Source organism: Humulus lupulus, chromosome X, assembly GCF_963169125.1.
Source record: "Humulus lupulus chromosome X, drHumLupu1.1, whole genome shotgun sequence".
Lineage (NCBI taxonomy): Eukaryota > Viridiplantae > Streptophyta > Magnoliopsida > Rosales > Cannabaceae > Humulus > Humulus lupulus.
The window spans coordinates 211,315,103-211,387,191 of record NC_084802.1 but is presented as its reverse complement, the minus strand read 5'-3'; the positions used below and the strand labels follow the sequence as shown (position 1 = coordinate 211,387,191).

Sequence of the window (72,089 nt, the reverse complement as noted above, 5' to 3'; positions counted from 1 at the left end):
TTATTATAATAATAATATTTGAATTTAAATTTATATTAATATAATTATTTATATGTAGTTTTATATTAAATATTATTATTATATTTTATAATATTTAAATTTATATTAATATAAGTATTAAATGAATAGTCTAGTATTAAATATTATTATAATAATAATATTTTATAATATTTGAATTTATATTTATATTAATATAATTATTTATATGTAGTTTTATATTAAATATTATTATTATATTTTATAATATTTAAATTTATATTAATATGATTAATAAATATTTATTTTTAATTAATTTAAAAAATATATTTCATTAAATATTTAAAATATTTTATTAAAGTTAATAAAATCAATTTATTTATCCCATTTTATATAAAAGAAATATATGAATTGTTGCACGTGTAGGAAAATATTTTAGCTCTAAAATTAATATTCAAATTTATTATTTACGGGTAAAATGTATCCATACCTACTAGAACTTTTTACTGTATTATCATTATTATATTGGATTACGTGTTGAACCGACAATTTACCTTACACTATTGTCTAGACGAAACCTATTTCTCCTATATATATATTTTTTAAAATAAAAGAATAAGTACAAGTATTGAAAAATAAGTACAAATAGTTTTTTTTTTTCATTTTCTTAGGATAAATATATTTATATATAAGCAGATCCACCATACTTATATTTTCTATAATGGCCAACAGAGCAGAGACCTACTTTAACTTCATGATGACAATTGACAACGACTTTAGCTACACTGCTCATCTTTCCAACCCTAAATAAATATTTATATTTATATATATACAAAAATAAATAAATAAATAAATAAAATCATTATAATATTAATTTTATTTGACTATTAAATGAGTCCCAACTGAACAATAACTTTTAATTCTCAGTCGAATTAGAATTCTAGCTACATATATTATTTGCTACTCTACTCTCTTCCACTACAAATCATTGCTTTTTGTTTTTATTAATGAATATGAAGATAAGCCGAAGAAACCCCAGAACGGCGTCGTTTTTGGTGATGAGGATGAGGATGATGATTATTTTGTGGTGTGGATTATTGGCCGAAGCCAGGGTTAAGATACCAGGAAACAAGACAGTTTCGGCGGTGATTATGTTCGGAGATTCGATTGTAGATACCGGAAATAACAACAACAATATCTTATCTCTGGCGAGGTCTAACTTTCCTCCCTATGGTCGCGACTTCAGAGGAGGAAAACCCACCGGAAGATACTCCAATGGCAAGGTTCCTTCTGACCTTTTAGGTACGTACGTACGTACTATAAATTCTTTTTCTACCTTCTTTATATATATTTCGGTAGTAAATATTATGAGTTTAATTTAATCCATCGATTGTTTTGATATATATATACATAGAACTTATTAGGCAGTGAAAGAAAGAACAAAAATTAGTTTGACTTTGAAGTAGTGTGAGTTTAATATATAATTGATGTGCATGGGAATGGGAATGGGAATGGGATATATATAAATTTTGATGATGTTTATGTGTGTAATTAATTTTGATTATTTTTCAAGTACGATTAGTTAAGTAGATATTTAACGAAATTTGTTATATATATTAATGTTACTATTTATTACACTTTTGTTGATGCTGTGGTCCCTTTTCATAAGTTTTTTTTTAATTGGTTGGGGAGTGAAAAAGGTTTATTTGTTTCATGGGAATGCATTGATTCAAGAGAAGGCATTAAAATAACCATACCCATAAAACTATATCTTATCACAGAGAAAGCCCTCAAAGTAGGTTATTTTATATATTTACAGGGTTTATACTTTTTTTTTTTTTTTTTTTTGTTAATGTTGAGTTTTGTCCAATTACCTGTTTAGATTATGTGTTTTAACAAATGATTTTTTAGATTATATATTTTGTAAAATAGTTCAAATAGAACCCTAAACTCGATTTTGGTCAAAGTTTTCTAAGCTAAAATTACAAATAATTCACCAAACTAACAATTTAAAACAAAAATAAAATTATTTTGCCTTACAACTGTGTTGTTATATTAAATTTATCTTTCATTAAAATTGAGTTTAAGGGTCTATTTGAATCATTTTACAAAATACAGGGTCAAAAAAAGAATTTATCAAAAAATGAGATTTAAACAGGTATTAAGAAAAAACACAATCTCAAAATAGAATAAACCCAAATATATATATAATCACTTTTTACAATAATTTTCTTATTTGACAATACATTTATACTTTATTATATACACTCGGCACTTTATCGGGAAGATTATATATTTTGTCAATAATGCAAAATAACATTAATAAAGAGTATATTTTCATTAATTACTAATTATTAATCTATTTTAATCTTTATATTTTAGTGGAGGAATTGGGAATCAAAGAGCTATTGCCACCCTATGCTGATCCAAATTTAACACCAAAAGACCTTCTAACTGGTGTGTGCTTTGCTGTTGGTGGAGTAGGATTTGATCCGTTGACCTCAAAACTTGCGGTATACATATATATACATAAATTAAATTTGTACCCATTAATTCTTTTTTTTTTTAACATTATAAGTATTAAGTGATTAATTAATTAATTTGTTTTATATGATAAAAAAAAAACAGAGTGTTCCACTACTAGATGACCAATTGGAAAAGTTCAAAGAATACATAGAGAAGTTGAAAGGAATAGCTGGGGAAGAAAAAACAAAGTTCATCCTGGCTAACAGTGTCGTTTTTGTGGTACTAAGCAGCAACGATATTGCTAATACCTATTTTACTGCTGGTATTAGAAGATTGGAATATGATGTTTCTGCTTACACTGATCTTATGGTTGGTTATGCTACTGACTTCGTCAAGGTATACTTATATTTATTATATTTCATGTTATGACAACTAATGATAATGATAATAATAATAAAATGGGTGAAAATAGATCCATCTTAGTTTAATGTCACTTTATAACAATAGTATTCTTTTAAGGGAAAATACTATTTTAGCCCCTATATTTTTTCTGAGTACGCGATCATCAGATCCTATGTTTTGTTAAATGACAATTTAGAGTCCATGTTTTACAAAAATGGATCAAAATAATAACCTATATCCTATTTTTTGTTAAAATATTTTCAATTATAAGATCAATTTTGGGTCATTGGAGATGGGATGGGTTCACAGTAGCGGAGAAGGTGGTCGAGGAGCTAAGAATGAAAGATTATATTTGAAAATATTTTGATCAAAATCAGGTTTAGGGTACTATTTTGATCAATTTTGTAGAACACATGGTCCGAACTATCATTTAACAAAACGCAATGGCTAATCGCGTATTCGGGAAAAACACAGGGGTCAAACTGGTATTTTCTCTTATTTTAATAACTCTTTACAAAATAATCTTTCAACCAGAGTATCGAGCATGTTAGACACGATATCGAATGTGTCTAGAAGACTATTTTTGTAAAGAATTATAAAAACAAAACTATTGTACAAAATAACTAAAAAAAATAGTATTGTCAATATACTTAGCAGTTTATAATTACACGGGATATTTGAGAAGATATCAAGTAAGTGTCGTCGATGAAATTGCTTATATATGTATGTGTGACTTATTGTAATTACAAATTATTGTGATTTGAAAGGGCTTGTATGGATTGGGAACAAGAAGAATTGGGGTTCTTGGGGCACCTCCAATTGGATGTGTACCATCTCAAAGAACTCTAGGAGGAGGCATAGAAAGGAATTGTTATGATCAAGAGAACGAAGCAGCTATAATGTTCAATTCTAAAATCTCTGCATCGTTGGATTCACTTACCAAAAATTATGTTAGCCCTGATACAAGACTTGTCTATGTTGATATTTACTATCCACTCCTTGACATCATTCAAAACCCTACTAGTTATGGTGAGTATAGTGATCGATCTTGATCTCTTTATTATTAACTTTACATATATATATATATAATATAATAATTAGTAATTAATTAACTTATTCTAATTGTTTGTTTAGGGTTTACTATTTCGAAAAAAGGGTGTTGTGGAACTGGACTTATAGAGGCAGCTTTAACATGCAACAAATTCGACACTACATGCGTGGATGAAACTAATTATGTATTTTGGGATGCTTACCATCCAACTGAAAAGGCATACAAAATTCTTGTCAGTGGTATTGTACAAAAATATATTAACAAATTTGTCTAAAATCCAATTATCTTCTTTTTTTAAAAAAAAAAAGTATATATATCTATTTATATATCTGGTTTCTTTCATCATCACAATGTATTTCTCCTTTATTATCATTTTATTATCATATAATTGGGGGTAAAAGCAGCTAATTTGCTTGGCTTGTAATTAGCTTGCACAAAAATGTATTTCTATCTATTTTTAATATCAATGCGAGTTCAGTCCATGTTTTATTTAATTATTTTTCCCACAATTTTTATTATTATATATTATCAATGTGTCTATCTTGTAATTTATTTAATTTTTTTTATCCGGTACATTATGATAATCTTTAGCATGTATTTGGGCTAATATGAACTGAAAGATACTGGATATAATTGGATTTGGATATGGCTTTGAGAGACCAGCCCAATATGTTTTCTTTCTTATTACTAAGAATATAATTGGGAAATTTACAAAAATGCACTAAAAGTTAAAAAAAATCTGAAAAATACGGTGCATTACAAAAATACGGAATTTTTGGATAAAAACACAGAATGGCAAAATTGTAAATACGGAGTGGCAAAATCATAAATAAAAGCTGTAAAATACAATTTTTTGTGAACAACGTTTACAAACTAGTAAATATCTGTTACAAACTTGTAAATATCTGTTACGTGTTTGTAAATAGTATTTACAAAATCCGTTATAGAATTGTAGATTTTTTTTTGTTTTTTTGTAGATAAAACTTACAAACAAATTTGTAACTAAATTTTTTATTTTTGTAACAATAGTTTACAAATCTAGTTTTATAACTAAGAAATATATTTTTGTAACTAACATTTACGAAAATATTTTATACTTAAGAAATCATAACCAAAATATACATAAAAATATTATATTTTTTCCATATTGTTACAATATTGTACCAAATAATTATAGGAACCTTCATATTTATGTTATACAACTTAAAAATATAAATTTAAGATATTTATTATTTATAAAACACTTTAATGAATATATATAGTGGTGAAATACAATATTTTTTTAAACAAATTTTACATTTTATAACAACAATTAACGAAACTAATTTCACAACTAAAAAGTTTAATTTTGTAACTAACATTTACATAAATATTTATAAAATTTATTTAACATGATTGTTACAAAAATTTATAAAATTAACTTGTGAATTTAGTACATGTTTGTAAAAAAATTTATAAAACTAAGTTTCTTATTAAAAGATACTATTTTATTTTGTAACTAATATATACAAAAATGTTTGATTACATAATATAAGTAACAAATATTAAAAAAAAAATATAACTACTAGTATAGAAATAGATTATATTTATTAAAAATATTATAATTTATGCAAGCATAAATATTTATTTAATATTAATAATACATTCATTTTAAATAAATAAAAATACAAAAATTGAAAAGAAAATGATTGAATATTATTATATCACATCAACATAATTAAATTACATCAATTAATGATGTTTCTTTTTTTATGAGTAAACAACAAAATAAAATTTCATCACACTTCTTCTGACATAAAAAAAAGTTATTCATTACCTATTAGAGACCAAATTGATACATTAATGAATTGTATTCTTGTTTTATTTCCTTTTACTAATCTCCGTATATTTTTTTTGAAAGCACCGTATATATGTAATTATTTATATTCACCGTATATTTCAAATTTTTTTTAAACATACAGTGTTTTATGTAATTAATTTGGTATTTTCTTAGAATAAATACCTGATGTTTAAAGATTCTTTTACGAATTTTGGTGTATAATACCAAACATATACCAAAAATATAGAGTAGCAAAATCATATAAAGAGAATGACAAATAATTTTTTTTTTGACAATATTCACAAAATACAATTACAGAAAGACATTTTTATAAATAACATTTACAGAGTAATTTGTAACTAAAAAATACATTTTTTGGTGCAAAGATTTACATAATTAAATTTCGTAACTAAAAAATATATTTTTGTAACTAATATTTATAAAATTAGTTTGTGACTTTAGTTAAACATTTTTGTAATTAAAGTTTACAGAAACGCTAGATTACATCAAACAACTAGATTTGTCACGAAAGTTTACAAAAATACTATATTTTAAATAAAATTTTATAAATCATACACAATTAGTGGTGAAATACATTTTAATTGACAAAATGATATATTAATTTTTTTTTCTTACAAATAGTGTTTTTGACACACTATACAAATTATTGTGTAGACATTGAAAATATATCAAGTGTTGAATGTTATAAAAAACTAAGCTAAAAATAATTTTTTAGTCACTGAGTAAGATTAGAGATGGTAGTGGGTTTGGGATAGTATATGGCTATTCCACAACTATATCTTATTAAAAAAAAAGTAATTTGAAAGTATTTAGTTTTAATTTAATATATTTTATTTTATAGGAAAATGTAAATTTGTGCAAAACAAAATCAATTAAATGATAAGAGATGGGCCAGACATTCAAGTTTTAGCTAGCCCAAGCCAGTTTGTTGCAATAGCCCATTTCGGCAACCATAAATTAGATTTTTGAAAAGATTATTGTATTGTTCTCAAAGCAAAATTTTTAATTACTCAAATACTTTTTTTTGTTAAAATATAAACAAAGTTAAATCATTCAAATAAATTGTTGGGATGTTAACATATTATTTAAGTTACTTTTGTGAATAAAATATTTAAATAAATAAATAACACAATAAGTGATTCTTCATACTTTCCACATTTTGTTAGAATTGCATCTCATTTTTATTCGTGTTATTTTATTACTAAATTATAAAAAAAGACATTACAAATCATTTCATTTTACCTTTTTGTGTTTAAAGTTTCACTAATATGTTTTTGGAAATTTCTATGGTAGAGGCTTCAAAAAGAGTTCTATCGGTGGAGCTCTTTTGTGTTCTCAACCCGTGAATAGTTTTTGACGTGATTTTTTTTTATGACCGTGTATTAGGGGTGAGCATCGGTCGGTTTTGGCGGTTTTTTTCATAACATAAAATCCAGAATTCGGTTTTCGGTCTGGATTGGTGCAATCCAAAAACCAACCGACCAAACCAGTTAAAAGAAAAAACCGACTGTTTTGGACCGTGGTTTGGTCGGTTAAACCGACCAAACCGAATTTCTTATTTATTTTTTAAATTTTTTTTTTTTTTTTGAAAGTTTTAGTTAAAAAACTAAAAATTTTGGATTGCTGGAATCTAATTTTGTGCATTTTTATAACATAAATATATAGAACATAATTTCATATTTTTTTATTTTTATTTAATAATTTTAATAATTAATAATTATATAATATTATATTATTATATATTATATTGTTCGGTCAGTTTCGGTTCCTCCGGTCGGTCCGGACAAAATTTTCAAACCGACCGAACAGTGGCGGTTTTTTCGGTGTTCGGTTTAATCGGATTCGGTTTTTTCGGTGTTCGGAAGGTCGGTGTATACGGTTTTTTCGATTTTTCGGATTTTATGCTCAGCCCTACCGTGTATACTGTAGTTATTTAGAGTATCATGTAAATTTTCAGAAAATTCCGAATAATTTATAGTGTCGAAAACTAGTTTAAAAATAGGTTGTTGCACGCGTGACTAATTTTTTTATGCGTGTGGAAAATAATATATTTGAACCTAGTTTTTGGCACTGTAAATTATTCATAATTTTATGAAAATATGCAGGATGCTTTAAATAATTACAATATACACGATCATAAAAAAAAATCGTGCTGAAAATTGTTCACGAGTCGGAAATACAAAAGAGCCCCACCGGTGGGGCTCTTTCTGAAGCCCCTACCATAAAATCCTCCTATGTTTTTTATGTTATCTTTTTATGGAATCGATCATCCAATCTACACCACAATAACTGCTTCGTGAAGACTAATTTTGAGTGTAAATAATAATCCTATTCGAATTAATATAATAGAATGTGGATTTTTTCAGCACCAGTCCCTATTTTTTATACTTTGTAACACTTAGGTCACGAAAATTGATTTTTTATCAGTTATGTTCCCAACATTTTCAAATTGTATCATTTCGGTCCCTAAATGTTATTTTTATTTCTTTTTTTCTTTCAAATACATAAATAAAATACAAAAAATGGTGAATCAATCTTAAAAATATTGAATTACTTAATTTATGGCAATACCAAACATGACATTGAAAATAAATATATTTTCATGACATTTTAAAAAATATTTAATAGTTTTACAAATTAAATTAATTTATCATTAAAAAAAAATCTTACCTATATTTTTTTTTAATATTAATAACAAAACTATCACAAAATTATAAATATTTATCATGTACATATTTATTTTTATTTTGTAATTTTTTTTATAATGCAACTTATAACTAATCATATATATATATATAGACATAAATAACATTGTACTACACTATTAAGTTTTTTTTTTTAAATGTATGAAATAAAAAAGCATAAACATAATAAAAATTTATAATATCAAGTTAATCGAGATAATATAGTTATTAATATTAATTATAAAACAACAATGTAGGTAAGAATATTTTTTTGAAAGATTAATTTAATTTTCAAAAATATTAAATATTTTTAAAAATGCCATGAAAATATTTTTTTCTCATGTTATATTTGGTATTGTCATAAATTAAATGTCCAAATATTTTAAGAATGATTCACTATTTATTTTGTAATTTTTTTTATGTATTTAAAAAAAAAATAGCATTTAGGGACCAAAATGATACAATTTGAAAAAGTTGATGACCTAACTAATACAAAATCAATTTTTTGGACCTGAGTGTTATAAAATATAAATAATGAGGACTTCATCTGAAGAAAAAAAATCCTAAAAATTGAGGTATCTTAATAAAAAAATATATAATTCACTAAAAAAAGTAGGTATCTTAATAAAGTTTTGGAGTGTTACATAATACCCCATTTAAAAAAAAAAAGTATAATCATGCCCTTTGATATAAAAAGATAAAGAAAAAAATAATAGAAAAAAATCTAACAGCATAATGTAACATTTAACAGTATAGGGTTGCAGATGAGAATAAAATAAAAGTTTGGGAGCCAATTTACAAAAAAAAAATTGAGAACCAACTTGCCAAAATATATATAGTATAAAGACCTTTAACACAAATGTCTACCTAAATATTTAAGTTTTCGAAGAACAATTTGGCAAATTATCTTTATTTCAAATTCAACCCAAAAATGACAAATCCTCTTAAATGAACTAATCATGTATTTTTTTTTAAAACATTATAAATGAATTTTCAATAAATTACTTATATTATGCATCTTAATGCTTAACAATTATTTTCTCTTTAATGTGCAAATAACATCTTACATTTAAAATATTTAACTTTTTGTATTTTGCCTAAAAGTTTATCATGGGTTCTTTTCCTGGGACAAAAAATAAGTAGAAATGATAAATAAGTAAAATATATTTTAAATATATACACACAAAAAGTTAAAAAAAAAATATGACAATTTTTTTCTTTTAAGTAATGAACTTAAATAAGATAAAATGAAATGATTGAAAATAACACAAAAAGAAAATTAAAAAGTATAAAAAAAAATTGAGAAAGAGTGTTAACAGTATATTTAAAAAAAAACTAAATTAATTTATTTTTAATAAACAAGATGTCTATATATGCTTTTGCGATGTAAATATCATCCTAAAAAATAATAAATTAAGAACATGATTGAATTATGTAGAGATTGAAAATATGAAAATATCTGTTAAAAATATCACCTAATTACAAAATCAACTAGTTATTTCTTAATAATATGATAAAAGATTATTTATAAATTTGGGCAAAAAAAAAAAAAGTGAATTAATATAACTCCATTCATTTATATATATTTTTATAAATTATTTATTTTGTGTGTTTATAAGTATTTGTACATATATGTAAAATTTGTTACTACTCATATTAATGAATTTCATTTTGGTTATTAATTAATAGGAATATTTGCGGCGAAAATATCTAAGTTTTATAAATTATGACACTTAAATACCTAAGCCTTTTCTTTTGCGGCTAAAACACCTTCTGTCAACATTTCTTGGCACCCCTAGGTACTTAGTCGTTAAGTGTCATGTAATCGTCTATGTGGCAGCTTCTGATTGGCCTAAGTGAATATTTTTTTATTTTTCATTTTAAAAAACTCATTTAAATATAAAAATTCATCTTTATATAATTAAAATTTTAAAAATCAATTTAATAATTAAATAAAATAAAATTTTAATTTAAAACTTAAAATTAAAAAATAACTAAACTTAAACAAAAAAATCAAAATAAAAAACAAAATCCCTAAAAACTCTCTCTTTCTTCCGTTCCTTCTTCCCTCGTTCTACTTCTTTTTCTTCTCAGGCAATGGTTGGGATGACAAAGCCGCCGCTGACTTCAATGGCACCCAGCCACCGACGAAACTTGCGACAAGACCTGAATCGATGCTCAGGATGAGATCTTGGTTCATAGGTCTTGGGATGATAGATCTACAACAAAGCTAGGGACGACGAAATGCGTGGTGGGAAACAATGGAAAAATATGGGAGAGGGACAATTTTCGGGGATGACAAATCTGGGGAGAGGGGTGCTTTTACACTGGTGGACAAATCTTGGAAGAGCAATGCTTGGTGGTGGACAAAGCTGATCTTGGTATTATTGGTACCATTGAAGCTTCGTTCTTATTTCTGTGCATTCTTTTTCTGGATTTGTGTTTGGATATATATCCTGATTTTATTGTAAATTTTATTTTGATAGGTGGCAGCAAAGATTGATGATGGTGGTGGTAGTGTATTTTGCAGAATTAGCGGGAATTGAGAATAATGACCAAAATGCCCTTAGAATGATTTAAGACTTAGGTTTTAATGGGATGGCAAACTGGCCTTTTGGATGGTTTAAGAAGATAAGTGTTGTTCTGTTTTGGCTTTAGTGGAAATTGTAGAAAATAGTGGAATCAGAAGGAAGGAAAGAAAGAATGAAAATAGGGACTCTTTCTCTCTCTCGGTTTGGTCATTCCTCACCATCTCTTGAGGATTTTTGGAGCTAGAATCTCAGGGAAGGCCTAAGCAAAGTCTTGAGTCTATGATCCTTGAGGTGGCTAGAGGTTCAGCTACAGGTCATACTCAATTAAGGTAAAATTTTCAGAGTTTGGTCTGAACTTTCTAACTTTGAGGAAGTTGATTTTGATTTTGAACTTTGAATGGAAATTAAAGGGATTTGACCTTTGGGAGTTGAGGAACTAAAGGCTAGAGGGGCATAGTGATAACCTAAGGTCGAATTTCCCCATTAAAGGTAACAATTTATGGCTTTGAAGTTTTGAATTTCTGAGTTTCTGGTTGAGTTTTGATTTCAAGTCTTGTTTTCTTTGTTTGGTGGTGTATGTGGCTAAGTTTTATGTTGTTGGGCTATATGGAATGAGATGTAGGGGATGGTAAGCTCAATTTGGTGTGTGGTTGAGGTTTGGAGGAGTTTTGGAGAGTTTTGGCTCGAGGAAAATCGAAGGAGAAAATTTAGGGTATTTGGGTGCTGTAACTAGCGCTGTAGCGCTAGCCTTTGGGCGCTACAGCGCTGGGCCTAGCTGTTCTGGGCATTTTTGCTTATGGTTGTAGTGCTGTAGCACTACCTGGGTGTTTTCTTAGGGTTTTTTCTTGGGGGCTCGAGGTTTGATTCCACCACCCCGTTTGGTGGAATTAGAGTTTCCCGAGGGCTCGGGATTGGTCCTGAGGTTAGGTTACGGAATTGAAGTTTAGTGATGGTTCTAATTTATGGCTGTGACTAGGTGTTCGCTAGGGCTCGGACGGGATCGTTCTTCAAGGTCGATTTCACTAATCAAAGCTATCGGAATCAAAGGTCAAAAACTGCACCCGATTATGTGAATATGTTAGGACTAAGAGCTCCCTATGTTTGTATGATGTCATAGGTGGTATTATGCCATGGGGACATGTGATAAACAACCTAAGAGTGTTGGAATCAATATTTGCACACAGGATGCGACTCGGCCATTGGTAGCTTAGGTTAATCAAATAATCACTGAGCTTGGCCTAAGCGAGCCAAACTCAGTGGGTTGAACACTGGGCTCGGCCTAAGTGAGATGAAGACAGTGACTTATATAGAGGGTGCGGCCTCAGGGCGTCGACCCTAGATATTGTGTGAAATATTTATTGATGTTAAACTGATTGTTGGCTTGTAAATTGCTATCACTATTTACATGAGCAATATGATATGTTTGTATCTAATTGATGATTCATGAAATATCTGACTGTTGTTTATCGTTTATACTCTGTATTATAGTTTTCTTGCTGGGTCTTCGCTCACGGGTGCTATGTGGTGCAGGTAAAGGCAAGGGCAAAGTGGACCAATCCTAAGTTGGAGAGCTTTAAGGCTGAATGTACATAGTCAGCTGATCAGCCGCTACAGCCGAGGAGTGGTACTTAACGGGAGAAGCCTAAATGTCTGTTTTTCCCTTAGAGTGGCTAGTAGCTGTACATATGTCCTGGAATTTTGTAAACTGTCTTTTAAACTATATTTCTTTTGGGATCCCAAGTATAAAACATTTATTTGAATGAAATGCGCCTTTTATGACCAAAATCTTTTAACCCTAGTTCAATTATGGTTTCAGTAACACATTTCTAACTAAACGACTTGGTTAGCAAGTCTTGCACCTTTATAAACACACAGTGCAACGGTCTTGGCTATCCAGGGCATTACAGGTTCAATGGTGATTCTTAGGGTGGGCTGATAACTCTACAAAATAGTGTTATTTTACCACTTTTTATGTGCTAATTGTTGCTTAATTCTTGAGTTTTTAATTGATTTATTAAGTTTTTAAGTAATTTTGCATTTATTAGTATTATTGTAATTTTCTAGATTTTTATATGTTTTTATAGATATTTTTATTGTTTTATGTTGTAATTTAATTATTTGAAATTAGTATTGTTAGTTTGAATGCTAAAAATATGATTTTATTGAAAATAAATGTTATGTAAATTAAATTTTAATTAATATTTTCATGGAAGTCATATGATATATTTTATTAGTGAAAATATTTAATTTTAATTTAGTTTATAATCATTTTGTAGGAAACAATGTTGCATTGGTGTTTGAAAAGCCAAGAAAAATGAAGAAAATGACATTTTAAAAATGCCATAACAAGCCCATGCTTCAGCCAGCCCCTTGGGCCCACGCCAGGCCCATGCCCAGAAGCCACTCCAGCTGCCTGCCGAGACCCTCTCCAGCTCCCTGCCAGGTCGCCAGCTGTCGCCTCCCTTCAGCCTCCAAGAAGCAACAAGCCGAAGAGATCCTCTTCATTTGCATCCCTTTGGCCACGCCTCCTGCTTCAAGCGCCAGCCCGATCCAACAGCAACCAGGCCCAGCACCGAATCCCAACTTGCCTGGCCCAAGTCCTCCTCAGCAAGCACCCAAAGCCAGCTCCACCTGCCTTCTTCCTCTGCCCAATTGCACGGCACAGCTGCCTGTTCCAGCCACATATAATCATCTTGAGCCCACAATGTCCCCTATGTCCAAAATGCCAACTTCTTACCCATTTTTCTACACATTTTTCACCACAACATCATCATTACACCCTATAATTTACCTCTACATACCATATTTATTTTATTTAATTAATCTAATCAATTTAATTAATCTAAATTGATTATTTTAATAATCTCACTTTGGCTATAAATATGGAATTTCAAGACCATTTTAGGGTGCTTAATTTTTGGTTACCATATTCTTTTCTCCCATTTTCTCTCTACCATTTTCTCTTCCATTTTGGGTTTTTCAAGAGCATTTTGCAAGTATGTATGTCATTTATTTTGTAATTTCTACTCTAGTTATGTGCTTCTAATCTTTTTCATAAGATTATTAAGATCATGATGAAGCAACTTGTAACTAGGTAATATTTATGTTGTATGTTGATTTCCCTTGTAATGCAACAAAGTTTATGGATTTTTCTTCTTCATATATGTCTTTCATCTTTAATATCTCATATTTTGGATTGTTAGATAATATTTACACTTTGTTCTTCATTAGTGCAAAAACATAATATTCTTTGTGTAAGATGTGTCATTAAATTGTACTCATCCATGCTTAGAACAAAAATATTATGTTTTACCTTATAAATAATGTTCATTGATTTATTTGTTATTTCATTAGATTGATTTACACTAAATGCTTTGAAATTATAATTTTGAAAAGTGAAGAAAAATCCTATCTTTTTAGAAGTAATTTGTGCTTAAAATTATAAATCTATTTGGAAAATGATAGTTTGAATTATTTTAACTATCACTAAAACTTGGGAATCAATATACTAATAAATATTATTAAACTTACATTTTGTGGATTCTAGTATCTTAATAATCTTTTCTTTTAACACTTATTTTCAAATCATTGCTGATTTATTTTTATTCTCTTAAATAGCTTTATTTTTCAATCTTTTATTTTATGTTCATAATATTTGTTGCGATATTTTCGCTATGCAAGTGCACACAGTCGCAATTCGTAATAAAATGGTAAAATCAAGTATCGTCCTCAAGGACTGATTTATCAATTACCAGTCAATTAATTTCTTGTTCTATTTGATGAATTGAAATTCTTGATTCTTGTAAACACAGCAAAAGAAACTATAAAGTGCAGAAACAATAACTGAAAATTAAATGGAATAACAACTAATAGTAAAACTTTTAATTTAATCACTGAAGAAACAATTAGGATATTCAATCTCATCAACTATCATCCCTATTATTCCCTAATGCAAAGTATGAGTTCTTCTTCTTTTTACCTAATTCAATTAACAAGTTGATACAGCAGCCTATAATCATACTATGAATTATAAACTCAACCTAGGTGACAATTTCCTATATTTCTATGGTAAATTGAACCACACAGGTAGCATTAATCTCGATAACTTAATAAACAGTTACACAATTAATTCAGATACTTTCGTTCTAAATTAGAATTATGTCCAATATAACCACAGCAGATTTAAATCTCACTTCTCAGATTTTGACTTAAAAACATAAGTATATGACTATAGATGGCCAATCAATAATCAATCTATAAGAACAGGTTATATGGAATTGAAGAAGATTGAAGAAGAAGAAAATTGAAATTGCATTAGTTCATAACAAGGATTCAAGTGATTCAATTAAACATCCTAAACAGAAAATTAGTTCATAATCATAATGCTAATCACAACAAAAATTAAAGATAACATCAGGAAGAAGAAGAAAAACATGTAAAAATACTCTAGATCTTCAGCCTTCAAAACCAGCACTCATCCCCAATCCGTACGTATATTTTCTCTTCTCTTTTTCGCCATATTAAAACCTAGGACTCAATTTTTAAAGAGGCGGGCCGCGGCTCTATGTTGAAGAATTCTGGGCGAAATGCCCATCAATGTCGCGGCCCGAGGATCTCCTTCAAAACAATGGTTCTGTTTCACCACCTAGCCGCGGCTCTACTTTGCTCATGCCGTGGCTCTTAAGGGATTTCTCAATTTTTCAAGTTTTCATCCCAAAAATTCACCAACACTTCCAAATTATGTTGAGAACCATTCTTTCTCGAAATATGATGAAAAACTTGGTTATTTCTTCCCTTTCTTTGACATTTTCTTCCAAGTGCTCAATTCTTCCTGATATTCACAAAGACAGACAAACAAAGCGTAAACCCGCACTAAATGAAGGAAAAACAAAATAAAAGACTACTAAAAACATCACCTAAACATGACAAAAACTAGACTCAACAATATTAAAACTCATCAATCTTTGGAGCTAGGTTAGAATTTATTACTTTTGATTTAAAATAGTTTTCTTTTTTATTTTAGACAACTCCTTTGGGTTCGATCTCGTGCTTACACGAACACTATATTCCATATACGATTCGTGCGCTTCCGAGTATAAATTTTTAAAACATACCCGTTTGGGGTCCATCATGGGCCTTAGGGGTTCCAGGCACATGGTATGTAGGGTTCAATGCATGCTCGATATTAGCTCGATTGGGTAGGCATTTAGGGGGTTCGATGCATACTCGATGGGTCTTCGATGGGGGTGTTGTCTAGGTTCGATAGGGTTGGGAATCTAGTGGTTCGATGCAAGCTCGATAGTGGTTTGATGGGGTATTTTTTTATGGAAATGTCCATTTTTCCGGTTCGATGGGTACTCGATAGGGGTTCGATGGTTGCATTTATGTTTACAGATGTATTTTTCATGTGATTCTGTTTAACTGTATTATTTTTTTTGTAGATACCAAAGTTTCTTTTTCCCTTGACAGATCACTTTCCTGATTGAGTCACATACAGGGGTCATGGTTACTTTAAAACAATCAATGACAAGTTTGAGGAGCTCGGGTTGATAGAAAGGGTGAAGGAATCTCGTTTCAAACATTTTTTCGTGGCTGAGAAGTTGGACTTCTTTGCATCTCTCATACATCAATTAATGTTGTGCAAGATCCAATGCAATAAAGAGGATGAGTTGCATTTCCATTTGGTATCTAGACCTTGTAGATTTGGTGGAGACGAGTTTGCTCTGGTTACGGGGTTGAGCTTTAGTGCTGGGCCATCTGAGACTGATTTGAAGAATCACCTGACTAGTGACCGCTATCACTTCACATGATCTGTGATGACAACATGGAGTTGTTCAGAAACAAATGGACAGTTGACTTATGGTATCAGAATGTTAGGCCTTGAACATTCTCTTCTTGTTATGTTTCTTTGCTTAAAATTTAAGTTATTAAAAAAAATTGTGTATCGAGCTTACATTCAGCTTAGGAACATGGAGTACAATCGAACATACATTGAAAATGCATCGAGCATGCAAATCATTAACGACAATTAGCAGTAAAAATCCAAGCGTCAAGTAGCCGTCGAGCATGCATCGAGTTTTATTCATTAACAACAATTAGCACTAAAAATTTAAGCGACAAAAATTCATTAAGGACAATAAAAAACAGAAAAAATAACCTAACCAATCTAGTTTAAATAAAATACAATAAAAATTATAATAAGAGCCGAGCTTTGCATGAGGACTTGTTGTGGCCACGACCACCGCATCTACAGCACTTACGCATTTTCACATCTTTTTCCCCACCGGGTGGCCAATGGTTTGTCCTTGGTCTTCCTAGCTTTGGCTTCTTTGGACGACCAACTTGTTGTTTCTCTACGGGTACACCAACTACCATATTCTTAATGTCATCTGGAAGTATCTAATCATCCTTGTTCCCAGTTGGGTAAATGGTTTCTTTGTACGAATTCCTCCATGACTCAATGGTGTAAAATGGTGAACACAAAGAGATGAGGTTCACCCCATTGTCTATAGCTGCTGCAGCTGCATGGGGACAAGGTATGCCTATGAGCTGGAATACCCCGCATGAGCATGATTTCGTCACATCAAATTCACCCCAACATCACTGTCTACGCCAGTTACATGAAACTTGAATTGGCCAAGGGCATAGACATTCATGAACCTTCCTTTGCATTTTTCAATACATCTGCCTCCATGAGGGAGGATAATTTGGTTGTAGTCTTCTCTGTAGTGTGAACCGAATGAATTTAAAAAAAAATTGTAACTGGAAAGGTTCTTGCATCCTTGGTCTTGTTGTTGAAGCTTTCAACGTAGTTGCTTGTCATTATATTGTATCATTTTCCAAGAAAGGAAGGACGAGACCACTTATCAAAACCAATTCCCTCCAGATAGACAGCTATGGGAGGATCCATTCGCTTAATATTTTCAAAATGCTTTAGAAATTCGGTCTTCTTCCATGCATAGGCAGCTGCCCACTTCTCATTGTGACAATGATCAGTCTTGGACTTAGCTTTCACATTCATACTGATGTGATGGTAGCATGCGCTGTGGTAGGCATAAGGAAAGACAACCTCTAGAGCATGAATAATGCTAGCGTGCCTATCTGACACGAAAGTCAGGTCATCAACGTCCCCAATGGCTTCCTTCAACTTCATCATGAAATATTTCCATGTGTTGTGGTTCTCACTATCCACCAACCCGAACGCAATTGGATATAAATGACTATTCGCATCCAAAGCAACGACACATAGCTTATGGCCACCGTACTTATTCTTCAAGAACGGGTTATCCACACATATCACAGGACGACAAAATTTGAATCCCCTCCTACAAACTCCAAGGGAAAATAAGCAATATAGGAAACGACCATCTTTAGTGACAAAATCAATAATTGTACCTAGATTATTTTGCTGCAACATGTGCAAGTAGGATGGCAATTACAATACGAATCTTCATATGTCCATCTATCATACATACGTGACTTCTCTCTACATCTTCATGTCTTTTCATAACTCATATCAATATGAAATTTTTCTTCATATCCTCTGTTGACCCTTGATTTGGCCAACGACACGGAGTAAAATATACGACAAAAGATAAAACAGCAAGTAAGAAAGATAATCTAATGGAAGAGAAGAAAACACCAAGGATTTATAGTGGTTCGGCCCCAAAAGATGGTAATGACCTACATCCACTTAGTGCTATTATTAAGATTGAATCTCAAAGCAGTGATCACATAACTAGGGTTCTTGAGTTTCACAACCTTAGAAGAAATACAATAAAATGATGGATAATTGCACTATAGCTCTCTCTTTTTCTCTATCTTAGCAAAAAGATTCAGGGATCAAAAGTCTTTTCCTTGAGCTATTTCATGCATATTTATAGGCTCAAGGAGGGTTACATGGGCCAACGGGCCATATCTTTCCTTAATAACCGCGTATCAAGGTCATAATGAGGAAATATTCAATGTATTAATTATAAGATTACAATTTAAGAAGGAAACAAATCAAGTTATACGACCAGCTTGGTCGTATCTAAATGTTAAGCTGTTACATCCCAAGTTGCTAATAAGGTTTAGGACTTTGATTAGCGTGCCTGGAGGGCAATAAGTGAATTAATATGATAATATATGAATTTAAATGAATATGTGATTAGAATGCATGTTTAGGTGGTATAAGTATGCATGTAGGCCCCGTTTGCATGATATAGGTAAATTGGTAATTTTAGCCCATTGAGGGCATAAATGTGATAATTTTATTATGTGGTTTGTACCACGTGGGTGTGGTGATATTAATGTGATGCACATGCCGAGACGGTCCTAGAGAACTAGATAACTCAAAAGTCACAACTAGATTTTATACCCGGCTCGGGAGGAGCCTAGGGGTACTTTGGGGAATTTTGTGAGTTGAGTTGGGGGTTTGTGGTTAATGGTTATTGGTGATTGAGTAACCTGGGTAACCATTAGTAACTGCTGAGAGTAACAAGTTGTAATGAAAAGTGGTAGAATAGTAATAGAAATGAAATGACAAAAAAGGGCCTTGAGGTTTAGTTAGGAAGGGATATTTGAGGGAGGGTGGAATAGTCATTTGACAAGATAGATAACCTTCAGCAGAAGGAAAAAGGAATTTACGTATTATACTTGGTGATAGTTGGTTTATGCTAAACTTTGAGACCTAGAGATAGAGCAAAAGAGGAGCTGAAGAAGGAAGTTGAATCTGAGTCTTAGGAGGAGAATCAAGAGGTTTGAAGTAACCAAGATCAAGCTTAGGCCAAAATTTTTCAGAGGTAAGAGTTTGAGCTCTGTTTTTTTTTAATTTAAGTCTGAATTTTCAGAGATTGAGTGTGGGAATCTAAAGGGGGAATGGCTGGTTTTACTTGGAATTCAACTAGGATAATCAAGAGGAAAGAGATTGGAGGCTGGAATTGAGAAGGGATCAAGTCAGATTCTTGATTGAGGTAAGAGTTCAAACATGTTTACATTTTGTCTCTGATGTGGTTTAAGATTTTAAAAGCAAGGTTTATATTTTTTCAAGCTATGGTTTAACTCTTAGAAGCCATAGTTTAGGTTTCTGAAATTTGAAACCCAAGAGTGGATTTTTGGGTGTGATTGTGTGATTGAGTTTGTTTATGGTGTTTATAGGTTGTTAAGGGTTCATTTGGGGTTTTGAATTGGTTTTGGGGCCTAGGTACTTGTTTGGGATGATTTGGAGTGGTTTAGCTCGGGGAAAAACACAGGGGAAAACCCAGATTTCTGGGTTCGCGAAGGAGCGTCGCAGCCCTGTTCTTGGGCGCCGCGGCGCGAGGCTGTTTCTAGGAAGGGGGAATGCCCTCTGACTTGCTGGGCGCCGCGGTGCTAGGCCATTTTCAGAACATGGAATTTTGCAATTTTGAGCTTTTGCTCCGGGGGTTCGGGGAATGTTTCAGATGTATTGTTTTAGGAATTTGGGGATACCGAGAGTGTGGGATTGGCCCCGGGAAGTGGTTTTGGATTGGTTAGCATTAAAGGGTGTTTTATATGTGTTGTGACTAGGTCTTTGGAGAGGCTCGGGTTAGAGGACCGTGCTCGCGGCCTTGGTGCATTGGAAAGCTCGGGATACAGGTAAGAAAACTGTAGCACCCGTAGAGCAGGGCTTGGGCCCATAGTTTTGTTGCAGGGCGCGGCCGTAGATTATATTATTGCTAGGATGTAGCATTAAATGAATGATTATATATTTGGTTGTTATTTGAGAATGCTAAATGTGGAAATAGCAGAATGAACGGCGAAGGGCCGAGAACGGCAGTGGGGCCGGGAATACCACTTGGCACATGGAGTGCTTGTGGTTAGAGTGAGACCCCAATGGATACATGGGATATCCTTACGGTGTAGACCGAGATCCTAAGCTTTGGTAACGCTTTTGGGACGGCATGGCCGTGTATGTGTTTAAATCTCATGGATGAGATATCTGCTATAGTGATTATGTGATATGCATATGTTATGTGCTGTTTGAGTTTTCTTGCTGGGCTTCGGCTCACGGGTGCTCTGTGTTGCAGGTAAGGGCAAAGAGAAAGTCAACCAGCCATGAGTACGGAGAGCGTGGGGGCGGCGCGTACATGTTTGGCCTACCTGACTGCTTTGGTTGGGGGCACTTTTGAGAAATGGCTGTACTAAACTCTGTTTTTTGATAATTTGTCAACTGTGTATCTATCTTGAGTTGTAAATAGTTTACAAGCCTCGTTTTTGGATCCCAAATGTTAAACTATTGGAACTTTTAGTGAAATGAAGTACTTTTAAAGATTACAGCCTTGTCTTTTTGTTTGAACACACTTTTTTTCTAAAACCTCGCTGAGCGAGTTAATTGCACATTTTAAACTCACTTAGTAACGGCTTTAAGGTAGTAGGGCGTTACATAAGCCCCGATGAAGCGATGTGCTTCTGGTCGATAGTCAAGCAGTACTTTGGCCACGTATGAGAAATCCCTGCCACATCATCATCAGTCGTTTTTAGGGTAAACATCCTCATTTATGTTGTTTGCCATGTAGCTGGTCCCATCAAATGCATATTTTTTCTTTATGAGGTGCCCAACGACCCGCGGTGCAACTTGACGATGACCTTTTTGTTGCACTTCTAATGAGCATGTGTGTACGCTCTTGTACACCGTGATCTCAAACATGGGGGTCATTGTTAGTTTTTTTCCTCTCAGTCTCCAACAACAGTCCGGATCTTTGCATGTGATATACCACACGTCAGTACCAGACTTTTTCACCATGTACTCAAAGTTATTATTCATTGCAAATAGAGTAGCTTTGGTTTTTAAATGAATCTTGTCCTCAAAAGTTTTCCCAACATATATTTCTCCCATTGGTGCACCAGATGATGAGGAATGAGTTTTAGTAGATGCCTCAATATCTTCTTTTGTAAAAATTGGGGCACGCCATCTCGTGTGATCTTCTCTTAATACAAATTTCTCCCTTCACCTAGTGTTATCTTCTGTCTCAGCAGGACTATTACTGCTTCTGGCCGGTGTTCAGCTTCCTTGAGTTGGGAGGTGTGCTAGTGCAAAAGGCAGTCCAGACTCTTCTGCTACTTGTTGGGATTGGGAAATGTCTAACTTCTCATTTGAAACATTTGCACTATAATCCGAGTCATCCTCAGAACCATCATCATTACTTCAAAGCAATTACCAACTTGATCATCATTCACATAAGGATCGTACTCATATGCCTCAAGCACACCTGTGGAACCTCCATGTGGCATATCAAGCTGAACAGTAGCCATCAGATTAGTAACTGGAACAAAAGTGCCCACCTCGCTAAGATGCTTGTAACTGCTACCTGCAGGAGATGGATCGACACTGGTCGTGTCTTTTCTGTTCACACTATGAGAAGGATATGATATGACATTTTTCTTAAATGGAGTCACACATAAGGTTATCTGTTCTTTCAAGCTTATTCCTAAGAATACACGAACTTGACGATCATTCCTCAATTTAACCGGTGCAAATGGTTGGTCGCCGCATACGTACGACACCTTGAGTTTCAATTCATACACCTCTCTATCCACCTAAAATGTCTCATGCAGGATGTCAAGTAGTTTCAAGTAAGTGACATCGTTCTCTAATTGTATCACTTCACCTTCATCATCCTTAAAATACCATTTCCTACCATATGTTTCCCAAACACCATTGTAAGAAACAAATACGTAACCAGTAGAACCTGAAATAAAAAAAATACAAATACAATTAGCTAAAAAACTAGAAAAAAAAATCAACATGCATGCGTCGAGAGTGCCATCGAGCAAGAAACAATACTCATCGAGCACACCAAAAACCAGAATGAAAATGCACACCATCGAGCCTGCATCGAGTAAACATCGAGCATGCATGAAAACATGCAAAATCACACTGTCATCGAGCTTATATCGAACAGGCATCGAGTAACAATCGAGCATGTATGAAAACATGCAAAACCACACTGCCATCGAGCTTATATCGAGCAGTCATCGAGTAACAATCAAGAATGTAAGAATCGTGAGAATGAACATGACCATCGAGCCATCATCATGCATATATCGAATAACCATCGAGCATGCATGAAATCATGAGAATGCACATTACCATCGAGCTTGCATCGAGTAACCATCGAGCAAGCATGTAACCGTAAATAATGATGTGCCATCGAGCCTGCATCGAGCACAACTCAAACCCACAAAAATTCCAAAAAACGCAGATCGACAAAAAACAAAAAAACTAAAACTAAAAATATGTACAAATATTGCTTAGATTTATTCGAAATGCCCAAAAAGTTTAAAGGAAACATCACTAATCCAAGTATTTAAGAAAAAATTTCTTACCCATAAGTTTTTACTCCAAGATTCCTCAAAATTTACTTTGGTCTTGATCTCTACAAATGGCTTCCTCTTAGGGAGGGGCTCGGCTTTTGGTAGTGCTTGAATCTCTACATGTGGTGCTCTTAGTGGTGCTGTGAGGTGAGGTAGTGAGAGAGAGTGAACCAAGGAAAGAGAGGAGGAAACGAGAAGAGGGAAGAGAAGAGGGTAGGGGAATTGTGGCAGGGGCATTTTGGGTACTGTCAAAACTTTTGACATTATTTTGAATTGATCAAAGAGCCTAGTATTTTTTTGACTTAATACCCCTCATTAAGTGTAAAAATTCAAATTTCTCATCTACTATGCGAGCGTACGGAACGTCCGCACAGCTGCGTTTTTTTAAAAAAAAAAACTTTGAAGCTCCATGTAACACGTGGTCATAATGCTTATACTTGTGCAATTTTTTGTTTATTTTTTTTAACTTTACCTCCACCTAAAAAGAAACATGTGGTCCCAGTAAAAAAACATGTGGTCCTATCTAATATTGTTATGCAATTTTTTTTTTAAATTGAGTTAATAAGGAGGGTTTATATTATTAATTATGGTTATTCCGGCGAAAATACTTAAGTTTTATAGATTGTGACATTTAAATATCCAAATCTTTTTTTTTTCTTTTTGCAGCTAAAATACATTCTCTCAATATTTCTTGACACCCGTAGGTATCTGGTCGTTAAGTGCCAGGTAAACGTTTACGTGGCGGCTTGTGATTGGTCCAAGTGGTTATATATATTTTAAAAAATTCATTTAAATTTTTAAAAATTAAATAAAATCTAATTAAAAATAATACAAAAATCTGATTAACAACTAACTAAAAATTAAAACATTATCAAAATAAAAATAAAAATGACTTTATTATATTTTTAATTAACTAATTAATGAATAAAATCTTCAAAAAAAAATCTGATTTTTGAAAAATCACGTCAACCAACATATGAGGTTTGATGATTACTTTTTTGTTATTTTTCAAAATTATATTTGATGATTTGAAACCAATTGAATTCTGCAATATACACTACTTGAGGTCGGTCTGCAAAATACACTGCTAGACAAGCGCTTTTAGTTTTCATCGAACTTGAGGTCGGTCAAGCATTAATGCTCATGATGAGCCATTCAATGCTTATGTCGATTAGATCTAATCTTTTCGGCTTGCGTTAAATATGCTAATACCGTTCTTGACTCTTAAGCCAATACTATACGACTAGTGCTCATTACTACTGCCGAACTTGACTAGTAAGTCACAGCTTCGCAGTCAGTACTGACACCATTTCCGATTCCTGATTCATAGGTCAGTGCCATTCAGAGATAAGCAAGATTGATAAGTATTTAGTATGCAATCAAAGTCCACATTTAAAACACTCAACATGCCTCATTAATAACCATGCATGTCATATATGGGGTGCAGTTTTCTCACCTCTGGTTCGAGCGAGAAATACGTTAAGAACCAATCTTGAGAATGATCAATCCATTAGTGGTCACCTAGTCATAACTAAATATAACTTCCAATTAATGAAAATGAGCAGTGAAAGGTTCTTGATCTAAACCTCACTCCTGGGACCTCAAATCGTACTCAAACGGTGAGTAGATTCGATCCCGAGCATTAGGAATTGAAACCTCAAGCCAAAAACTCTCAAAAGTGCCCAAAATATGCATAAGGAAAAATAGGCTAGTCCTGCCCCCCTAGCGCCCCAGCACTACAAGCAGAACACCCTGGCCCTGGATAGTGCTGCAGCGCCCTCCCTTGGGCGCTATAGCGCTAGGACCAGCTGAAACAACTCTGGTTCTTCCTCCTTCAACTTCTCCATTTCCAACCTTCAAAACATGATCCCAAACTCCATCCAAACCCCCAAATGAGCCCAAATATCTACTCCACATGTCCTAGGCATCATAACCCAAGCAACCCTTGCCAAAACTCCTATAAATTCTCATCTATCAACCTCAAAATCCAAACTGAAAACCAAATGAAAACAAAGTATAAAACCAAAGTTTTAATGGCTAGAAACTCACCTCAATCTCAGTACTACACCCTCTTCAATGGCTGAACATAACCCTAGGCCCTCAAGGTCCACTTCCCTAGCTTGGTTCCTCAAATGGAGCTTCAAAATTCAAAGAAAGAAGAAGAGAAGAAGATGAACGTGAGGAGAAGAAAATGATGCTCTGTTTTGGCTCAGTTCTACAACCTTCTTAATTCATATATATCTTAAAGTCAAATGACCAAAATGCCCCTAGGTCATTTAAAGTCCTCTTAAGGCCACCATGGATAAAACCGTCATTTCCCACCTATCTCGTTAATCATAACTAACACCCTCTAATTCTCGTTATTCGCAATATCCTTAAATTCTAATAAATCATATCCCATTACCCTTTAATTCTCGGTAATGTTCTAATCACCAAATTACCCCGAGACTCGCCCCGAGCCCTGAAATTAACCCTATTATGACCAAACTGATAACTTGCATTCAAAGATCGTCTCATGACGAATGACTTGAACAAATCCACATTATAATGTGGCCTTATTCATAATTCACCAACATGCATGAAAATATACAAATCTGCCCTCAACGAGCCAAATTACCAAAATTCCCTTATAATGAAAATTGGACCTATATGCATGCATTTATCATCATATAATAATATAATTCACATAATCATGCATATAATCATTTAATGGCATAACAAATCAATTATGGCCCTCCTGGCCTCCTAATCAATGTCCTAAACCTTATTAGGAAATTTGGGTCATTACACGGGGGGTTGACAGAGATGCAGCCCTTTGGTTTTTATGACACGGGGGTTCGACGAAAATCTTGAATGGAGGTCGACAGAGGCACAGTGGTTTGATAGCGGCAAGACAGGCTGGGTTCAATGGGTTTCGGGCGGGGGAGAGTTGAACCAAGAGAGTGAGAGTGAGAAAGTGGAGAGAGAGAAAGGAGAATCAAATATGGGGGGGGAGGGGGGGGGGGTTTTTGTGGTAGGGGCATTTTGGGTACCGTCAAAAATTTTGGCATTATTTTGAAATGATCAAAGAGCCTAATATTTTGTTTGACTTAATACCCTTCATTAAGCATAAAAATTCAAATTTCCCTAATAGATTTCTCATATATATATTTGGATAATTCTACAGTAGGGGCATAGAAATATGCCCCTACCATATGGTAATTTATAATTTTTGGTATTTGGAAAAATTATAACCCAATTATTTTTTCATAACAATATATATTATAGTTGTAGCATCCATCCCACTAATTTTCAGGAAGTTCTGAATAATTTACAGTGCTCAAATCAGAGTTTAAATAGTCTGTTTTCCACGCGTATAAAAAAATTGAGTCACACGTGCAATTGGCTATAAAAAAATTTAGTCACGCGTGAACTTTGATTTGGAGATTATAAATTATTTAGAATTCCCGAAAGTTGTTGGGATATCTGCTATAACTATAATATACATGTTCATAAAAAAAAAATTGGGTTATAATTTTTCTAAATACGAGAAATAGAAAACGCTCCTATGGTAGGTGCATTTTCTGTAGGCCTACCAAAAAATTATCCTATATATTTATATAAAGAAATAAATATTGTATATTTAATGTTAGGGGAATTCTCCTATAGGGGCTTCACTTTAAGCCCTACCGGTAGGGCTCTCAGTGTTCTCGACTTGTGAATAGTTTTTGGCACGATTTTTTTTATGACCGTGTATATTGTAGCTATTTAGAGCATCCTGTAAATTTTCAGAAAATTCCGAATAGTTTACAGTACCGAAAACTAATTTCAAACATGTTGTTGCACTCGTGACTAATTTTTTTTATGCGCGTGTAAATCAACATGTTTGAACTTAGTATTCGGTACTGTAAACTATTCAGAATTTTCTGAAAATTTGCAGGATGCTCTAAATAGCTACAATATACACGGTCATAAAAAAAATCGCACCGAAAACTGTTCATGGGTCGAGAAACACTGAAAGTCCCTCCAATAAGGCTTAAAGTGAAGCCCCTACAGAAGAATTGTCCTTTAATGTTATAGAGATGTCACAATTTTAATAGGGAAATTTGACTTCTAATGCATTAAGTGACACTGTATTTAAAAAATACCTTATCACTATATGACTCTCATTTTGGTGCTACTAATGACCTTACTACCCAAAATACCCCTGTCATTTTTTCTCACAGACTCTTCGTATTCTCTCCCAAAGTCCTGAAGCAAGCAAACTTTGTAACACTTAAAATCGATTGAATCCGTCATAACCCAACCATTGTCTTCCATGACCACGAACAAGGGCTCCCAAAGTGTCGGAGTTGACGATCGGAGAAGAGGAAGGAGAAAAACGTCGAGCAAGCCGACCAAACTTTTAGGAAACAACCCCAAAGAAAACAAAGGTGATGAATTTTGTTTTTAATCTGCAATATGTGTATGTGCCTGGTTTTTTTTTGTTGATTTTTGTTCATAGGATAGATCGGGGCTGGGGAATGAAGAAATCTGGGATTTTTTCAAGATTTTTTATGCACCTCGATAGAAATCGATAGGACTCGATAGTATATGTTAGGGTCTGGATTTGAATGTGCCTCGATAGGCCTCGATGGGACTCGATGAAATTTTAGGCTTATAGAAATTTTAGCATATACCTCGATAGGCCTCGATGGGACTTGATGCTATTAGCCATATGGCTTATGTAGCCTTTGCCTCGATAGGAATCGATAGGCCTCGACAGGACTCGATGATACGAGGCTTTGGGATTTTTAGCACCTACCTTGATAGGCCTCGATAGGACTCGATAGTAACCAGATGATATCATGCTTTGGGATTTTTAGGACTTACCTCGATAGGCCTCAATAAGACTCGATAGTAACCCGATGATATCATTCTTTGGGATTTTCAGAACCTACCTCGATAGGTCTCGATAGGACTCGATAGTAACCCGATGATATCATGCTTTGGGATTTTAGCACCTACCTCGATAGGCCTCGATAGTGACCAGATTGTTTCACATTTTTAACATTTTTTTTTTCAGATGTCTGACCTTATTGTGCAGTTGGAGAAGCACTTTCCTGGCCATGTCACTTATAGGGGTAGTGCCTACTGGGATACCCTTATAGAGCAGTTTCAGAGGCATGGTCTTATTGAAAGGGCACAGGCATGCCCGTTGGGACAGTTCTTAAAGGCGAAGTTGTTTAGATTTTCTAGGGTTTTGCTGCATCAGCTAATGTTGCGTAAGGTTGAAAGTAAGAAGCCTGAAGAGGGTGTTGGTTTTTATTGATCAAATTAGAGATTATGCGCAGTGGAACAACAATCAAATTGTTAGTTTAATCCCATAAGATTTCTAGATCTACTTCTTTACATGCATATATATATTGAATCAAAGACATGAATAGAAAAATTACCTCAGGTCCTTCCTTGCTGCTATCTTTTTGTATGGCTAAATCCTTGAGATCTCACACCATGATCTTCCAAAATGTTCTCAGCACACAAAGAATGAGTGTGGGCTCGCTATACAAACAATAGGCAAAAAACTATTTATCAGATGTTCTCAACACATGAGATTTGATAAAGTTTGGACCTAGGTTTTGTGAAGAACAGTGACTTTTGTTTGTGTCACTGTTCTCTTTCTCTGAGAGAGATTTCTAGATATTTTTCTATCCCTGAAAAGTTACGTTATGAAAAAATGATATCCTATATTTAATATATCCAATATATTAAAATAAAATCTTAGTTATTTTAAACAATTTGAAATAACTAATCAGTTATCAGATTTTTGTTTAAATAATAATATTTTAATCAAATTACAATATCTCATTATTTATTTAATATTTAAATAACTAAAATTGTGGAACCCAGAAACTGATCACAGTCTCTTATGCGTGTAGCACAGTGACTGTGCACTGTGCTACATGTGTACCACATGCCAGTGAGGGCATGTGATTTTTCCCAATTTTAATTATTATTTAAATACCAAAAATCCCAAAATTAAATTAATTTAATTTTTGTTAAATCAAATAATTAATTAATTAATTACACATAATTATACAATAATTATGTTTGATACATAGAAAAATATTTTACTTATCACATAAGTCCTTTTTGCCCATTTTTGTATTTACCATTGTCAGTGATTGTTTGAGCCATTTTGGGGACTATGGACCTATAACATTAAGCTCCAATAAATAAACTAAATAATTAAACTCTTTAATTATAACAGTTAATTTATTAATTATGATATTACTCCACTATAAATTCAGAATTGCACTCTTTATGTTATAGATATACTTTTACAGAAATCTTATCTTAAGTCATCCATTGATATAACCATCTTACAATAGTTCAACCCTCTAATTAATTAGTTCATAAATTAGAATGGAAGAGTTACCATTTTACCTTTCTAATTTACTTCTCATTCCTTAAGTACCATTAATTCACTAGTGAATAATTAATCTATAATCTAATTATAGATTTGAGCTCAAAATCATTCAGTTCCAGAATTAACCCTTAAGGGAACTAATATACGATCTGTTAGGAAACATTACATTCCGTATTATTGATACATGTTCCCAGCCATCCATGATATTAAATCTCCAAAACAAAAGTCATTAGCCTCATTCTTTGAAGAGACCTTAACGAATTAATCAAAAGATTTAATAAACATGAACAGGAGTTCAAAACACTCAGGATTTAGGTTGATCTATAAATGATCATCAGTTATGATATGAATTACAAGTCTTTAATGTTAAATGGATTTTGGATAAAGACTTTAATTCATATCGGTCCATGTCATATATAATCAGATTATATAAAGCACCTTTACCGAGATGTCTTTCCACATCAATAATCCGAATCTAGATTATTTGTATCATTATGATACTCAGTATACCGTACTTACAACTCAAATTAAAGAATTCCATAACTTTAATTTGTTGTTGTTGACTATTTTTATTCATTCATGTGATCTTAATTCTCTCGTACTAATACAAGATCACATCCTCAATAATGAATATGGAACTTTTTTGATATTTACAAAATTATTCAAACAATAATTTAACAATCTAAATATAACAATAATAATAAACCATTGTATTTATTTATTCACAGAAAAACAAATGTCTTTTACATGCTTTTAGGACACACTCTTAACAGAGGGTTAGTTCTACATGGGCAACGCTCTGTGTAGATTTGGTATTGCAGAGTTTGCCCTAGTTACCGGGCTAAATTTTGGGAAATCACCGTCCCCAGATGAGTTGAAAGAGCATCTTTCAAGTGATCGGATCATCCAGGAATATTTTAATGGTGATTCGAAGGTTAATTTTGGTTAGTTGGAAGATGCTTTGAAGGCCTCGACAAACCCAGAAGATGCATTTAAGCTGGGTTTGTGCTATTTGATAGAGGGGGTACTGAATGCTCCAGAGAAGACAACGACGATATGGGGAGATTCCCTGAGGATGGTTGAGGATCTTGATTACTTTTTCAAGTATCCATGGGGGAAGTTTTCATTTAAGAAGGTTAGCAGAGGAGTTCAGAAGGACATGAAGAATCAATTGAAACACTACGAGGAGAAGAAGAAAGAGGGTTCAAGCAAAAAACAGAAGGAGGCGAAGTATAGTTTCTATGCTTTGCACCCTCACTACTTTACTGGGCTTTTGAGGCCATGCCTTCTCTCGGGAGTAAGTTCAGTGAGAACAGTGGGAACCAAATTCAGAGGATGCTTAGCTGGGCTACGAAGACTGATATCACTATTTCGACAGCTCAGTTGGTTCCTATATTCGCCAACCGTCGAGTAAGTTCCATTTTATCTTGTTAAATGTCACAGATTAATTGATTAACGATTTATTTTATTAAAGTTTTCCTGACACATGTTATTCAACCATGCAGTTAGTGGTATTTTCCATGCTGAAGACACGTCCTGGTGAGGTAGTCTACTATAATAGTCTCCCAGAAGTTGATTCCAGGTTATTCCCTGAGTTGGAATCAACTGTGGAGGAGGCTGGGACTGCAGCGGAGGAAGTAGTAGTACTTGAGAAGGATGCAGAGAAGCTGGCAAAAGTTGCAAAGGAAGCCTTCATTTTTTACAAGGATGTCCCGAGGGTTGAGGAGGGCACTTCACAGGCCTGTGCAGCTTCATCTAGTCAGGTTGCCCAGCCTGATTATGAGCAATTGATGTAGAGGCTCAAGAGGGTTGAGGAGGGCCATGCAACCTTACTACAGAATTAGACTACAATCATGGCTCAGTTGGCGCAGCTGCTTTCAGTGGTCTCAGGTCGATCCACCGACGTAAAATCAGATACAGAGTCTGATATCTTGCCTACAGACTACGAGCACGGTGATCGACCCTCCACTCCACAGGCCCAGACATCTGTAGTTGCCAGGGATGCTGACAGTCCCAGTGTACGAGTACTGCAGCCCGAGGAGGCAGCTGGCCTTGAAGTTGTCAGGAAGAAACGCAGGCCTAAGCATTTTGATGACTTCACCGACCCAAAGAAGAAGATCAGAGAAGATAAACGGGGGCTAGTTGCTAAACCATTGAGGAAGTGTGACCCATAGCAGGAGAAGAGCTTCCATAAGTGGATCATCGGGAAGATCGACAACAAGAGTGACCGGAACGTCTATACTAGGACGCACGGTGTGGCATGGTTCTTACAGTTGCACACAGTCCAGACTTGGCTTTGGGATTCGGTATGTAAATTACATTTATGTTTTCAATTCAATCTTAAAATATATTGATGGTACTAACGAATTTTCATCTTTTTTCAGCATATTGATGCCGCTTTGCACATGCTACGCCGCCGACGCCACTTTTATCATGCTGCATTTCGGCAGGATGCTGCGATCATGAACACCACCTTCCCCCAGGTGTGCCTAGGTCGTTGGAATCATTTCAGAGAGACCGACACTAAGTATACATGAGACGATGATGTGCTAAATATGTTGAAGGGCGATGATAATCAATTCCTTGTATCATGGCAAAATGTGAGTGAAGTATATTTTGCCTTGCACGTCGAGAAAGCCGCACTTTCTGCTTCCTAGGCCTTCCTATAGGGGTTTTCTCAACGGGGACGCCGACAACCGTATCTCTGATGTGATCAGGGATTACCCATTCATCCTCGTTCCCAACAGGGTAAATAGTATGTTTATAAGTGTCCTTCAATGCCTCGATTCTATAGTAAGGGGAACACAATGAGTAAATGTTTATGCTTCTTTCTCTGGCTGCAGCAAAAGCATGTACACAGGGTATCCCAATGGATTGTGATAGGCATGTGTACGGGACCTCAATTTTCAAGTCATGCACACATATATCCACTTCAAGCTCATCATACAGAATTTCAAGTAGTTGCTCATACGTCAAACCCTTCTCCACGGGCAGAACTTGATTTTCAGCATCCCTGATTATCCAATCACTATTTTTGAGTTCCCAAACACTATTTTTGAGTTCCCAAACACCATTGAATGCAACAAATATGGAAACAATCGAATCTGCAAAAAAACAAAAAAAAAAGGTCAAAAAGTTAAACTACAACATAAAACAGCAAAATATCGATTCATATCGAGGTCAAACTATCACACTATCGAGGTCAACCAATCGAGGCCCATCGATTCCAATCGAGTCCCATCGAGGCAAATACTACATAATTAAGTTTTATGCCTCTATCGAGGTCCATTGAGGCATATCGAGGTAGCCATTTCCCCTTATGTGAAGATTTTATCGAGTCCTATCGAGGCATATCGAGGTAGCCATTTCCCCCTTATATGAGGATGTTATCGAGGTCCATCGAGGCATATCAAGGTAGCCATTTCCCCCCTTATGTGAGGGTTTTATCGAGGTCCATCAAGGATCATCGAGGCATATCGAGGTATACTAATAATATAATACATGAGGATTTATCGAGGTCCATCGAGGACCATCGAGTCCTATTGAGGCAAACAAAAAACCCATAAAAAAACCCAGAAAGGAATGAAAATTCATTCCGATAGTGAAAAATTACAATAAAACATGAAGGCATACACAGATCTGTTCGAAATAGCAAAAGCAATGTTGATAAACAAGTTTCCTCACTACATATAACAAATATATACTTACCTATACGATTTTTGATCCGAAAGCCAAAATGAAGTCCTTGCCTTGAAAGGAATCATAACTTACCCTAAAATAAGCTCGAAAATTTGTATAGATTAAGCTGCCTTATTTATTTATTTTTTTTGTAGAAGAGCTTGAGAGATAGAGAAGGAAAACGTGAGAGATAGAGAGGGAGAAGACAATGGGAGAAAAAGATGGAAATTTATAATAGGGGCATTTTTGGTAATCCAAAGAATACTAGAATAAAAATGTGAGATTTTTTTCGGTTGGTATAATTTCATCATACCGTGTCAGTAACGCCCTAGATAGCCAAGACCGCTACACCGTGTACTTATAAAGGTGCAAGACTTGCTAATCAAGTCATTAATTTTAAAACGTGTTACTAAACATGTATGAACTAGGGTTAAAAATGTTTTGGTCTCAAATTTTATACATGGGATCCCGGAAGAAATAAAGTTAAAAAGTTGGATTACAGACTCCCAAAATAACACAAACATCTGTTAGCCATACTAAGGCAAAATGGACAATCTTTGGGTCTCGCGTCCCTTCCTAAACCTCAACCGTGGCGGCTGAGCAGCTGGCCATGTACATTCCGCTCGCAGAGCTCTCCTAATCAAGGCTGATCAAGCTTGCCCTTGCCTTTACCTGCACCACGTAGCACCCATGAGTCAAGGCCCAGCAAGAAAACATGTTCAACACAAACAATAATAGCAGATAACAAGCTCACTAAACATGAACTCTCATCATATAACCCACATTAATCATTCAGCATAAATTCAGAATTATGGATGCATTCAAACACTTATAACATTCATATCACATAATAATTAGGGCCGACAACTTAGGCCGCACCCTCTGTTTATCCCACTGACTCCGGTCCGCTTAAACCGAGCTCAGTGCATATTAAGCTGTCCTCGGCTACCAGTGGCCAAGCTGCGCCCTGTGCGCTAGTGTAACCCTTGGCACCCTTTGGCCGTTGGTTCACTAAATAGCTTGCATGGCATATTACCATCTTTTCAAGCATACTCAATAGGGAACCCTTAGTCCCATTACATATATTCAACCAGGTGCAGTTTTCTTACCTTTAATCTTTGCAGTTACTGATTACGAGCAACACTCCTCAAGCACGATCCGTTCCCGAGCCTAAGCTTTTATCACCTAGTCACAACCAAGGTATAATGTTCCATTAATATTCAAATAAGGGTTTTCAGATACAAAACTAACTCCCGAGAATCCGAATTCCACCAAGCACGGTGGTGAAATAGATCTCGAGCATTCTAGACCACATTCCCATGCCTAAGATCCCCAAATGTTCAAGTGTGCACCCAAGGGCTGCGGCCTTTGAAGCTTAGCCGCGACCCTGCCCTCAAAACAAAACCAAGGGCAAGCCTGAAAGAAGACACGCGCTGCGACCCATGCCTTGGGCACCGCAGCGCTCACCCTTGGCCGAGCCCTCCTGGCTCTTCTTCATCCTAGGGCCGTAGCGCTCTAGAACAGAGTCGCGGCCCTTCCCTTCGTGCCCAGAAAACCCACCATTACCAACATCTAAAACTCATCCAAAGCCATCCCAAAGCTCCCCAATTCAAAACTCTTTAATCACAACACCTTTATCATGATTCTAACAACTCATCCCAACAGAAATACAGCCCAAAAACCCACTAGAATCCCATTTCCAATTTCTAAAACTCAAGAACTACAAACACTCAAACCAGCCATTCAAACTCAAATTAAAACCTCCATATTAAGAATTGAGACTTGCCTCTTCTGCTGAACCACTTCTCCAGGCCAAAACCAAGCTAATTCCCAAGCTTTCCTCCTTAATTCTGCCCTTAAACATCAAGACCACAATTACCTCAATACCTAGCCAAAACCCAGAATTTCTAACCACAGAAAAGGAAATTCAGTGCTTACCTTAGTCCTTATTAGGTTCTTGATTGATTCTTGAGCTAAGCCTCTAAATCACTCCTGAATTCCTCTGAGTTCCCAGCTGAATTCCCCTAAGTTTTCAGTGTTTTTTTTTCCTTGTGTTTTCCATGAGAGAGAATAGAGAGTCAAGGCTGAGAATAAAGGTCAGTTTAATTTTTTGTCTACTGTTTTCCTAAAGCTTCAGTTTATTCTTATCCCATTGAGTCAATCCCGAGGCTCAGGGTGCCGGAAATGTCCCCGAGGGCGAAATGGTAAAATTCCCCAATATTCCCGCCTAGACTTCCTAACCTCAAATATATCTCCATATATTTATTTTCATAACCCGATAGTCTAAATAACTACCCGATATCTAAAATACCCCTGACTTATCCAAAGTCAACTGTTAAGCCCTGTTGTGACTCTTTCCCCGCTATCTAGCCCTAGGATCGCCTCGAGTCGTGCTCTGCAGACCTACCCACATAATAATGTGGTTCTCACAATTACCATATATACATATCACATTAATACAATATAATCATACAAGCATTATTAATCATATAATTATGCATTTAAATCAATATATTCATGCAAACCATATTTAATCCAACTATGTCCTCCCGGCACGCTAATCAAGACCCTTAAGCTTCACTAGCGAATTTAGGGTTGTTACAGTTTCACTTACTGCATTAAAAGTCAAATTTCCCTTTTAATATTACCTAGTAAAAAACAAGTTTAAAAATTTCCAATTTAACAGTTAACAGTTCAATAATGCATGTGTCACTGTCACTGTCACTGTCAATAGAACTGGATTTTCTCTGTTTATTTACTTTTTAATTTTTAACTAATATAACTGATGTAGTTAACAATATCTAACCACAACTTACACTGAATATGAAATGTGTTAATAAAATAAAATGACACAAGTATGAGTTTGTTTGGAAAGCCTCATAGTCATTGAAATTGAATGTAATTAGTTTAAATTAACATGTTAGACGTGTTTAATTAACTAGGTACGTAATTATATGATGAAACTATATACCGGGAGGTAATTAAGGAATCTTAATTAGTCTGTCTATTTCTCAAGAAGGCACAATAATTTAGTATATTTACGTTGTGCAATTATCCTAAAAAAGGGTAAAATTTCACTCTATTTTAAATAGATATAATAACATCAGATGATATAATTTATTAGGTCGAATTATGCGTGACATAAAAATAAAACATATCGTCTTAATAAACGCCCAAGACAAGGTTTATTAACTATTATCAGGGACGGAGCTATATCAATACTATTAGTAAAAGAGCGCATAAGCAGCTCTTGGTCCATCTTTTTTTCCATTTTCATCCCTAAATTATTTTATATATTACTTTTACTGTTTAATCAAAAAACATCTAATTCTTCATTTAAATAAGGTTATTTAGGTAGTTTTGCCGTTTTTGTTTTTGTTGTACCCAGTTTTCGAGCCATATTAAATGTGTCCTCGAAAGTTGGGTTCGCAGCAATTGGACTCGTAAGGTTTAGAGTATCCTCCTGGACTAAATATCGAGCCTGCAAAACATAGACGACCTCGAATATGGTGACCTCAAAGTGTTCATGATCTCGAGAGGTAGCTCCGGAGACGTATCCATCCTCAGGGATGACCTCGGATCAGGGGTCCCGAGCTCGACGCACATACAATCTCGAAAGCCATGTGACCTCGGGAGATGTCTCTAGTTCGAAAGATGACGAGAAACCTGGGAAGCTAAGGCCTTGGAGATATATGATAAAAACCTTGAATATCTATAAGTTTTGTCCATATGAGATGTAATTCCCATTTATTACTGTAAATCCCCTAGAATCGTGGGATATTATTTGGACAGTTATACGTCCCCTGGTCTTCAGGGGACGTTTCCTTTTATATCTGATTATAGGCATTTAAAGCCATTTATTTTATTTATACAAAAAGAGTAACTACCCAAAATATGTGGGATAGTATTCTGCATCCTTCTCTATAAATAGAGAGGTCATGCACCATTGTAAAGGACCGAAATTCTGAACCTTGAGAGAAAACTCTGAAGAATTCATGCTTAAGAATTTTCAGAGATAATCTTGAGCTTAATAACAGAGACTCGTGGACTAGGCAGATTTAACTGCTGAACCACGTAAAAATCGTGTGTTTGTATTGTCATATTTTAATCGTCCATTATCAGTTATTGTTTGCGTGCTCTCCCTTTCACTGTTGATGAAAAACGACGTCAACAGTTTGGTGCTTTCATTAAGAGCCTCAAGCATTGATCCCTAAAAAAGTCATGGCCACAAACAATCAGAACACACCTGAGGAAAGTTACCCAAGACGTCCTGGAAAACAACCAATGGAGAACCCGGATGTTGAGGAGAGAAGTGGGTCTTCTGATTCCCGGGGACCACCCCCTCCACCAAGGGATGAGGATATGTACTACAATCCGGAGTGGTACGTTCCTATTGTGGAACTTGAAAACCGGCAACTGAAGCAGCTGTTGGCAGAGGCCAACAAACGGAATGAGGAGTTGACAAGGATAGCCGCAGAGGCGCAGGTGGCTCAGCCCCCGCCTCCACGCGAAAACTAAGTCCCTCCTCCAAGGGACGTGCATGTTCCTCCCCGGAGGCCCCGCGGGCGTCCACGAAAGGATGCTGCCACAAGGAGGCCGACTCAACCTCCGGCACCAGCAGAGCCATCCACTCCACCTAGGCCCCAGAGGAATACTCGAGCTCGGGCCCCGGCTAAGAATAACCGAACCCCTGCAGAGGCTCGGACTCAGGTGCCTGGGAGCGCACCAAATGCGACTGACCCGTCTCGGGCAAATTCTGGACCCTCTAGGCCGCGACAAGGGTGGCAGCCACCGTCGCCTATACGATTCCTTCCGTCACCCATAAGATATCCTTCGCCACCCCACAGGAACGCTCAACCAGTTCGAGATCAGGATGAAGGGCGTGCGGGGGAAATACAAGGAACCAAGGAGACTTTCCAGGAGCGGAGAGGCGCTCCATCTGAGAAAAGTCAAACGTCTCGATCTCGCACGACGGAGACGAGGCGACATAGGAAGAATCCATCATGGAATAACCGAGCAATGAGTTTCACCAGTGATGAGTCCGGAGAGACTAGGTCCGTTAGTAAACATGACCGAGGTCGTAATAACACTAGAAGCCGCAAGAATCGACCCGACCTATGAAATCACCTGAACCAGAGTCGGGGTAATGGAGATCAAACAAATCCAGACCTGAGGGATCGCTTGAATAAGCGTAGAGATCCCTTGCGGAGACGCGAGCCTGGAATCACGATCAATGACAATCAATTCCAAACAGCACTTCCTACTGACCCAGTCCAAGAAAGAATCGATCAGCTCGAAAGAGCCTTTAGGCTTTTAAAGAATGAACGAGGAAATGGTCGATATGAGGACTCTGATGAGGAGCTCGAGCCGTTTGCTCCCCATATTTCCAACACTCAATTTCCTCAAGGGTTTCGGATTCCTCACGTCCCTGCGTTTGAAGGAAAGACCGACCCGTGTAGTCACCTGAGCACGTTCAACACTATCATGAGGGCCAGTAACGTGGGTTACGAGCTCAGGTGTATGTTGTTTCCAACATCATTGGCAGGACCTGCCAAAAGTTGGTTCGAAAAATATAAGAGACACTCAATAACCTCGTGGGAGCAGCTGTCTAAAGACTTTAAGATGCAGTTCAGAGCGATGATGGGGGTCAGACTAGAGGCATCCACCTTAACTAACGTCCGACAACAGCCGGGCGAAACACTAAAAAGTTACCTAACGAGATTTAATCTGGAAGTAGCCCGAGCTTGGGACGTGGATGACAGTGGGCACCTAATGGCTATCCGAGCTGGTGTATTACTGGGAAGTGCCCTTTGGGACGACATGCAAGGGAAACCGGTAAGGTCAATAACCGAGTTTAACAGATGAGCGCAGAGGTTTGTCAATGTAGAGGAGGCGAGGTCGACGCTCAAAGCGACCTCCCAGTCCGAAACTACAACGATAAACATCAACTCTGCCTCAACCTCGGCGGACCCAGCAGCACCGAAGCCTGCCACGGAGAACCCATCCAAGAGGAAAAAGAATGAAGGAAGTAACCCCGAAGCTGAGGGAGGAAAGAAAAAGAAAGGGGAGAGGTATTTCTCCGTGTATAGAGTATACACCGAGCTCAATGAGTCTCGGGAGAACATATACCTGGCTAATGAAAACCAGGTCCCCTTTAGGCGTCCGAACCCAATGAGAAATCAAAAATCCAAGAGGGATTCCAGTAAGTATTGCCGGTTCCACAGAGACACCGGGCATACAACTGATGAATGTCGACAATTGAAGGACGAGATCGAAGGGTTGATCTCGAGAGGTTACTTCCGGCAGTATGTCAAAAACCAGAGTACTGGACAGACGGCCGCGGGCCAGAGAGTAGCCGCGCCTCCGACGACACAAAACAACAACTCCCGAGCTCGGGAAGAAGACAGGCCCCCGCCGATTGATGGAGAGGATGTAATAACCATCTCGCAGGAGGAGGCAGGAATGCCCAAAAGAGATATGTTAACGAGTTAAAGACAGGGGACGGGTCTCCTTATGAACCCGAACCTAGGGCACCAAAAAGCCAGAGGATTGAAACACAACCAATAACCTTCACCGAGGAGGACGCCTCCCATGTCCAGTTCCCTCATCATGATCCGTTGGTCATTACTCTTCAGTTGGCCAATAAAAGGGTCCATCGAGTTCTCATAGATAATGGGAGCTCAGTCAACATCCTTTATAAAGCAACCCTCGAGAAGATGGGACTCTCCCTCCGCGACCTGAAAGCATGTGCAACTACTTTGTTCAAATATCAGCAGTGTAGGAAAAGTGTTGCCTGTAACCATGAATTTCTATTTGTATTAGCTCGTTTGTTTTTGAATTTCATCAAATAAAAGATCCATTTCGTTCAAACATGTTATTTCTTTTTCTTTTTGTAATCTCTCTTAATTTAATAACCTATGGTCACACTCATAGGATATTAAGGGGGCATCATTGGTACATATACCATCAGCTTAAAAAATAAAATAACATATGCAAAAACATATAAAGTATTTGGATATAACCAAATACGTGAGCTTAGATAGTTCGGACACAATCGAATTATCAAAAACATATAAAGTATTTGGATATAACCAAATACGCGAGCTTAGATAGTTCGGACACAACCGAATTATCAAAAACATATAAAGTATTTGGATATAACCAAATACGCGAGCTTAGATAGTTCAGACACAACCGAATTATCAAAAACATATAAAGTATTTGGATATAACCAAATACGCGAGCTTAGATAGTTCAGACATAACTGAATTATCAAAAACCGAAAACGTTTGGAGTTAACCAGATGTGCAAACTTAACAGGTTTGGAACAAACCAGCCAAAAAACTAATCGATGATAAGTAGGAACCTAAACCTATTTCGAAATAAGTCGAGATCGAGGCCGGAATATCTTAAAGAAAAATAGTTTCGAACTCTTAACCTTGGAGCAAAAACTGAGGATGAGGAAAAGTGACTAAGCAAAAAAGATATAACCAAATCATTCATATTACATACCATATAAGTACTTTTGGGTTCATGGTTAAAGTAATACCCGACTTTGAAAAATAACGAGGTCAGAAGCGGATAATTTGAACAAACTGTGCATGAATGCATTGAGCTTCTAACCTAAATCCACAATATGTTTGTATGAATAAATAAACATAAATGATTCATCCATAAAAAATGTGCAAAATATTTCGAGCCAAGAAATGTAAAGCATATATAAGTAATATTTAAAGAAATTGTATCAGTCCCGAGGGCATAAATTAAAATAATTACAAAAATAAGGGGACGCAGCCCCAATAGATGGTTTCCCCAAGATCAGATTTAAGGGAGAGGAGTCTCCTTGGCCTTCTCGGCATTTGCAGCGCCGGATTCCTCAGAACGAATAGCATGGCTGTCCTCCTGGGCTCCCTCCGAAACGGCATCCCGAGCAGCCTTTTCCTTCTCGAGCTGATCAGCCTCCTCCTTCTCGAGCCGAGCATTCCACCTGTCAAGAAGTGTCGCCTCATGAGGACCTAAGAAGCTGGTGTCCAGATCTTCATTGTAGGCCCACATTCGGTACATGGCCGAGTCAACCACTTGATCCTTCTTCTCTTTGTACTCAACAAGGAGACGAGCTTTTTCATCCTCCATGATGTCAAAGGTGGCAGCCTTTTCCTCTTCAAGCTTGTTGTTGGTCTCCTGGAGCTGGACGATCTCCTTCTTATGCTCCTCGAGCTCAGCTTTCAGCTTCCCGAGCTCGGTGGCCATACCCTCACGTTCCTTAGCTCCTACCTCAAGCTTTGCATTTTCCGCCTTCAGATCATCGCTTGCTTTGAGGTGGAGATCCTTCGCCTCTTGAGCATGAGACTTGCTCGAGTGGATCTCGTTGTTCAACTTATAGTTGAGCTGGGCAGTAAAGGCAAGAGACTGACAAAGGAAGAAACCATCATTAGCTCCAGGTCAGTGTGATTATAATAAAAAAGGAAGGACTATAGAAGGATACTTACCGCGGCAGCGAGCTCGATACTCTTCTCATAGAGAACAGTGCAGTCTTGGGTATCATTTAAGCATCGCCATTGGGGAGCTTCGAGACTGCCAAAGCTCTGGCCGATCCGGGACATAACATCCGAGACCAGCGTAGATCCATGGGACCCAGCGGCATTGTCAACCACATATGCATCCATGTGGGTGGAAATTGATAGCTTCTGAGCTCGAGAAGCAGGAGGCTTTCTAGAAGGCGGACCTAAGGATGACTGAACCACCACAGGAGGTTGGGACTCAACCATAACGGAAGGACCGACCAGCGAAGTCGGCGCCACTGCAGAGGCGACGACCTGCGAGGACGGCGCCTTTGTGGAAGCGCCGGCCTGGGAAGTCGCCGCAGCGATGGAGCTCAAAATCGGCGGAGGAAGGGGAGGTGTTTTATTGGACCTCTTGGGGCCCTTGCCCGGCTGGTCGATCTTCAGCGACCCCGCTCTGGGGCGCTTACTCCTCTTGGCGCCTGCACTTTCGATGAGGTTGTCGAGGTCGGAGTCCATCTTGCCTGCACAAGTCACAACACAGAGTGAATTAGTAAAAGAGAAGCATACAAATTGTTTCAGTATCACAGACATATAAAGTGATGATAGAAGAAACCTAACTGGAACTCTCCCCCGAGCTCGAGCTTGGGAACCATGAAATTCCCCCGTCTTTAGAGGAGGCGGGGGGAGTGCCTTCCCTATATGTGGGTGATAACCTCGAAAGGTCCCTATAATCGTTGGTCCCGTACTGAACAGCTATCTCGTTCCACACCTCATCCGTGGTATACATGGTGTCATATTTCCCGAGCCCACTATCAAACCTATGGACACAGTCATCTACCCAACTCCATATGTAGAAGTGGTATCTATCCTGTGGGCATGAGACTAACCTATTGGGCTTATGTTTCAGTAAGGTGGGGGACCACATTCTCGAGGTAGGGAGGGCTTTACCTTCATCCGAATCTGAGCTCGAGGCTTCATCATTAGCCTCATTCCCTGACAGCGGACTCCTTGGGCGAACTGGAAGTGGCGGCCTCGTTTCTCTCCTCGGAGGAAGGGCGCCTGTGGGCAGGGGCACCTCCTCCAAGTGTTCATATTTTTTATTGGACCAGTCAAAGGTGGACTGGCCCTCCCCCAAAAGTCCGCACTTTCAGAGTCTATCCTCGTGTAAAAGGTATAAGAGAGACCTCCTTCCATGGGGGAGTTGAAGCAGGGTCTCTCTGTGCCCCTTCATTGTATCGTCAGGAGTGGGACGCTGAAAATTGGCTGAAGGGCAAGACACATTTCAGCTAAGTATGGATTTAAGAGCTAATGTTTCGAGCACAGAAATATAGATAACGAGAATACTTACGAATCTGCCTGAACGAATAGCATCGAGACGGGGACAGACCGTCTGTCCAGAAGAAGGCCCTTTTGAAGTCAGGCGGATGATTGGGAAGATCTTCAAAGACCTTCTTCTCCTTGGGATAGCTCGAGAGATAATAAAAGCCATCCCCTCCCCAAGCTCGGGAGGGGTTACTTTTCAGACAAAAGAGATACAAAATCTCTTTAGACGAAGGTCCTTTCCACCCCATCTCGTGGTATAAGGACCTCAGGGCAGACAGCACCCTGTAAGAATTGGTGTTGAGTTGGAACGGAGCCAACCCAACGAAATCCGTGAAGTCTTTGAAAAAAGACTTCAAGGGCAACAGTGCTCCCGCCCTCATGTGTTCCTGGCTCCATGCCGCGTATTTCACATTGGCGTCGCGGCCCCTAGGGGCGAAGCAGCTTCGTTCATGGTCGACCGGAGCACTTTAAAGAGCCTGATAAGCTGAGGCCATGGAAAGCTAGGATTTCAGTTATCTGACTAGTTGTGCTCGGCTTCAAAAATTTCTCTCCTTGGCTGCGAGGAAGAAGGTTCCCCCATTAGTGAAAATTGGAGCTCTGCTGGATGGTATGCGACAGTGACCCTTAGTGCAGGGTCGAGGGGAATCGGCCTAGGTCCTGAATTGGGTTTCGGATAGAGGGCCTCCCGAAGAACTCTCCTCTTCCCCTCTATGACCTCGTCTATCTGGCGACAGTAATGAGCTCGAATATCCTCCTGCTCGCGCGCAAGCTCGTACTCCCTTATCCGACATTGATTCCGGGCGAACAACGATTCTGGGCTCGGGGATTTTGGCTCGTAAGGGATTGCCAGCAACGACCCCCACCGTCTTTCCAGATTCTGTGACATCTAGCGAGAAAGAAAAAATGGTGAGGGCCATGCATGCAAGAGTTGCGAGCTCGAAGTTACGAGCTCGAGATTTAGGAACAAAACAAGCTACATATTAAGGCCCTTATTAAAGAGTTAGGACGTGCGTTCCACGAGAAAGGAAGGATAGTGGATAATTTTTTTTTGAAAATCCCGAAAATCAAGGGAAAAAAGAGTGGCGGTTAACCAGAAAAGGCGGCCTTGGGTTTCGTGCATTTGTCAAGGCTAATGTTTTTTACCCGAAATCTTGGTGTACAAGAAACGTCTCTTAAAATTTTAAAACCTAGAAAACGGGAATCTTGTTCAAACATCAAAACTGGGTATGAACCAGTGATGTAAATTCTGTGTTGAGAACCTAAAGAAGCACAAGATCCTATCGGATAGAAATCTCCTATCATATTATGCTAAGGATGTAAACTAGTACGTACAGAGACACAGCAAGAACAGCATGAACAAAAACTAACAAAATGGAAAACAAAGATTGCATACTTACACAATAATGGCGATTGCAGAGAGATCGTTGACTGAAGGAGAGGTTGCAAATAAGAACTCACGGAATCGAACAAACTAGGGTTTCTTTGTTTCTTTGGCTGAGAAAACATGCACAGAATGGAAACTTTATAGGATGGTCTCTGGTTTCATTTTTTCTTCTTTTCTTGCTTTTGGTGAACGAAGATAAAAAAGAAGATGAAGAGTGGGTTCTCGTATATATAGATGGAAAAAAGGGGATTAATCCGGGGCGTTGAATGAAATCCTTGCTAGATCCAACGGATGGGGATCAATGACAAGATGGCGCTGAAAAGGTGGCAGACGGATGATCGTGGGCATGTTTCCAAGGTGCTCAAGTACCAAAAATGAACAATACCTGGCTGACGCGTGTCCATTTTCAAAAAGCGTATGACGGTATGGTTCCCGAGGAAAGTAGTTCAAAAGTTTCCTTCTCTTAGGATTCGAACAAATACTTTTGAGGGGGCAAAATGTTGTACCCAGTTTTCGAGCCATATTAAATGTGACCTCGAAAGCTGGGTTCGCAGCAATTGGACTCGTAAGGTTTAGAGTATCCTCTAGGACTAAATATCGAGCCTGCAAAACATAGACGACCTCGAAGTGTTCATGATCTCGAGAGGTAGCTCCGGAGACGTATCCATCCTCAGGGATGACCTCGGATCAGGGGTCCCGAGCTCGACGCACATACAATCTCGAAAGCCATGTGACCTCGGGAGATGTCTCTAGTTCGAAAGATGACGAGAAACCTGGGAAGCTAAGGCCTTGGAGATATATGATAAAAACCTTGAATATCTATAAGTGTTGTCCATATGAGATGTAATTCCCATTTATTACTGTAAATCCCCTAGAATTGTGGGATATTATTTGGACAGTTATACGTCCCCTGGTCTTCAGGGGACGTTTCCTTTTATATCTGATTATAGGCATTTAAAGCCATATATTTTATTTATACAAAAAGAGTAACTACCCAAAATATGTGGGATAGTATTCTGCATCCTTCTCTATAAATAGAGAGGTCATGCACCATTGTAAAGGACCGAAATTCTGAACCTTGAGAGAAAACTCTAAAGAATTCATGCTTAAGAATTTTCAGAGATAATCTTGAGCTTAATAACAGAGACTCGTGGACTAGGCAGATTTAACTGCTGAACCACGTAAAAATCGTGTGTTTGTATTGTCATATTTTAATCGGCCATTATCAGTTATTGTTTGCGTGCTCTCCCTTTCACTGTTGACGAAAAATGGCGTCAACAGGTTTTGGACTTACCTAATTTTTTTTTTTTGGAAAGTGTTTTGCCCATCCTTATTTCAGTATATATAGATACATCATCATCTGATCTCTTGTCAGTTCTCTTGTCAGACAAAATTGCATACTTTTTGTCTAAAAAAATATATTTCATGATAACAAAAGTAAATAATGATAACAAATACAATGTACTTTTTGTTAAAGTATACTTTTTGTTTTGGAGTGTTGTGAATAGATGGAAACAGATTCGGAAAAAAAAAATGGAACAGCCCAAAACAAAAATGTGTGATATTACTTAAATACCCAAATCCAATATAGAAATTATACTTTTTATGAAAACAAGACAAAGTAAATATAAATTAGCATAAGGTTAAAAGTGTCAAAAAAGTGGCAACAATTAGCATAAGGTTCTCCTCAGCTTTGTGTGATATTACTCTTTCTCTCTCCTCACGTTACCCATCCAGACATTTGGTTTACACCATTTTCCCCTTCTATTTCTCTCTCTCTCTCCAGCTTTGTGCAGCAGTACAGATCAGGTTGTGAAGACCATATTCTGGTTTCGGCTCTTTAAGGAACTCTCTGATGGTGGTGCTGGATTTCTAGGGTTTTATGTAAGGGGGTTTTGTTTTGTTTTTTATTTTTCTAGAGACTTGAGTGAGAGTTGTACGAGCTTTGATGCCGACTGCCTGGTATTCGTGGCCGGCTCCCAAGGTCTACTACAATTCTGAGCGTAAGGAAGTGAAACCGGAACGCTCCAGAAAGGGATGGCGCCGCCGCACCGGAGAGTTAGCTGACCTCTGTGATCGATGCGGGTAAGTAGAGTTTTTTCCTCTGCTATTTTATTTGCCTTGCCTTGCTGTGTGGGTGTACTCTGTTTTTTTTGTTTTGTTTTTGTTTTCCTCCCCCTTTGCTTGAACTGTGGAAAGTGATTTTGATTTTGGTGCTCTGTTTGAGTTTGAATTTCGGTGAGGTTTAGGGTTTTACTTGTGGGTATTGGGAGTAATTTACTGAATTGAGAGTTGGTTATGGTGTTATTAGCCGGTTTGCTTTTTCATTTCGGGATTTGGGGTGTATCAAGCATGATCACGTGTCTTGAAGAAATTTTCCTTATTTCAATTTAAAAATGTGCCTGTGCTTATTCTTGCATCCGCATTTTATGCTTCTCTCTAACTATGGATATGTTTATGTTTCCTTTACAACTTGCTTCTCCACCATATAACTTATATGCATATGAGGTGTTTGTAAAAATGTGTATGTTTACTCTTGCATCTGCCTATGTTTTCTTCACATCTTTCTTCTATTTTAGATTACTCCATAAGTATTATGTTTACTATTTAACTTCTAAATTTATAAAAGCATTTTGGCATAATAACGTCTGCAACATCTTTTTTAGTTCTCAATATATATGTACATATGTTTCTCTCTGACTTTGACTTTGACTCTGCCTATGTTTATGTTTTCTTCACATCTTTCTTCTATTTTAGATTACTCCATAAGTATTGTGTTTACTATTTAATTTCTAAATTTATAAAACCATTTTGGCATAATAACCATTTACAAAACCATTTTTAACGTAAAAAAAAGTTATTTTTTGGAGTATTTTTTTTCTTCTGCTTAATTTGTTGCTCCTTATATCTCTTTCTCTTGCCACCTCATCCTTTTTATCATTATCTAAAAAAAAATTGTGATTCATACGTTGACTACTGTTTCTCTTTCATGTGGTATACTATTCTAGAAGATGAAAAAACAATTTAGCTATCATTTTATGTCGGTAACTTTTAGGGCGGTGGTAATTGATATTCAATAAATATATGCACAAAAAATTAACTTGTTGAGCTAGGAGAACCCTGACGTTGCATACAGACACAAATCAAAAGGTTTTCTATTTTATTTCATGATCCCAAATTTAGCAAATAATTTAGCGTTAGTTCCTGTGCATGTAAAATGTTTGCAGAAATGTGTCTATTCCTCCCTCATCCCATCTCTTTATGTTTCTCTCTCTATGTTGAGTTTTATTTGTATCGTGCTTTTATGTTAGACTACTCTGTCAGTACTAAATATGTTTACAATCCAATTTTTACATTTACATACTAATTAATTTATAAAATTATTTTCCTTTGAAAAATTCCTGTAATCATGATCTTTATATATATATATATAAGTTGCCATCAAAGCAAATTTTGGATTTATGTATATATTTGTATAGAGTTTTTGGCTGTTTTATTTGGCTTGTTGTGTGGTTTTACTTTGTTTTTTTTGTTTTTGTTTTCCCCCCTCTTTGCTTGAACTGTGGAAAGTGATTTTGATTTTGGTGCTCTGTTTGAATTTGAATTTCGGTGAGGTTTAGGGTTTCACTTGTGGGTATTGGGGGTAATTTACTGAATTGAGAGTTAGTTATAGGGTTATTAGCCGGTTTGGTAATGAAGATTATGCCTGACTGAAATGTTTATTTAGGCAGTTTGGCTTTAAGATACCATTTCCCTTTTTTTACTTCTTGCTTTTGCGTTTCAGGATTTGGGGTCTACCAAGCATGATAATGATATATAACCTATAATGATATATAACCTTCAACCATTTATCTTACTTCTTGACCATATAACTTCTATGCATATAAGGTGTTTGTAAAAATGTGCCTGTACTTGTTCTTCTATTTGCATTTTATTAAAGTTTTACCAAGGTGTTTATTGAATGTGGAAGACAACTATATATATATATATAAAGTGTTATATAAAGGAGGAAGTGAAGAGGTTAAATTTTTCAGAGTTTATTAAAGTTGATTTCAAGAAGCCAGAAAAAGTTTTGTTCCACTTAAAGATAGTATCCTTTTGTCAAATTGGGACTTGTCAATATCTATATATGTATTTGCTCGATTGGTTTATTATAAATTGTTCTTTCTTCAATTTAGTAATTTTTTTAAAATATTAACATGTACTTTGTATATAATTTATTTGGCTAATATCAATTTATATTCTTCAGTTTTAACTATTTTTATGATTTGTCAAAATGGACCATAGAGATAACCTTTTAGAGTAGATACACCCTATATTAATTATCTACCATTCTATATATAAATAGAAAAGTACATATATGTAAAATTAAACTCAATTTTATTATTGTGTTGTTACATAATTTTTAGTAATTATTAGAAAAACTCAATTTAAATAAAAAAAAATTATAGTTTTCATTTTATTAGAAATAAGGGTGTGCTAAGTGTAAAATTTTATAAATATAATTAAAGATTTAAAAATAATGTACATTTTAGTTATTTTACTTTATGATAAATATGTAATAATTTTCTTTTTTTATAAATATGGAAAGTATTCATACATTTATGGGTGTAAATATAACTCCTCTTTACTTAATTATTCAAAGTTATTCATAAAATTTTAATAAAAATCCTCAAAACACCCTTATTTATTTAAATTAAAATAAAAACAAAATGAATAAATAAAAATACATAATATTATTTAGATATAAATAAATTACCTAATAAAATGTATTTTTAGATTTTCATTAAATTCTTCTCAATAATTTTGACTATAATTAAATTAATTGGCAATCTTTTCTCTGCTATTTTTATTTTTTCTCTTTTTCAATTTTTAATTTATATCTATGTATATGTGATATTAGATATTAACTAGGTATATATGAACTAAAAATATATCTAATTTGTACTTCACATCTTTCTTCTATTTTAGATTACTCCATAAGTATTATGGATAGATTGTTTAATATTAAAATAATGGCAATTCTTATTCTTTTATTACACCAGCATTAATCCTGAACAACTAGGACGTACAACTTTATTTCCTTGCCCAGAAAGGTCTTCAGTAGGTAATGTATTCAATTCTTATCTTTTTTAACTTAATAAATTATATTGTCAATTTTGGCATACATACTACAAGAAAAAGCATTTTACATGTCCTTAGAAAAATGATGCTATTTTATTGTTGACTTGGTATCCCTAATAACAGTGAACTTAACAATATTTTAACTATTAGTTTTGGCATCACTAAATCACTGTCCAGTAAATGTGTCAGCAGTCTATTCATGTCTTCCATCAAATTCCAAACAAATAAAATTTAATATCATTTATGCATTGTCGATGCCTTGCTATACCACTTACTTAAATACACCATTAAATGAGCAGGGCCAGTGTTTTGTTCAATTTGTAGTTCTTACTTTCACTGGGGCCACTACGAAACAAATGGCTTCTCGTTTGAAAAGGAAAAATTGGTATTCAAATTTATCTCCACAAAAGAAAAATGATATAAATAAGAGACGAAGGGAGATTTACATTAAAAAGAACAAGGTTGTGATGCCTATGGATTGAGGCATTTGCACCAACTCTACCAACACTTTTGAAATCGGTTAGTCAATAGTTTGGTTTTGAAAACATTTCGAAGAACTCTACACTAAAAATCTACAAATTCATTTTAGGATCTTCTTCCACCGCCTCGATGACCAACTCTATTGAATGTGGAAGACAACCACATGTTCCGCTCAAGACGAAATCACTGCCACATCTGCATTAATAAATATTCCTTTTAGGCAACATTTTTTACCAATGGAATCACCTTGCATACACTGTCATGCAAAAATATTTCACAATGAAGCTAAAGGATTTTGCTGCTCTATTGGTGATATATCATTAGTGTCAAACCTTGTGCCACGCCAACTTCATGCTCTTTTTACATCTGATTCTGATGAGTCAGCAGAATTTCGAAAATATATTCGAACATATAATAACACTTTTGCATTTACATCCTTCGGTGTTAAATATGATAAAGAGTTATGCAAGAGAAATAAAGGAATACATACATTTCGAATTCAAGGACAAGTGTATCATTTCATAAATGAATTGTTGCCATCAGATAATCACCCTTCCTATTTGCAACTTTATTTTTACGACATAGAGCATGAACTCCAACATCGAATGTGTAATTCATCAAAAATGAAATCGTACATATTGACAAAATTAATCGAGATATTATCATTCAACCCTTACTGTCGCTTCTTCAGAAATCTAAGAGAATTGTCTAATTTAGATAACTATAAAATCCTCATTCGATCAAACACTCACATAGATCAACGAGTTTACAATGCTCCTTCAATTTCTCAAGTTGCGGCAATGTGGACTGATGACCATTCCTCTGGTGAGCATAAAAATCGGGATATTATTGTTCAAAGCCATTCAGGATATTCACACAATGTTGAATATTATTTCAGCTGTTATGACCCTTTGCAATATCCTTTATTATTTCCCCATGAAGAAAGTGGTTGGCATTGTGGAATTAAACGAGCTTGCAAAAATACTTATACACTATATGCCACGAACACTAAATTATTTGATTTAGACCACATAGAACTTCCTACAGAACTTCTCCAGAAAGAAGCACAAGGTACATAAAAGACATGAATTAGTTATATTTTGAATGATATCTCCAATATAATACTTTCTCTTTGTCTTCCAGTATGTACAAATAAGACAACGCGAACTAACGTTTCTTGTCGAGAATATTATTGCTACAAGTTACAAATTAGGCCATCGGAGGAGTCAATTTTATTGCAAGCAAGAAGGTTGCTACAACAATATGTTGTTGACATGTATGTTAAGTTGGAGACATCTAGACTAGATTATTTCCGTCATAAGCAAAAAGAGATTCGAGCTGAATTATATCAAGGAATCATTGACAGTATTGAGGATGGTGAAAATCGAGGATGTACAGTTGGTCGTAGGATTATTCTACCTTCATCGTTTATTGGAGGACCTAGAGACATGAGAAAAAGATATATGGATGCAATGACATTAGTTCAACGATTTGGAAAACCAGATATATTCCTCACAATGACATGTAATCCTAATTGGTATGAAATCAAGCAAGAATTAGGCCCTAATGATGAGGTTCAAAATCGACCAGACTTAGTTGTTCGTATATTTAGGGCAAAGTTAGAGGAGTTAAAAAAGGATTTATTTATTAGACAAATTTTTGGAGGAGTAGCAGCATACGTCTATGTCATTGAATTCCAGAAAAGAGGACTTCCGCATGCACATTTATTGATCATTTTAAAACCCAACTCAAAAATTTATGGACCTGAAAACTTCGACAAAATTGTGTCAGCAGAAATACCACATGAAACCCATAACTCTCATTTGTATACAATGGTAGTCAAACATATGATACATGGTCCTTGTGGTTTTTTAAACCCAAAGAATGCTTGCATGACGAAGAAGGAAACTGTAGAAATCGCTATCCTAAATCTTTTTGCTCCGTCACAACACAAGCACAAAATGCATATCCTAGATATAAACGATGCGATGATGGTAAACACATTCAAGTAAGAGGCACTACTTTAGATAATCGTTGGGTTGTTCCATACAATCCATTTTTACTTGCAAAATTTGACTGCCATATGAATGTAGAAATATGTTCTACTATAAAAGCTGTGAAATACTTGTATAAGTATATTTACAAGGGACACGATCGTGTGACTTTCAATATTACATCTTCAAATGATGAGAATATGATTAATGAAATTGATAATTTCCAATCAGCAAGATGGATTTCGGCTCCAGAAGCTATGTGGAGAATATATGGTTTCACATTAAATGAAATGTACCCAGCTGTTTATTCACTTCAATTACATCTCGAAGATAAACAACTCGTTACATTTAACACATCAACAAAACTTTCACATATAGTACAATCTGATGTGTTCTCACGATCTATGCTAACTGAATTCTTCAGAATGAACAGCTACAATGAAGCCGCACGAACACTTTTGTATAAAGAGTTCCCTGAAAATTTTGTTTGGAATCAACAACAAAAAATTTGGACACCACGAAAGAAAGGAGTTGTCATTGGACGAGTAGTGTCTGCATATCCAACTGAAGGTGAACGATATTATTTAATATTATTGTTAAATCATATAAGAGGAGCAAGTTCTTTTGATGATCTCAAAACTTTCAACAACATTCAAGTTACAACATTTCGCAAGTCAACTATGTTACATGGATTATTGAAGTCGGATAATGCCATAGAACAATGCTTAGAAGAAGCCAATCTTTACCAAATGCCTTGTACTCTACGACGATTGTTTGCTACTATTTTAATTTATTGCAGACCTACTAATCCTAAAAAGTTATGGGAACTATTTGAAAAACCAATGTCGGAAGATTACTCTACTTCACATCCACCTTTATCTCATATAAGATCACAAGTGCTCCACCATATTCATTCAGTGCTTCAAACAATGGGAAGTGATATCAATGTTTACCATTTGGTCGATTATACAATCACATCCAATGAAGAAGCTATGAAACTAAAAGAAATACGCGAAGAATTAAATATATTAATATCTGAAGAGGATTTATTACTACCAGAAACTTTGAATGTCAAACAAAGAGAGGCATATGATATAATTGTTCAAAAAGTATTTGCTGGAGAATCTGCTACCTTTTTCATAGATGGACCTGGGGGAACTGGGAAAACTTATTTATATAGAGCTATTCTTGCTACAGTGAGATCGTGAGGCATGATTGCTTTGGCGACAACATCCTTTGGAGTGGCTGCAATTTTATTACCTGGTGGTCGCACTACACACTGAAGATTTAAAATTCCTCTCACTTGCGAAAAGGATACTATATGCACAGTTAGCAAACCATCTGGATTAGCCAAATTACTACAATGCACAAAATTGATAATATGGGATGAAGCTCTAATGTCTCATCATCAATCAATAGAAGCTTTGGACTTAATGGTGAAAGATATAAATGATTTTGCTCAACCATTTGGTGGTAAAATTGTTGTGCTTGGTGGAGATTTCCGACAAGTATTACCTGTTGTTCAAAAAGCCAGAAGAGAAGAAACTATTGATGCAACTTTAGTGAAATCATATTTATGGCCTTTACTTCACAAAATTCAATTAACAGAAAATATGCTCGCACGATTAAATCCAAACTTTTGTAAGTTTTTACTTCATGTCGGCAATGGTGAAGAACCAACAAATAATGATGAAAAGATTGAAATTTCTGCATCAACGATTATTCCATATGAAGATGATACTTTTTTTTTTAGGAAAAGAAAGACTTTATATTCAACTAGCACAAACCAAATACAAGACTAACAGTAGCAATCAGCTACAACACACAACAAGAAGCAAGAGTTATAGAGAATTTATAAGGCTAATAACATCTCTGTCTTTTTTCTTAGCCTGGGTACAAGTAATAGTCTTAACTCTAGCTTTGATAGTAGTTTTAATAGAGGAGCTAACTACCAACACTGAGCTACAACACAGATCAAACAGACATCTATTCCTGTTACACCAGACCGAGTAGATCACTGCTGAAATAATAGCATTCCAAACCAGCTTCTTCAGATCTGAACCAACATTAGAGCACCAACTCTTCCAGGCTACCATGGTAAGAGGCCAGCCCTGTAAACCGGACCAAGAACTAACTGCTTGTTGAAGGTTCTTAGTGAAAGAGCAGTCAAAGAAAAGGTGCTGGTGGGACTCGTTGAAACACTCACAAACCAGGCAAAGATACGAAGGAAGCTCCATGATTTTTCCTAGATTATCACGAGTAAGAAGATGATCATTTATCATTTGCCAAGAAATGAATCTATGTTTCGGGACACAAAGATGATGCCAAACAGCAGAGGCATATTGAACCTCTGTAGCTGCTGTAAGAGACAGATAAAGGAATTTAGCTTTAAACTTGCCTCTTAATACCGAAGAGTTAACAGCACAATAATCAACTGCATTCCTTAACTTCAGTAATTTTCGAAAGTACCAGCTAGTATCATGAATTAATGGCACAGACCAGAAGCTATGTCCTTTAAGATAGATAGCATCTATCCATTTGACCCAAAGACAATCTTTCTTACTAGAAAGAAATTTAAGATAGATAGCATATATGAAGATGATACTTTATCATTAAAAAATTTAATTAATAATATCTTCCCAAATTTAGATGAATGTGCAAGCAATACACATATGATGATCCATCGAGCAATATTGACACCGAAGAATGAATATGTTGATCATATAAATAATTTATTGATACAACAATTCCCAGGCAACGTAACTACATACTATAGCTACGATGAAAACATAGACTCTACTGAACAAAAATTTGAAGAAGATTTTTTACATAGCTACACACCAAGTGGGTTTCCCCCTCATCAACTTCTTCTAAAACCAAATTGTCCAATCACATTGCTACGAAATATTAATCCTTCTGAAGGCTTGTGTAATGGTACACAACTATTGTGTCGTCGTTTCAGCTCAAATTTAGTTGACGTGGAGATAGTTAGTGGACAATATTATGGAAAGAGCGCCTTCTTACCAAAATTTCCATTTACACCAATTGAAAATCAACAAAACTTGTTCCCTTTTAAAAGAACTCAATTTCCAATTCGCTTAAGTTTTGCTATGACAATAAATAAAGCTCAAGGTCAAAGTTTAGAGCATGTTGGATTATACCTTCTGGAGCCTGTATTCTCCCATGGTCAACTTTACGTTGCTCTATCTAGAGCAAAAACATCGCATTCAATCAAAATACTCATTCGCCCGAGCATTCATGATATATGTGATTTCAACCTAAAAAAAAATATTGTCTATCATGATTTACTGCAATTAAGCAATTCACAATAAACTTCAAATCATGAGCTAATATTATTATAATAATAATAATAATAATTATTCCACAGTATAATATTATTATATTGATTGATTCTTAACATATGCGTACTATATTTTCCATCTCTATATTAATCTTAGGAATTATTTTCAATGTCTATGCTTTGAGCATATCTGGAAGATGGAGAGGCAAGTCAAAAGCATAAAAGAAATATTCCCTCGAAGTAAAAATTGGATCTACAAGGTATTAGCAGCTGAGAAGCATCCTCCCAGAAATTCTCGCCATAATTCCTCCATATTTCAACACCTTCTGCTTGTTGACAAGGAGGTATTTTACTTTTATTTACAAATTAATCCTTAATTCTATAAGTATACAAGTAATGATATATATATATTTTAACATACCTTTTATTTATGGTGATTCTTTAATAAAGATACCATAAAATATATACAAGAAACAAGTACATCATATAGTACATATATATATTATAAAAGCTTCAACAACCATTTAGTTATTTTTGCTCTAAGTCACTAAGATTTTTTGGGATAATAACTCTAGGTTATTTTCAATAGCACACCTACATTCTGTGTAGTCTATTTAAAGTAATTGTGTTTCAAAGTATTATTTCCATAGTATCATCTGTCTTTATGACTTTCCCTTATTCACATTAAACAACTTTCTACATAATTTTACTAAGAACTGTTAGAATATTTACGTAGCATGACTTTAAGCTATTTTAAGTAATCATATAAACATAAAAAATGATACATTATTACATAAAACATGCTCCTCACATAATTTAATCAAGCAACCATAAGTCCTCCCCTCAAAGATAGTACACATGTGATAAAGAAACTTCTTTCTGTTTATTGTTTCTTTTTATTCATTACATGTTACACTTCCACTAACAATATGTATGTTATGTAGATTTGACTTTTTTATTTATTATTATGAATTATAATGCATTTAGTGTATAACTTTATTATAATTGAACTTTACAGGGAAAAAGGATACAAGCTACAATCTTTGAGGAAAATATACAAAAATATGAAAAGTTAATAATTATGTTTAAGACTTACAACATCTCAAATGCTTTAGTCAATTTCATTCCACAACAATATCGGATAGTTGATAATAAGTATCAGTGGATCATCAACGAGCACACTACTGTTAAGGAAGTTGAAGATGAAGAAATAATAAATACACCACAGGAACTTTATAACTTCTCTTTTGTGCCATTCAATGCTTTGGAGCAATATAAAACTCGCACAATGGAAGTTGGTAAAAAAAATTCATTGATCCTTTAGTCATACTAGATTTATATAAATACTATTAATATTCATACTATAAGATTTGTTTTATTAATATATTTATACAGATATCCTGGCTTTAGTCATCGACATACAACCACGAAAATATATCCCGACATCATCTGGTGTGAGTTGTGTTCGAGAATTGACTCTACTGAATGAAGAGTAAGTAATGCTCCCTAGGTTTCTTGTTTTTCACATTTAATTTTTATATTGGTCAATGCCTTACTTTACACCATATATATACTTATAGAAAATCACAAATACTGCTGACTGTGTGGGATGAGCTGTTTGAGAATGAATGTGCTATTATTGCAAGCAAAATTGGAGCAAGACCTGTTCTAGCAACCAAGAACCTTAAAGTTGTTTCATATATGAGTAAGTTAAAATACAAGTTAATTTCCTACTTCATATTGAAATTACTAAAACTAACACTCTTTTTGTGAATCTTTACAGACACATCACTCAGCACAAAACCTGCAAGTCGCCTCCTAATTGACCTAGAACTACCACAAGCAATTGGACTACGCACCTGGTAACCATCTTCAATAAGAGTTAATTAGTTAAATGATTTCGAAGCCTTGTTATATCCTTGTTAGAATAAGAATAAAACTGCATTAATGGAGGCGTGATGAAAATAACATGTACTTAGAGCACTTTGTTTCTAGAGACCTTCTAGCTTCATCAACCTTGACTATACCTACAAGTGATGCACTTACACCAATCATTACTGTTAAAAATCTTGTAGAACAGGTAAATAATACATCTAATATGTCTGTATAACTTCTCACTTCATTACCATATCCAAGATTATATAAATAATTGTGTTTGCCTTGCAGAAAGATAGGTTTTGGATTGAAGGAAAATTTTGCGTGAGGAACTTAAATCAAAATTTTTGGTATATGGCTTGTGATAAATGTCACAAATCTACACAGAAAGAGTTCAACGAACCTGTAGAGAAAGACCACTGCAACAACAAAGATGGCAAAGCAATACCCAGGTATCCACCATTTATGACACTTCTTTTCTTTTCAGAAAAAAGATTCACAAGAAATAATGATGTCTTCATGTAGTTTCTTTATCTCTTCCTCCTGACACAAACTTCAATATGTTAAGAAAATATAATTTTATTTACTAATAGTTTCTCAATGCTTCTTATGCATTTGCCCTAAGATTTCATCTAAGATTGCTTCATTCATAAAGTATATAACCCTGAAGCTGCATACAGACACAAATCAAAAGGTTTTCTATTTTATTTCATGATCCCAAATTTAGCAAATAATTTAGCGTTAGTTCCTGTGCATGTAAAATGTTTGCAGAAATGTGTCTATTCCTCCCTCATCCCATCTCTTTGTGTTTCTCTCTCTATGTTGAGTTTTATTTGTATCGTGCTTTTATGTTAGACTACTCCATCGGTACTAAATATGTTTACAATCCAACTTTTACATTTACATACTAATTAATTTATAAAATTATTTTCCTTTGAAAAATTCCTGTAATCATGATCTTTATATATATATATAAGTTGCCATCAAAGCAAATTTTGGATTTATGTATATATTTGTATAGAGTTTTTGGCTGTTTTATTTGGCTTGTTGTGTGGTTTTACTTTGTTTTTTTTTTGTTTTTGTTTTCCCCCCTCTTTGCTTGAACTGTGTAAAGTGATTTTGATTTTGGTGCTCTGTTTGAATTTGAATTTCTGTAAAGTTTAGGGTTTCACTTGTGGGTATTGGGAGTAATTTACTGAATTGAGAGTTAATTATAGTGTTATTAGCTGGTTTGGTAATGAAGATTATGCTTCACTGAAATGTTTATTTGGGCAATTTGGCTTTAAGATACCATTTCCCTTTTTTTACTTCTTGCTTTTGCGTTTCGGGATTTGGGGTCTACCAAGCATGACAATGATATATAACCTTCAACCATTTATCTTACTTCTCGACCATATAACTTCTATACATATAAGATGTTTGTAAAAATGTGCCTATGCTTGTTCTTCCATCTGCATTTTATTAAAGTTTTACCAAGGTGTTTATTGAATGTGGAAGACAACCATATATATATATATATAAAGTGTTATATAAAGGAGGAAGTAAAGAGGTTAAATTTTTCCGAGTTTATTAAAGTTGATTTCAAGAAGCCAAAAAAAGTTTTGTTCCACTTAAAGATAGTATCCTTTTGTCAAATTGGGACTTGTCAATATCTATATATGTTTTTGCTCGATTGGTTTATTATAAATTGTTCTTTCTTCAATTTAGTAATTTTTTTTTTAATATTAACATGTACTTTGTATATAATTTATTTGGCTAATATCAATTTATATTCTTCAGTTTTAACTATTTTTATGATTTGTCAAAATGGACCAAAGAGATAACCTTTTAGAGGAGATACACCTTATATTAATTATCTACCATTCTATATATAAATAGAAAAGTACATATATTTAAAATTAAACTCAATTTTATTATTGTGTTGTTACATAATTTTTAGTAATTATTAGAAAAACTCAATTTAAATAAAAAAAAATTATAGTTTTCATTTTATTAGAAATAAGGGTGTGCTAAGTGTAAAATTTTATAAATATAATTAAAGATTTAAAAATAATGTACATTTTAGTTATTTTACTTTATGATAAATATGTAATAATTTTCTTTTTTTAGAAATATGGAAAGTATTCATACATTTATGGGTGTAAATATAACTCCTCTTTACTTAATTCAAAGTTATTCATAAAATTTTAATAAAAATCCTCAAAACACCCTTATTTATTTAAATTAAAATAAAAACAAAATGAATAAATAAAAATACATAATATTATTTAGATATAAATAAATTACCTAACAAAATGTATTTTTGGATTTTCATTAAATTCTTCTCAATAATTTTGACTATAATTAAATTAATTGGCAATCTTTTCTCTGCTATTTTTATTTTTTCTCTTTTTCAATTTTTAATTTATATCCATGTATATGTGATATTAGATATTAACTAGGTATATATGAACTAAAAATATATCTAATTTGCACTTCACATCTTTCTTCTATTTTAGATTACTCCATAAGTATTATGTTTAGATTGTTTAATATTAAAATAATGGTAATTCTTATGTTACAGGTGTTTTGTTCTGGTTGAATGTGAAGATACTTCTGGAGTGTTACCTGCAGCAATTTTCGGAGAGAACGCAGAAAAGTTCATTCACTGCAGTGCTCTTGAATTAATGAAACACACCACCGAGGTATCTAACATTATGATGCAATAATTATTCTCATATTTATATAACTATTTTCACACCATACCAAATTTTATCTAATGCTCTTGTTTCATTGTCAAGAAGGAATTGATAACTTGGAAACAATTGCTGATGTCTCGAGTTCTACACAATATACTGCCCAGATCAAGACATATAAATATATACGACACCAGCAAACAAAATACAAGTACACTATCACACATCTTATAGATATATCTGAGGGGAAAAAAAATACTATGATGTGTAGCTCCAGAAGCTCCAACTATGTATATATTGTTTAAAAGAAGAAACTCTTTAAGCTGCTTTTTTTATTTATTGTAAATATGCTCTAAAAGTAACTTAAAACTTTTGGAGAGCAAGTCTATATAAAATTAAAAGAAGAAACTCTTTAAGCTGCCTTTTTTTTTTATTGTAAATATGCTCCAAAAGTAACTTAGAACTTTTGGAGAGCAGCTCTATATAAAATTTTGTGGACCAACTCTGTGTAATAAAGAAGTCTTCACTTGTTGTTTCAGTACATCTTCTCCCTATATGAATTATTTATGTTCTCTGTATATGTATAGATGTGCATGCATACACTTTTGGAAATGCTTGTTTTAAAATTTTAGATTATATAGCAAACCAATATTATTATACTTACAAGTGTTATGAGACAAAAGCGAAAAGATATAGTTAATTTCTCTAAAGCTAACAGATAAAAATATATTCTCGACTTTCTTTATATGGATATACATACAAGTTGATTTATAAACTGCATAGTCCCACACGTAGTCTTTAATACAAAGCAATTAGACAAAAGAAAAAAGATAATAATCTATAATATAAAGTAGTGATATAGTAGAACTCCTTCAAATGTCCACTTGCCACAGAATATATATTAAAATATCAATTGTTTTGTTGCTAAGTTTGTGAGTATGACCAATTTTGGTGGTCATTCTTACAAGTATAGTACTCAAGATTCTGTAATAGATCTTTTCTTCACAAAGCTTCACTATATACTTAACATCATCGCTAGCTGCCCACCTTCACCCAAACTCTTCACCTATTACACTTCTCTCCATTGCCTTATTGGAATAAGTCCAACTGAATGCTTGCAAAAAAAAAAGGGATTTGGAGTTAATTTCTTAAAAACATGTCATATGACTTTCATGAGTTAGTTATTTTCCAAATCATTTAAGTTGTTCCACAATAAAATAAAATCTTGTGACAAGTTCTCTTTTTCCAGACTCAACAACCACTTTTTACTCAAATATAGCAAGACAGAAGTTTTCGATAAATATTATTGAAATTGTTAATACACTTAAATTTAGAGGAAGATGAAGCAGTTAAAAATTATTGAAATTATTTTTTTCCTTTGTTCTTCAGCAAGCTTCTACCCACTCCATAATTTTTTAGCTCCTTCTCCCTCGTCATTTTTATCATTATCTAAAATTTATCATAAAAGTATAAATTTATAATATATGACCAGCACGTGCCTTGCACGTGCTACGCCCTACTAGTGTTAGCCAAAACGTTTTTTAGTATTTTTTTTTTATATTTTCTAATAATTTTTGTTCAAAATTTCAGTTTTGGCACCCTCCATAATTTTTTTTACTTTTGGTCCCCCCATTTCACTTCCCTGACTATTACGACTTCTTCAAAACATATGTGAATTCAACCCAACCATTCTAGAGTTACAAATTAGCATTACCTAACTCAGCAATCCAATAGGGGTAATGGTTTATATTAACTTTAGGACCTTTTTTTTATTAAAAAAAATGGAGAAATGATTTTCTTTCACTAAAAATATAAAAAATCATTCTCTATTTTTTTTATCATAAAAATGAAAACAAAAAATGGGATTATGAAAAAAAAAGTTTTAATGTTTTTGTTGAATACGTGATTAGGTTTATTCAAAATCAGTTACCATGTCAATTATTCTTTTAAGACCCCTCACGAGATTATTACATTTTTATGGAACTAGTTATTGAGTTTATAATAATCTAGTTACAAATTTTAATTAAAAAGTCGATTACTAAATTTAGTTATCAATTTTAATTAAAAAGTCGATTACTAATTTTTGTTAAAGGAATGATTACCATACTTATAGTTGTGAAATGATCATACTAAATTTGTAAAAATTTCCGAAATTTCCTCATATATAGTGTCTTTGCGAAGTTTCCTCATACCATTAGCTTGGACTTCCATACTTCATCTTATCATTTCCCTTCCGTTTACGTTACATTTTTGTATTATCTGATGTGAGTTAGTTACTAATTATAATTATACATGTAGAATTTTTTTTAACTTTTATATAAAAATAAAAACTATCCTCTATATAATTTAAAAAAGTTGAAATTTTTTTCCTATAAAACTTAAAAATGAAAATCTTACATTTTTAGATTACCTTTCTAAATAATCATGTTTGGTATAAATTTACATATCTACTATTCTAGTTCAACTTTTTATTGGATGTGGGACAATATTGATAGGTAAATATTGCACTACAATCTACAACACTAATTAACTAATACTCAAAATCCAAATAATATTCACTTAGAACAATTTTTGACCACACAAATAATACCCCACCAAATTAATTGACAACTTTAATTAATTATCAAAATTAACAACGGCAACCAATGCATTGGGCAGTTACAGCTATATAATATTAAAGAAGCGTCTGTATTGGTGTACCTAAAACTAAAAGCCAATATTAATAAAGCTAAACATGTAGTAGTATAAATATTATAAGTAGCTAGCAATAACTTGCTTAATATTATTCGACTAAGCTAAACAAAATGGAGCATTACTACTTCTACTCCTCCTTCTTCGGCCGGTTTACTACATTTGTGGTTTTGTTGGTGGTTTTACACGGCGGCGGGGGCGGCTCCAGCACCGCGAAAGCCGCCACAAAGCTACAGTGGAACGAGAGTGTTTTGGCAATTCAGGCGTTTGGAGACTCATTCCTTGACACTGGCAACAACAACCATCTTATCTCCATAACCAAATGTGATTTTCCTCCTTATGGAAGAGATTTCATTGGTGGAAAACCCACTGGAAGATTCTCCAATGGAAAAGTTATCTCCGACCTCTTTGGTATATACATACATATATATATATTATAATCATCATGATTTGAACATGCTTAAGTTTGTTTAACCCTCTTCTTTTAATATGCTTAATTATGGTCTATATATATATATATTTAAAATTAGTTATTAGTTATAAGAAAAGTTGGGTAATTAAGGCCATTGAGTATAATGTAGTAATAGTCAGAGTGAAATTGATATAATTCTTTAAACTTTGGTAGCATTTTTGTCCCACGTTAATAATGTTATAGTTAATTTCTTTTAATAAATTGTACTTCATGATATTAATTCACAACTAATTCATTACTACTTGATCTCTTATACATCTGTTTTCATTTTTTTTTAAATAATTGGATCTTTCATTTTCAATATAGCAGGCCGGCCTGGACACTTTTCAATGTCATCATGATTTGTATAATGACATTTTTCTATACAAAAATGCTCCTCATTTTGAAAAAATATCAATTTACATATAAGTTATTTTTAATAAAAATACCATATTTTGCATTGGACCCCTAAAGTTCAGTAATAGCTTTTTCTATCGAAATCTTATAAATGAACAAAATATATAATTGTTTCTTATAGCATGTAATTAATGAAATATTATGTTTAATTATTAGTTTTGGGAAATGGGAAATATTATATATATATATATATATATTTGTGTATGTAATTTTAATATTTGTTGCAGCCGAAGCATTGGGAGTGAAGGGACTTTTGCCTTCATACCATGACAAAGACTTGAAAATTAAGGATCTTCAAACAGGTTTATGTTTTGCCTCAGGTGGCTCCGGATATGATCCTTTATCATCCAAAATAAATGTATATATATATCCCTAACTATTTTTATTATTATTTGGAAAAATACTATTTTAGCCCGTATTTTTCCCGACTACGTGATCGGTTTGTATGTTTTGTTAAATGATAATTCAGATTTTGTATTTTACAAAATTGATCAAAATAGTACCCTTGACCCGATTTCGGTCAAAATATTTTCAATTATAAGACTAATTCTCGGATCGTCAGTGATGTGATGAATTCAGATAAGTGGAGAAAGTGATCGAGGAGCTGAGAATGAAAAATTATATTTGAATTTTTTTTACCAAAATTGGGTATAAAGTACTATTTCGATCAATTTTGTAAAACACGGGATCCGAATTGTCATTTAACAAAACACAGGTACTGATCACGTATTTGGGGAAAATACAGGAGCCAAACTGGTATTTTCCCATATTATTATTATTTAAGAAAAGAAAAGAAAAGAAAATAATATTATATTGTTTAGAGGTTTAATTAAATCATATATATGATATTATGCATTCCATGCACAGCGAGTTATCCCTCTATCAGATCAAATAGAGTTCTTCAAAGATTATAAGAGAAGGCTGAAAAGAGGTGTTGGAGAAGAAAGAACAAAGAGTATAATAGAGAACAGTCTCTTTCTAACATCAGCTGGTAATAATGACATCTTATTCAGCTACTTTGGAACCAAACTTAGACAAATCAACTATGATGTTCCTTCCTACACTGACCTTTTGGTTAACTTTGCTTCTCATTTTTTCAGGGTACGTACCATATATTTTATCATATTATTCTTTGTTTAATTTTGGTCTACATCCTTTAGCAAAATGATCTATTTTTTAAAATTATTTTGTACTCTGACTTAGTTTTGATAAATTTTTACAAAATGACATTCGATATTAAGCTAAACGAAATTTTAAACAAATAATTTTACAAAAAATATCAAAACTAGGCCAAATCATAAAATGACTAAAATAAGAGAGACAATTTTCACCAATTACTCATTTTCTAATTATATCATTATATTTTAAATAATGCGACGTACATTGTTGGTTGGACATAAATTAAGACACTAAAATTGGATAGGAATATCTTAATTGATTCATTCTTTTTTTTTTCTTGTTTACAATGGGTCTAATTATATAGTATGTGTGTGAATGTTTATAGGATTTATATGATTTGGGTGCAAGAAAATTTGGTGTTCTTAATACATCACCACTGGGGTGTCTACCATTTTCAAGAACAATAGATGGAGGCATTGCAAGAGGTTGTGCCAATGATTACAACGAAGCAGTAAAAATGTTCAACCACAAGCTCTCTTCTCACTTAACTTCCCTCAGCCACCAACTCCCTCATTCTACTATGGTTTATATTGATCTTTACAACCCTCTTCTTGATATCATCCTACAATCTACCAAATATGGTGAGTTAATAATTATTTAAATTTGTTTACCAATTAGTCTAGCGGGCAACAATCTCCCACATACATAATATAAATTATGTATAGTAAGTCTTGCTTACCGCATTTCTTTGAAGTGATACCTATTGTACGTTAAAAAAAAAAAGAAGAGTAATGACATATAAGTACATATTTTGGACCAAAAAAATTACTATATTTATAGGGTAATTTTTCTCAACTAATCATATTGATTTAAAATAAGTCTCACTAAGTTAAATAGATTTGCTACTTATCACTACTTTAAAACAGATTGTCGGCCGTGAACATTAGAAGCCCAAGAAATTTTTTGATATTTTTTGAAAAAAAATTGGGCCTTTTGTATATAAAAAAAATTATATTTTTCTGATATTGAGCCCTTTTCAAGGGGTCCTAAGCACAAATCTCGTATACCTATGTTTAGGGTTGAGCTTGACTCATGTCATCTGTATATTTATATTCAATACAAAATTTGATATTTTTTTATAATAATTGTCTATTTAGATTAATTTACCCAAAATAGTTTTGTTGGTTAGCATTATTATGAATTAGAGTTTTTGAATTTTCAGGTTTTGAAATATCAAAAAAAGGGTGTTGTGGAAGTGGAGCTCTAGAGACAGCGATACTTTGCAACAAGTTTAGTATTGGAAGCAGTTGTGCTAATACATCTGAGTATGTGTTTTGGGACTCTCTTCATCCCTCTGAATTAGCTTACAAAGCACTCGTTTCTCAACTCATTCCACAACTCTATAATTAATAATGGGTTATTTATTTATTTATTATACTCATTGTTACTATTAGTTATCTTTGTCGTATTCATATCAATAATTCTTATTGTTTTTCATTTAATTTAACATATATGAATATCCAATTTATTAATAATACATTATTTGAAGTTGAACATTTGTTTGGTACCTCTTCTATTCTTTTAGAGCATCTCTAATTGTGGTTTTATATTTGTAGGATAATTGTCATGTATAAATCTTATATTTGTTAAAAAAACAAAGAAAATTCTATATTTGAAAGATCATAATATAAACTTATATACTTATTAAAAAACACAACTATTTTTTAAAATATAAAATATATACTAATATAAATAAATCAGAAATTTCTTGTTAAAAACAATATTTTCTTCAAAATAAAAACTAAATATTACTTATTTTGACACCACTTAATAAAAAAGTTATTGTATTAAATATACAAACCATATACAATATTTTATGATGCAAGATTAAATTTCTAATTGGTGAGAGTTAACTGTAGTATAATAAAAACTTTTGTCAATATTATAACTAGCAATTTTCAGATGATATAAAATATAAAGATTATACCATTTTAGTACCCTTTTAGTATTAACTTAGTAGCCTGTTGTTTAATTAATATAATTTTAGTACCATGTTAAATTATTTTATATAATATAATATTAGATTAAATAAAGTGACAAAATATGATTTGTAACACCATATTGAGAGTTACAAAATTGGACATATGTATTACCCAATAATGTATAGATTGAGAGTTACACATTTGATATTGAATTTCATAAAGCCATAATGTGATATGATTGTTGAAGATGTGATTTTAACTCTTATTATGTGTATGGAGGTTACTGTAATGACTCAATTATTTTTAAGACATTGGACCATTAAAAACTACTAGACATAGCTACTATTATTTTGATACAAACATAGGAAATAACATAATTTTATTAAAAACCCAAAATATTGTACCAATACAAAATAAGATAAAAATATTAAATAAAATATGCTATAGTATGGGATCCCATTGTTTATAAAACATAAAACATAAACTTTAATTCACTTGTTTAAAACTAAGTGCGGAATTACAAAATAACACAATTCAAAAGACTAAATAACGTCATCCTTGATCGACACGCAGTCCACGCAATCCATTCATCCTTAACACACAAGCCTAGCTGCCAAAAACCTTCCGCCTTCCATAATCATTTTCCTGTATCACACTAAAAATAAAGGAATGAGTCTAATGCCCAGTAAGGAAAATCTACTAACACATAAATCATAAGCATAAAACTATATCATAAACATATACTGGAAAACATATGACTATAAAAAAAAACATATATCGTATAGGACTACAATATTAATGGCCATCATAAATTCTTGGGGCTTGTTAGCTAAGCAATTCATATGCCCATAAATTTGTGGGGCTTGCTAGCTAAGCAAGTCATATGCCCAAGGACTATAAAACATACTCGTGGGGCTTGTTATCTAAACAATTCATATGCCCAAGGACTACAAGACATATTATACATATACATATACATATCATAACATAAACATATCATATAAGCACATAAAATCTATCCTATTTTCCTTACCAAAAGCCGAGATATTTGGGAACAAGAACAGGATTAGAACACTCCTATAAACCAACAATAAAAATGGTGAGAATCTAAAGAAAAATAGATGAAAAGAACACTAAACCATCCAAAAAGAAACTTACCAAGAAGAACCTTAAGTTTCAAGAACTTAAATACCTAATCAAGAATCATAAACAAGAGTAAGGTTCTGAATAAAAGAAAACTATTGAAAACGATAGAACCATAAAGAACTGAACTTAGTGATAAGAATACCTTGAATGATCTTATGGATTGATCTAAACCTCAATACCGAAATCACACTAAATCTCACTTCCCAAGTGTTTAGAAAAGCTTAGAATGATAAAGCTTTAACCCAAAACCCAAGTGTTTCTCTCTATAGTAACACTAGCAACTTAGAGGCTCTGATCAATTGCTTGAAGAATGAAGAAAATGGCTGAGTACTAGGTCCTATTTATAGAGTTCAAGGAGTGAAACTAACCCCTTTTAATCTGAATAAATAAATGATTATAAAATGAAAAATATTTGAATTTTCGTTCAACTGACGCCCAAAACTCGGTCAAAATCGTTCAAAGGCAGGTCTAAGTGGTTAAGGGTAATTTTCAAAATTAAAAATCAAACTTTCAAAAAAATCATCTTGGAGCCGATATATCGCCTCCCCCTATATTCCTGAGCCCCATTTGATCGTTCGTGCAAAGTCGACGTGTTTTCTGTATCTTCCGTAGGCGATATATCGGCATACATTGATATATCAAACACGTATTTGTACTTTTTCAGCATATTTTGAATTGATAAAACAACTTTGGCTGAGTCATAATATGATCCTAACAGTTTTTGGAAGGTTCTAGAGCTTCTAGAACTTTCTTTTATTAAAACTGTTCGTCAAAATACTTAATTCCTTAATAATCATGATTATGACAAGTGTCATGCTCTTATTGTCTCTATCTAAACCTTAGGTTATAATAAATATATATGTATGACCAACAATATTAATCAAACCTTATGTTATAATTAATATTTTTAAACTATAGGTTAAACTTATAAAATCCACAACTGTTGCTATGAGTTTCCAACAAAGTCCTGGTTTGAACCAAAGTCCACGGTAACTAACATACTACTAACTAATACTAACTACTACTACTATCTAGCTAGCTAAGTAAATATTCTGGGACTCTACAGTTACAAAATTAAGTGGGAAAGAGATTGCGACGTTTTGGAAAAACTAAAAACTGGGAGGCTGAAACGGCCATTGGCCGCAGCCATTAACATCCCAAGCCCGGCAGGGATTAGTCGACGAGGCAATTAATGTCCCTGGTTGCGGCCTGGGGCATTGGTAACCAAATCCCATTTTTTAATTTCAATTTTGAACGATTTTAACATTCCAAGTAACTCCCAAATCTTCATTTTAATTCCATAAACATCCAATTAAACATTGGTAACAGCAAATGGGGTCGGTAGAATTTGAAATTCCAAGGGTGTCTCAAAACTCCATAAATAGGAGCCTAATATGCTCACTTGCAAGACACGTCATCTTCTATCCACAAAGCATTTGGCTGAAAAATACACCAAAGAGAGTTGATAATTCCATAGAGTTATTTTCTCGTGAGATCCCTTAGTGCTTAGAGAAAGGGGGAAATAAACTTTTGGATAAAGGTCTTGAACCTTGTGCAAGTTAGTATCCCCACCACTCTACACTTTGATTGTGTGAGTGTTTGTGTTCTTTCTATTGTTCTTTAAATCTTTTGTTTTATTTCTTTCTTAGTTTATATATTTATTTGTATTATTCATGTTTTGAGTTTCTAATCTTCTTCTCTTCTACTACTTCTCGTATCTATTTAATTGTATTTTTAGCAATTGAGTTTGTAACATTTATTTTAGTAAACACCTTGTCTATTGTATTTCTTGCTTAGAGTTGTGTCTTGAATTCTATATATTCCATTGAATATTATTTTCTCTAAAAGCATGTTGTTTGTCTTAATACCCTGTTATTATAATTAATATCATGTTAGTTTTGTTTGTCTTAATACTAACTTAGTACCCTACTGTACATTACAACCAATTCAAATATTTTTTACTAAAACCAAAATCACCACAATTTAATCAATTAAAATACTTTTTAAAATTAAACTGTATTAATAAAAAAGAAATAGTAATAATACATTGTATACGATAAATAAATTAGTTTAAAATAATATTTTCTACTAATTTTGATAAAAATATTTTTTTATTATGAAATAAGGGTTTATACCTTTTTGGACTCTGTGTTTTTTTCCATTTTCTGTTTGGACCCTGTATTTTGACAAATTACTTTTTGGACCCTATGTTTTGTAAAATGGTTAAAATAGAACCCTAAACCCGATTTTGGTCAATGTTTTCTAAACTAAAATTACAAATAATTTACCAAACTAACAATTCAGAACAAAAATAAAATCATTCTGCTTAAAAACTGTGTTGTTATATTCAATTTTTTCTTCATCAAAATTGAGTTTAGGATTCTATTTTAACTATTTTACAAAACATAAGGTCCAAAAAGTAATTTGTCAAAACACAGGGTCCAAACAGGTAATGAGACAAAACACAGGGTCCAAAAAGTTATAAACCCATGAAATAATAGCCTCAATTTATTTAATTAAAATTCTTTTTACATTTAATATATATTTATAAATTTTTTTATCAAAAAAAAATATTTTAATTAAACAATAAGTTGCTATTTATAAATATAACACAAAACAAAATATATGTTGACTAGTTTTTTGCTAACAACTAATTAATAGAAAAGCTTAAAGCAAAGAAAGAATAACACATATTTTTACGTGGTTCAAGTTATTAATTAACCCTAGTCCATGAGTCACTTGTATTAGGATGAAGAACTTGCATTGTTCAAGCTCTCTTAGGGGTTTTCAGGCAACGTTTGTGCTCACTCTGAAAACTGGGAAAATGATCATTTACAATGTGTGCCCTAACCCTATTTATAGGTAGTTGGGGAAATTAAGCTCATTAATGGGAAATGATTACAATCATCCTCTCTTAATGGAGGTTAGTTAGAAAATAAATATAATAAGCTGGTGGGCCTGATCCGAAGAAAATTCTTGCCCACTATTTTATTGGGAAAATGCCCCTGACAGTATCAGGGTGGTAGCTGAACATTTTCCCATGTTAGGCAGCGTCGTAGGACATCCTTTTTGCCGCTTGTACGGAGTCGACAGTGGGTGTTAGAATGTTTTCTGCGGTCCAAGGTCGTTGTGTTAGACACCTGGCAACTAATCCCCTGGTCCGAAGATGGGTTTTCGCATGACTGGAAGAGTAAATGATGAGTACGATCTTGCTGTGAGACTTTGAGCATTATCCTTTGACAAGGTCTTGGGAGGTAACGCTTTTCGGATGACTTACTCCTCCGGTGGTGGTGGACCGTGATTAGGACTGGTCTTAACTCTCGTGGAGCTTTAAACACGTTCCGGGGAACACTAACTAGCTTCCATGGACCCCTAATCATTCTTAATCAGTGCCACGTGTTACCCGGTAAAAACATGGACAACGATATTGTTTACCCAAAAACGGTAGTTGATGACGTGGCAAGGATTCTCACACATGGTTGACACGTGGCAGAGTTGAAGTGAAAAAGGTGTTGTTCGGTTATGGACCAGATGCATATTGCTTCATCAAGGCTGACTTTTAGGTACAACCAGGCTGGTCATATTATTCGGTTTATTCACTTGTAAGATTGTAATCCTATAATAATTACATTGGATATTTCCTCTTTATTACCTTGATACGCGAATATTAATGAGAGTTCAGGCCCAATGGCCCACGTAACCCCCCTTGAGCCTATAAATATACATGAAATAGCTCAAGGAAGGGACTTTTGATCTTTGAATCTTTTTCCTGAGTATTGAGAGAGAAAGCTATAGTGTGATTATCTATCGTTTTATTGTAATTCCCCCAAGGTTTGTGAAACTCAAGAACCCTAGTTCTTTGATCACGACTTTGAGATTCAATATTAATAATAGCACTAAGTGGACATAGGTCATTACCATTCTTTGGGGCCGCACCACTATAAATCGTTGGTGTTTTCTTCTTTACCATTAGATTAAACTCTTAATTGTCGTCTCACTTTCTATCATATATTTGACTCCGTGTCGTTGGCAAAATTGAGGGTCAACATTCTGGTGCTTTCATTGAAAGATTGATAAAATACTGTAAGAAAATCTAATGGCGAAGACATCCAAGAAGACTGGACAGACCGCTAGCGCTGCATCATCCCAACCTCCTCCCCCAAATGTGGCTGAGAATGAACCGTATTTGGAGTTTGAAGAGGAGGAGTTAGATTTCGAAACGCTGAGGGCAACACTAGGGGTGTTGTAGGATGAGTTGGCTAATCTGAGGGCCAATAAGGAGAATGTTGCAG

At 34.3% G+C, this 72,089-nt stretch overlaps 5 protein-coding genes across 5 annotated transcripts; 4 read left to right on the top strand and 1 right to left on the bottom strand.

The window, feature by feature from the left end:
• Positions 1 to 890: 890 nt before the first annotated feature.
• LOC133804152 (GDSL esterase/lipase EXL3-like) lies at positions 891 to 4,389 on the top strand. The gene is made up of 5 exons (XM_062242316.1): positions 891 to 1,278; positions 2,359 to 2,489; positions 2,605 to 2,838; positions 3,612 to 3,873; positions 3,979 to 4,389. Exons 1-5 carry the CDS (start codon positions 984 to 986, stop codon positions 4,167 to 4,169), a joined length of 1,113 nt encoding a protein of 370 aa, XP_062098300.1. The 5' UTR covers positions 891 to 983; the 3' UTR covers positions 4,170 to 4,389.
• A 45,993-nt stretch (positions 4,390 to 50,382) lies between these two features.
• Positions 50,383 to 53,942, top strand: LOC133806707 (uncharacterized). Its single transcript, XM_062244799.1, has 4 exons — positions 50,383 to 51,217; positions 51,290 to 51,683; positions 51,986 to 53,336; positions 53,454 to 53,942. The coding sequence occupies exons 1-4, from the start codon at positions 50,383 to 50,385 to the stop codon at positions 53,940 to 53,942; spliced, it is 3,069 nt and encodes a 1,022-aa protein (XP_062100783.1).
• LOC133806706 (uncharacterized) lies at positions 53,939 to 55,325 on the bottom strand. The gene is made up of 3 exons (XM_062244798.1): positions 55,302 to 55,325; positions 54,038 to 54,587; positions 53,939 to 53,955 (listed from the first exon to the last, which is right to left on the bottom strand). Exons 1-3 carry the CDS (start codon positions 55,323 to 55,325, stop codon positions 53,939 to 53,941), a joined length of 591 nt encoding a protein of 196 aa, XP_062100782.1.
• Positions 55,326 to 55,638: 313 nt separating this feature from the next.
• On the top strand, positions 55,639 to 60,024 carry LOC133806705 (replication protein A 70 kDa DNA-binding subunit B-like). Its single transcript, XM_062244797.1, has 8 exons — positions 55,639 to 55,785; positions 56,460 to 56,739; positions 56,837 to 56,933; positions 57,022 to 57,146; positions 57,225 to 57,303; positions 57,395 to 57,521; positions 57,608 to 57,768; positions 59,880 to 60,024. Exons 1-8 carry the CDS (start codon positions 55,639 to 55,641, stop codon positions 60,022 to 60,024), a joined length of 1,161 nt encoding a protein of 386 aa, XP_062100781.1.
• A 2,733-nt stretch (positions 60,025 to 62,757) lies between these two features.
• Positions 62,758 to 66,223, top strand: LOC133804856 (GDSL esterase/lipase EXL3-like). The gene is made up of 5 exons (XM_062242975.1): positions 62,758 to 63,093; positions 63,778 to 63,908; positions 64,418 to 64,651; positions 65,055 to 65,310; positions 65,892 to 66,223. The coding sequence occupies exons 1-5, from the start codon at positions 62,796 to 62,798 to the stop codon at positions 66,077 to 66,079; spliced, it is 1,107 nt and encodes a 368-aa protein (XP_062098959.1). The 5' UTR covers positions 62,758 to 62,795; the 3' UTR covers positions 66,080 to 66,223.
• The last annotated feature ends 5,866 nt before the right edge of the window (positions 66,224 to 72,089 follow it).

What these genes read in the sequence shown, in the direction of transcription:
- LOC133804152 (XM_062242316.1), top strand. Translation starts at nt 984, where the DNA reads ATGAATATGAAGATAAGCCGAAGAAACCCCAGAACGGCGTCGTTTTTG. An exon ending in GGTTCCTTCTGACCTTTTAG is followed by an intron (nt 1,279 to 2,358) that starts GTACGTACGTAC and finishes TTTATATTTTAG; the next exon opens with TGGAGGAATTGGGAATCAAA. An exon ending in ATGCTACTGACTTCGTCAAG is followed by an intron (nt 2,839 to 3,611) that starts GTATACTTATAT and finishes GTGATTTGAAAG; the next exon opens with GGCTTGTATGGATTGGGAAC.
- LOC133806707 (XM_062244799.1), top strand. Translation starts at nt 50,383, where the DNA reads ATGGAATCACCTTGCATACACTGTCATGCAAAAATATTTCACAATGAA. An exon ending in TCTCCAGAAAGAAGCACAAG is followed by an intron (nt 51,218 to 51,289) that starts GTACATAAAAGA and finishes TTTGTCTTCCAG; the next exon opens with TATGTACAAATAAGACAACG. An exon ending in ATGACATGTAATCCTAATTG is followed by an intron (nt 51,684 to 51,985) that starts GTATGAAATCAA and finishes ATACAATGGTAG; the next exon opens with TCAAACATATGATACATGGT.
- LOC133806706 (XM_062244798.1), bottom strand. Translation starts at nt 55,325, where the DNA reads ATGGGAGAATACAGGCTCCAGAAG. An exon ending in GAGAATACAGGCTCCAGAAG is followed by an intron (nt 54,588 to 55,301) that starts GTATAATCCAAC and finishes AAATTACTGAAG; the next exon opens with TTAAGGAATGCAGTTGATTA.
- LOC133806705 (XM_062244797.1), top strand. Translation starts at nt 55,639, where the DNA reads ATGGAGAGGCAAGTCAAAAGCATAAAAGAAATATTCCCTCGAAGTAAA. An exon ending in GCAATTGGACTACGCACCTG is followed by an intron (nt 57,304 to 57,394) that starts GTAACCATCTTC and finishes GCATTAATGGAG; the next exon opens with GCGTGATGAAAATAACATGT. An exon ending in GATGGCAAAGCAATACCCAG is followed by an intron (nt 57,769 to 59,879) that starts GTATCCACCATT and finishes CTTATGTTACAG; the next exon opens with GTGTTTTGTTCTGGTTGAAT.
- LOC133804856 (XM_062242975.1), top strand. Translation starts at nt 62,796, where the DNA reads ATGGAGCATTACTACTTCTACTCCTCCTTCTTCGGCCGGTTTACTACA. An exon ending in TTGCTTCTCATTTTTTCAGG is followed by an intron (nt 64,652 to 65,054) that starts GTACGTACCATA and finishes GAATGTTTATAG; the next exon opens with GATTTATATGATTTGGGTGC. An exon ending in CCTACAATCTACCAAATATG is followed by an intron (nt 65,311 to 65,891) that starts GTGAGTTAATAA and finishes TTGAATTTTCAG; the next exon opens with GTTTTGAAATATCAAAAAAA.